This window comes from Myotis nattereri, assembly GCF_964212035.1.
Source record: "Myotis nattereri genome assembly, chromosome: Y".
Lineage (NCBI taxonomy): Eukaryota > Metazoa > Chordata > Mammalia > Chiroptera > Vespertilionidae > Myotis > Myotis nattereri.
The window spans coordinates 33,603,608-33,675,696 of record NC_138094.1 but is presented as its reverse complement, the minus strand read 5'-3'; the positions used below and the strand labels follow the sequence as shown (position 1 = coordinate 33,675,696).

General features: G+C 43.4%; 1 protein-coding gene across 1 annotated transcript; it reads left to right on the top strand.

Annotated features, from left to right (window-relative positions):
• Positions 1–21,962: 21,962 nt before the first annotated feature.
• Positions 21,963–23,865, top strand: LOC308512425 (cyclin-Q-like; the record flags this gene model as incomplete). The annotated part of the gene is made up of 2 exons (XM_081082180.1): positions 21,963–22,728; positions 23,840–23,865. 2 exons carry the CDS (start codon positions 21,963–21,965, stop codon positions 23,863–23,865), a joined length of 792 nt encoding a protein of 263 aa, XP_080938306.1.
• Between the last annotated feature and the right edge of the window lie 48,224 nt (positions 23,866–72,089).

Here is a 72,089-nt window from a genome sequence, read left to right as displayed (position 1 = left end):
AAAGAAACAACCCCCAAATGAAGAGAACTAGAGAATTCTCCAGATATAGAGAGAGGTGAAGCACAGAGAAGACATTTATCTGAATCTGACTTCAGAGTTATGAAGTTAAAAGAGCTCAACAGCATGAAAAAAGATATAGTGACTATGAAAAGAAGAACCGTCCTAGATATAAAATGACATAATACAAACAGGAGGACCACTTACATAACAGTATTAGAATAGCGAGTGTGCCAAAAGAGGCAGGAGGGGAGAAAGGCATAGAGAAGGTCTTTGAAGAAACAATGGCAGAACACTTACCTAACCTGGTAAAGGAAAATCCCACACAAGGTCAAGAGCCAAAGAGAACCCCAAAGAAGAAGTACCCAAACAAACCCATGCCCAGACACATCATAATTAAAATGCCAAAAATTAAAAAAAAGAGAATCTTCAAGGCAGCAATTGAAAAGAAAACTGTTAGCTACGAAGGAGTGCCCATAAGGCTGAGTCCTGATATCTTATCTGAAACTCTACAGGCCAGAGGGATTGGCATGAAGTACTCAAGTTAATGGGAAGTAAGGATCTGAGACCAAGATTACTATATTCGGCAATTCTTTCCTTCAATATAGACAGTCAAATACAAGCTTCATAGACAGAAAAAAGCTAAAGGAGTAAGTTGTCAGCATTACAAGAAATGTCAAAGGGATTGCTGTCATGAGAAAAAGAAACAGAGACAGAAACTTAGCCATACACAAAGGAAATGGAAAGAAATAAATACCTATCAATAATAACTTGAAATATAAATAGGTAAATTCTCCAATCAAAAGGCATAGGGTATCAAAATGGATACAAAAATATGATGCAAGTATATGCTGTCTACAGGAGTGCCATCTGAAAACAAAAGACACACAAAGGATTGGAGTGAAGGAATGGGAAAATTTCCATGCAAATGGAAAGAAAAAAAAGCTGGAATAGAAATATTCATATCAGGAAAAAAGACTTTTTAATAAAGACCATCACAAGAGACAGAAAGGTCACTGCATGATACCAAAGGGATCAACCAGCCGAAAATATTACCCTAGTAAAAATATATTCAACCAACATAGGAATATATATATATATATATATATATATATATATATATATATATACACACACACACATATATATATATAATCTCCTATCTAATAAAAGAGAAACATGATAATTAGCATACGACCGGTACCCTTTCCATTGGCTAATCAGCGAGATATGCAAATTAACTGCCAGCCAAAATGGCGTCCGGCACCAGGCAGCTTGAAACTAACATGAGGCTTGCTGGCTTCTGTGACAGAGGACTCCAACGTTCCCCGCCTGCCTTGCCGGCCTCTGAGCTTGCAGTTTCAGAAAGATTGTAACAAATATAGAAGCTAAACAAACCCCCAGAAACCTGCTTTCAGTGAGCCCGGGATCTCAGAGCTGGAGTTATACAAGCCAAACCAGCCAGATACCTTCTTTCAGCAGGAGAGGCCTCAGAGCTGGAGCCAGAGCTAAAGCTGGCCCAGAATAAAAAAAGAAAAAAAGGAGCAGTTGGGAGCTTCAGTTGGCCTGAAAACAGCCCACAGCCCCTCACCCAGACTGGCCAGGCACCCCAGTGGGGACCTCCACCCTATCCAGGACACCCTTCAGGGCAAACCAGCCAGCCCCAAACATGAACCAGGCCTCTATCCTCTATAGTAAAAGGGTAATATGCCTCTCAGCACTGGGATCAGCTGAGCCATGAGTTCTCTCAGCACCAGGATCAGTGGAGCCTAGAGTCCTCCCGGCACTGGGATCAGTGTGACAGGTGGCAGCACCCAAACCCACTGATCTCCCTGAGGCTCTGTGTGTGACGGGGCGGGGCCACAACCTCCCTATCCGCCCTGCTCTGTTCATGACAGGGGAAGGTGCCCCAAACCCCTGATAAGCCCTGCTCTGTGCCTGATAGGGGGGAGCTCCCCAACCCCCTGATCACCCTGCAGCTCTGTGTGTGACAGGGTGCAGCGCCCCAACCCCCTGATCTGCCCTGCTCTGTGTTTGACAGGGTGCTGTGCACCAACCCACCACCCAGGGGCCCTGCTCTGTGTGTGACGGGGTAGAGCCATTACCTCCCCATCGGCCCTGCCCTGAGAGTGACGGTGGCGGCGCCCAAACCCCCTGATCCGCCCTGCCCTGAGTGTGACCGGGGGCTGTGTCCCAACCCCCCAATTGGCCCTACCCAGAGCATCACTGAGGATGGCATCGCAACCTCCCAATGTGCCCTGCTCTGTGCATGACAGGGGAAGGCGCCCCAACTCACCAATCAGCCCTGCTCTGAAACTGACCATGGGCTGCACCTAGGGATTGGGCCTGCCCTCTGCCACCCGGGAGCAGGCCTAAGCCAGCAGGTCGTTTTCTCCTGAGGGGACCCAGATTGCGAGAGGACACAGGCTGGGCTGAGGTACCCCCTTCGCCCCGAGTGCACAAATTTTTGTGCACCAGGCCTCTAATATATATATATATATATATATATATATATATATATATATATATATATATATATATAAATTCAAAGAATTGTAAGAAAATAGTATGAACAACTATATGCCAAAATGCTGGACAATGTGGATGAAATAGATGAAGTCAGTAAAAAATGCAAACTACCAAAATTGATTCAGAAAGAATTAAGAAATCTGAATAGGCTCATAACAACTGATGAAATAGAAGCAGTAATCGAAACACTTCCAACCAACAAAAGCTCAGGTCCAGACAGCTTCGCAGGGGAGTTCTACCAAACATTCAGAAAACTACAATCTATACTCCTCAAACTTTTTCAGAAAAACAAAGAGGAAAGAATACTTCCAAACTGTTTGTATGAGGCCAGCATTATTCTAATTCCAAAACAAGGTAAAGACACGACAAAGAACGAGAATTACAGGCCAATATGTCTGATGATGACAGATAGTAAAATCCTCAACCAAGTATTAGCAAATCACATCCAGCAGTATATTAAAGGACCAAATGCCATGATCAAGTGGGATATATTCCAGGGATGCAAGACTGGTATGATATTAACAAATCAATAAATGCGATATAACTCATAAACAAACTGAAGTGTAAAAATCATGTGATCATATCGATAGACACAGAAAAAGAATTGAAAAAATCCCAACACCCAATTGTGATAAAAACTCTCAGCAATGTGGTAATAGAGGGACCATACTCAACATGATAAAGGCCATATATGAGAAACCCACAGCCAACATCATACTCAATAGGCAAAAGCTAAAACCATTTCCCCTAAAAGAATAGGAACAAGACAGTGATGCCTGGGTGGGGGGTGGAGCCGGTGATTGGGGGGATATGAGGGTCCGCTTGCCTAGGCCTGAAGCCTGGCTCAGAGGCGTCAGGCTCGGGCGGGGTGTGGAGCAAGCGATCAGAGGGAGATGTGGGTCCCCTGCCCAGGCATGATTCCTGGCCAGAGGCCTCAGGCCTTGGCGGGGGCCAGAGCCAGTGATCGGGGGGAGATGTGGGTCCCCTGTCGAAGCCTGACACCTCTGGCGGAGGTGTCAGGCCTGGGCAAGGGGCCGATCCTGCGATTGGATGGTGATGGGGGTCAACGTCTGAGGGCTCCCAGAATGTGAGAGGGGGCAGGCTGGGCTGTGAGACAGTATCCCCCCTCGCCCCAGTGCATGAATTTTGTGCACCGGGCCCATAGTTATAAATAAATATATTGATGGTGAGGGTGCAGTCCCTGAGGAGAGGGCGGACTGCACTCTCTGTTGGAGGAAAGGTCCAGTGGATCTTCTCCCTGTAAAAGCAGAGAACGTGGAAAAGCACTCTCTGAAGGAAAAATGTGGTGGTTTTAAAATTCCAATGGCTACAGGCCTTCTTCCTTTCTCCCCCTACTTCTTTGGCAACCTCATATGTCTAAACATACTTTTCCAAAGTCTTTGTTAACTTAAAAAATTGGAGTTGCTTACATTAAGTAAAAAAACTTATTAAAACTCTAAAGTTTTTGAAATAACAAAATTTTGCAATATTTATTTGAGTTTGACTCGAATGAAAAAACAAAGGACATATTTGAATCTATTAATTAAATAAGTCTTTGTTAATTTTATTGGAAATATATCCATAAAAATGTGAAGGTATTACTAAACTAAGAAATGCTAAGTATTTAACTTACCACCTAAAATTTAAGGCTTCCAAGAGTTAAAAGTTCAAATTAAATTGGGAGAAATTATGTGCTCGTAATGATACAATGCATAAAGTTTAGAAATTCATTATCAAGAAAAATAATTCATGTGATTTCTCTGGAAAAACTTAGTAGTACAAAATATATTGTAGTCCTTATGTGTACTATGTGTGGTAAAATGTCAACCTAGGATATACTATTTTATTGGACTGATTAAAAAAGAGGATTAATTCTATGGTCAGAACCAAATTTTTATTTTTAAAATCCAGTTTAAATTTTTGTAGTAGAGCTCAGGAAGTATGTCTCAATGCTGTGGCTGTTGCAATGGTGTGAGCACACTCCACCATGACATGCTTCCTCGGCACACCAGGAAGTAGCAAAGCCCGCCTGAACTAACTCCTAGAGCCACATGCATAGTACCCCAGCCTTTCAGCCATTGGTCGCCTATAGCAATGTGTCTCCCTCTGATTGGTCGCCTATAGCAATGTGTCTCCCTCTGATTGGTCCCCTCATGCTATATATACCCCTGTAGTTCCTCAATTAAACGGATCTGCGTCAATGAACCTGGTCCCCGGGGTCGTGCATGCAGACGCCCTAGCGCGTTGGGGCCCCGTCGTCCTCACCCCCGAGGGATCCCCTGCTTCAAATTTTATTGATCTATTTTAGAATAATTACAACAAATGTATAATGTAATGTTTGGGTTACACATATTTGTGATAGTCTTTCCATGTTAAATTTCAAGACTTTAACCAAGAGATAGCTTTGAAACTTTTCAAGTTCCCTGGAATAATTCAAGGGTTTACTCTCTTCTTAAAAGAAATATTTTAGGAAAAGAAATATTTTCAAACCAAATTACGCCGATCTAATATACTTGAAATCACTTGAAGCTTCATCAAATAAAAATCAATAACTGTGTTCTCTTTACATACACGTATTTTAAATGTTATAAAAGTTTCACCATTTAAGGAAGGGCAGGACAAAGTTGCTGAATACTTCTTAAGCAACATCGGACTATTCAGCAGCAGAATTTTAAGATGGGAGCCCTGACAGTCTGATCTTTAGATAGGCCAGGGGTAGTGCAAAACCTGGACTTCACAGGTCAAATGTATAAGTTTACTTACTTTGCTTTCTCAATAAAGATGCATACTTTAGTCACTTAACAAATTAGCTTTTTACAATATAATCAAGTTCTCATATAAACTCAGTTATATGAGAAGCAGATATTTTATTAGCAATTGGTTCTAACACAGTCCAGAGTAAAATATCTGTACCTATACAAATGAGCACTATCCAAAAGAATGATGTTTAAAAGTAAATTTTAACCTTAATAGAAAGGAGAAATTTTAAAATCTCTCCTGCTACTATTTACAAGGTAAACAAAAAGTAATTATTCGAGCATTAAATCTCACCATTAATAAGACACCATAAAAAAAAGAGTTACTTTTACTTCATCTGTATGCATTGCACAATTGGCCAGCATACCTCTCTCTTATTGGTATTTCTTAAAAGGAACCAAGTTTGTAGCTCTATTTAAAAGAAAGAAAAATGTTTTTAAAAGAGACTCCCTAAATGTGGCCTAGAAATTACTCTGGAAGAAAAAAACAGGAGCAGATTCCCTTCAAATATCTAGAAAACTGTAATTAAAAATAAATGTATTAGGCCTCATAAAGAAAAGTAAACAATTTTCACTTTGCCTCCGTAAACAACGCTTATGTCCATATACTCAAAGACTGATAGCAAAAACCCTACTAGTGTCATTTGCTGTCCCCAGCCAATGACAAAGGAAGTTAGGAAATAAGCCTTGTTTTAGACTGATTTAAATTAGCAAATGAAAATCAAAGAATATTCAGGGGAACTTAGTTGGAATAGGCAGAAACCTATTCCTGGAGCAGTCACTGTTTTTACTGATAGTTCATCTCATGGTAAAGCTGCTTATAATGCAAAGAATTCAGACGAAAGTAATTCACACCAGTCATACTTCTGTGCAAACAATAGAATTAGAAACAATCAAGGCTGACTTGCAGGATTTCCAAAAGCCTCTTAATATTATCTCTGATCTGCCTATGCTGCTGGCCTGGTAAACAGAACTGCAACTACTGAATTTAAATGGCTGTGATCGATGCCTATCTATACTATTTGAACAAGTTCTGGTCCTTTAACAAAAGGAAATGCATACGCCTATCAATTAGTTATTTTATTAAACAGGCCAGGGAAATTTCATCAACTTTTACATCAGCCTGCCAAACAGATTATCAAGAAATGTCCCTCTTGCATGTTATATCTGCTACAAGAGCCTCTAAATCCCATTTTGAAAAACAAAAGTGGGGGAATAGTGAAGAAATCTCCTATAAGTAGACCACACCAAGCCTTAATTACTTTAAATTTTTCCCTTGTAATGCTGATGGCAAGACACTCATAGAATTACAGTGGTGTCAGAATAAGCCAAAGCAAAATGGTCTGGTTAAATGGAAAGATACCGAGTCTAGTTTATAGAAGGGTCCCTTTATTAACCTTTGGTCGAGGATATACTTGTGTGTTTCCATAAAACTCCTCCAAGGCTGTGTGGTTCCTGAAACATGAATCTGAGAGAGGAACTGACCAGACTACTGCAACCACAGATAGCATGGCCCCAAGCAAAACACTGAGGAGTCAGAGGAGACACATCCAGAGATGGGGGATGGTGAAGACGCCTTTCCATGCTAGCACTCATCATCGGTGCATTGGTGCAGGTTGCCCATGACAAAGCCAAAAAAGTGCAGACCTACACTGACATTTCTCACCATTTGTCCACCATCCAGAACTTGAACATCATTGCTGTCATGTCACAAGCTAACAGTGACTGGTAAAGGTGCTGGAAGCCGGTCCATCCTTGCTGCTTGATACAGTCGCTGCCGGATAGAAACATCTGCACAGCATATGTGTCAAGGGGCCTAGCCTATATAGCATACTGTTCTTAATATGTTTGCTCCCCTTAGCGCTGTGTGTTTTAACCAAGGTCACCTCTCCGATAGGTTGTTTCCCCAGGTAGGGATTTTTCCATGAAGTTAGGGAGGGGATGAAACTCCTTAACTAAGTGCCAGGCGGGTAGTTAATCACTTTAACTACAAATAATCATGCTTAAGCTACATAATCTTTACTCCCTGGAATGCAGATAAGAAACGCCCTAACCTTTGTAATAGAAATTGACAGGATTAAAATCAACTGGTATAAATATGGATGTAACAAGACAATAAACAGCAGAACCTCTCTGGAGATCCAGACCAGAACTTGGCTGGAGATCCTGGCTAGGCTGCTGATCAACTGAACACTGTCTCCGTGTCCTTCCTTCTTCGCCGACTCTGTCTACGCCTTTGGGAACCCCTGGACCTGCTGGGGTTGGACCCCGGCATCTGGCGCCCAAACAGGGACCCTTAGGTAAGCCCCCCACCCCCCCACCCAGTACTTTGGAGGGATAGGACTCTACCGTAGGGTGCTGCAGACCCCCCACCCCCCATAGAGGATAAGTAGGGTAAGGGGTAGTTAGTAGAGAACTTAGATTGACAGGATGGGTCATACTGAGTCTAAAGAAAAAAGACTCTATTAATCTTTTAACGCATATGCTTGCTAGCAGAGGAGTTAAGGTTACTCCCAGTCAGACAGAAAGTTTTATAGAAGATGTATGTCAATGGCTTCCTGAGGATGGAACTGTTAATTTAGAAACTTGGACTAAAGCAGGAAAGCAATTAAAGAACTATTACAGCTATCATGGATCTGAGAAGGTCCTGCCAAATGTCTTTTCCCTCTGGAATTCAATCTGTGACACCTTGACACCAGAGGCAAAAACGATTGAACTTTCTCAAAATTTAAATAGTCCCTCGGCTCCACCCAGAGAGGATACATCATTATTGTCTTCAGCTCAATCTAAAAGCAATTTAGCTATGGCTACTGATCAGGAGGAGAATAAATATCATAAACATGACCATTGGTCCTTTCCAGTCAGTAGAGAGGAGAGAGGCCCTCCCGTTCAAAACAGGCTCCCCAAGTTAGAAAGGAAGCCTGTGGCTCCTAGGAGCTCCATGTCTAAATTTCAAAGGGTGATAAGAGAAGCTGAAGCTAATGGAGATCTTGAATTCTCACTCTGCTTCCCAGTTGCATATGATAATGAGTCTGGTGGGGACGGAAACCCCACCTGGGAGCCTATACCTTACATAGTACTTAAAGAATTAAAATTGGCCTGCTCTGAATATGGACCTCTAGCTCCTTACACACAAACCTTGGTAGAAACCCTAGCCAGTAAATGGATGACTCCTTATGATTAGTCACAGGTTTGTAAAGCCTGTCTCTCAGGAGGCCATTACTTATTATGGAAAACTGAATATGATGATCTTGCTAAGAAAGCTGTAGCCACTAGGAAAAAAACCAGAAAAGGAATAACCCTAGACATGATATTAGGAGAAGGTGATTTTAACACGGCTCTGGAGCAAATGAATATGCCCACAGAGGCACTTACCAAAGTAACCAGTTGTGCAGGAAATGCCTGGAAATCCCTACCTTATACAGCAGGAAAAACAACCACCCTTACAGAGGTTAAACAGAAGGTCGAGGAACCATATCAGGATTTCCTTTCTCGCCTCATACAGGCAGTCAAGAGAGTAATCAATAACAAAGAGGCAGCCGATATCCTAATCAAACAACTGGCTTTTGAAAATGCTAATAATACCTGTCAGGCTTTATTAAGGCCGATTCGCAGAACAGGAACTATAAATGATTTTATAAAACAGTGTGCTGATGTAAGTCCAGCAGGGTGTAGCTATAGCTGCAGCTCTCAAAGGGGAGACATACCCTCAATATGTACAGGGTATAGGACAAGCCAGCAATAATACAGGTAATAAAAGAAATATGAACTGCTACTCTTGTGACTTATCTGGGCACTTTAGCAGAGAATGCCCAAATAAAAATAATAATACTCAGGCCAGATGGCAAGCTCCTCGACAGCCTGGAAATACATTAGGGAATAATATTAATCCTCCAAAAACCGTTTGTCCCCGATGTCAGAAAGGATTCCATTGGGCAAAGGAATGTAGATCAAAATACCATAAAAATGGTCGGCCTTTAAACTCAAGAAATAGCTCCCAAGGAGGTTATATCCCATCACCTCAATTGGGAAACTTGAGAAGGGGCCAGCCCCAGGCCCCTGCAATAATAGGGGCATCAACCTTCAACCCCTCTGCAAATTTCGATCAGTCAGTGACCTCTTCAGGGCAACCCCACGCAGTGCAGGATTGGACCTGCACTCAACCACCCATGCAATACTAACCCCAGACTCGCCAGTAGCAGCCATTCCTACAGGAGTGTCTGGGCCGCTGCCTGAGGGAACTGTAGGTTTAATATTAGGACGGAGCTCCACCTCGTTACAGGGGATCTTAGTCATCCCAGGAGTTGTTGATGCAGACTACACAGGAGAAATACAGATTTTACTTTCCCCACCCACCACAACTATACAGATTCAGCCCAACCAGAGAACTGCCCAATTACTCCTGTTACCAATACATAAAATAGAGACAGCTGTTACCCAGAAAGCTAGAGGGGCCGGAGGCTTTGGATCTAGTGATGCAGCATTTTGGATACAAGAAATCCATGCTACTAGACCTACAGAAATTTTACAAATTCAGGGAAAACCAACTGGAGATCTATTGGATACAGGAGCAGATGTTTCCTGCATAGCAGGGAAGGATTGGCCCTCTTCATGGCCCACGCACACCACCTCTACTTCCCTAGTAGGACTAGGAAAGGCATCTAATGTAAAAAAGAGTTCTCAGATTTTAACTTGGGCTGATGAAGATCAACATTCAGGAACATTCTGTCAATATGTAATTACGACTATCCCCTTTACATTATGGGGAAGAGATATCTTATCTCAAATGGGAGTTCTATTATATAGCCCTAGTGATAGAGTAACATCACAGATGCTAGACACGAGATTTAATCCAGGAAAGGGATTAGGAAAAGAAAGTAATACCTCACACTCCTCGACAGGATTTATAATTGGGGCCATTGCCCTTAGGACTGCTGATCCCATAGTCTGGAAATTGTCACAACCAGTATGGGTTGAGCAATGGCCCTTAACATCTGAGAAAATATCAGCAGCCCGACAATTAATTGATCAGCAATTAGCCGAGGGACATATAGAGCCATCAAATAGTCCCTGGAACACACCCATATTTGTAATAAGAAAGAAATCAGGCAAGTGGAGACTTTTGCAAGATCTAAGAGCCATAAATGCCACCATGGAAGATATGGGCTCCTTACAACCTGGATTGCCCTCCCCTGTGGCAATTCCACAGGAGTATTGTGTTGTTGTTATTGACTTACAGGATTGTTTTTTCACTATACCTCTTCACCTGGCTGATTGTCAAAGATTTGCATTCAGCATACCATCAGAAAACTTTAAACAACCTTATCAGAGATATCAATGGAAGGTTCTCCCACAAGGGATGAAAAATAGTCCTACATTATGTCAAAAGTTTGTAGATCAGGCATTGCAAGTTATTAGAAAGAAATTTTCAGATCTATATCTTATCCATTATATGGATGATATTTTACTAGCTCATAAAGATCGGGCTACTTTACAGGAAATTCTTACTCAGACCGCCCTTGCTTTAGAAGAACATGGTCTAAAAATAGCCCCAGAAAAGATTCAGATTGAACCTTCTTTTTCCTACTTAGGCAGAATATTACATACCTCTACTATCACCCAACAGCCTTTACAATTAAGAAAAGATCATTTAAACACATTGAATGATTATCAGAAACTATTACGTGATATCAACTGGGTCAGGTCATATCTAAAAATAACCACTATTGACTTAAAACCTCTATTTGACATTTTGAAGGGAGATTCTAACCCTAAGTCTCCCCGACAATTAACTGTAGAAGGAGAAAAGGCTATAGCAAAAATAGAACAGGCCATCAATAAACAGCAACTACAGTGTCTAGATTATTTCAAATCTTGGGCCTTAATTATTCTAGCCACTAAATATACTCCTACAGGATGCTTGTGGCAGGAAGGACCATTAGAATGGATACATTTACCTGTCACTCCTAAGAAGATTATACCACCCTATCCCTCCCTAGTGGCCACTCTCATTATCAAAGGTAGACAATGCAGTATCGAACTCTTTGGAAGAGAAGTTACTGAGATAATAATACCTTATAAAAGAGAACAATTAGACACACTATTACAATTTGAAGAAGAGTGGCAGATAGCTATAGGTAACTTCCCAGGACAAATTTTACATAATTTGCCAAGATCACCTATATTGCAATTTCTCTCCCTACATCCATTTATATTTCCTATTAAATGTTCAAAAGAACCATTATCACCTCCTGCCTCCTTGGTATTCACAGATGGTTCCTCTAATGGTAGGGCAGTAACAATCATTGACTCAATAATCCATGTTCAACAAACTCTAGAGACTTCAGCTCAGAGAACAGAGCTTTTGGCAGTCATTTATGCTTTTGAACAATTGCAATAGGTTCCCTTTAACTTGTACACTGACTCTCAATATATAGTTAAATTATTTCCTCATATTGAGACCGCCTCTCTCCCACAAGGAAGAACAGCCATTTTCTCTTTGTTAACTCAGCTACAAACTTACATTCATAAACGAGAAAAGGCTTTCTATATTGGACATATTAGAGCTCATTCCTGCCTACCAGGACCCTTAAGCGAAGGAAATTATCAGGCTGATTTACTAACTCACCCAGTAGTTTGTACAGCTCTAGAAGAAGCCAGGCGGTCTCATGCCATTCACCATCAAAATGCTTCTGCTCTCCGTCTATATTATCGCATATCTAGAGAAGCTGCTCGAAGTATTGTGCGTGACTGAGGCCATTGTCCTACTCATTTTCCTAGCCCTGCTACTGGAGTTAATCCAAGAGGACTTAGACCCTGTGACTTATGGCAGATGGATATTACTCATGTCCCATTTTTGGCAAACTTTGCTATGTGCATGTTTGTATTGATACCTTTTCTCATCTTATCCTTACTTCTGCACGTACAGGAGAAGCCTTTAAAGATGTAAGTCAACATCTATTCCAATGCTTTTCCTACCTAGGAATACCAAGGGCACTTAAAACAGACAATGGGCCTGCCTATACCTCTAGAGCTTTTAAAAACTTACGCTCTACATTCGGCATCGCACATACTACAGGAATACCCTACGATCCTCAAGGCCAAGCAATAGTAGAAAGGGCTCACCAAACTTTAAAAACACAAATTAAAAAATTACAAGAAAATGAGTTTAAATATTCCTCTCCTCATCATGTTCTACAACATACTCTATTTGTAATTAATATAATAAATGTAGATTCTGAGGGAAATTCCCCAATGTACAGGCATTGGAACCCTGATTTAACTAAACCTAAAGCCCTCGTCAAATGGAGAGACTTGCTTACAGGAGCCTGGAAGGGACCTGATGTACTTTTAACCTGGGGGAGAGGATATGCTTGTATATTTCCACAGGATGCAGACTCACCTGTGTGGATTCCAGACCGTCTAGTCCGACCTTATGTCTCACCGCCCGCCATCTCTGCCTCATCATAGCACACCGGACCAGTGCCAATCTGCAGCAGATGTGCAGCCCTGAGCTGGAACAATCTGTCCATTGGGAGGATCACATGTGCCTCCTTTTTGTCTTTCCACATGTCCCAGCTTTGCCCCACATCTCCTTTCCTTTTTTCCTTCTTTAAAAATCTAACTACTTGTTTGCTGCTTCTTTGGCCTTTCTCCTTCTTTCCTGAACACAGCCTTTTCTAGAATCTCCCTACCCTACTGTTCCAGGAAGGGCACCTCCCTTTTATGCCGTGACTAGGGGTGTTTGCTATATGTCCCATACAAGGAGTTGTCTTGTGCCAAGGGCCTGACATCCTGGGCTAGAAAGCCCTGTTCCGGGACTCTCCTTTGTCCTGTATTGGCCCCTCTTTTTTACCCTTGTGTCAAGAGGGACCATCTTCTTACAATCCAATTGCCCATAGCTGTTGCATGAGCTCTCTGTTAATGCTGTGGTTGAAGCCTCATGGTGGCTGGTACCATGGATATGTCTCTCACCCAATAGCGTGAGCTGGGCCCTCCCTGGAGAAGAAACCTGGGTTCCCCAAGATATGTGATCAATGCCGGGGCCCCGCCAGCAGGCAAGGGGATCCCAAGGCAGTTGCTGGGCATGGAGGCCAGAGGGACAGAGGCTACAAAGGAGACAGAACTGAACCTCACATCACCCTACTTGGCCCAGAGATGGCTGGTAGTCAAAGACAGGTAAGACCCCACAGGGTGGGGCAACCTAAGACAGGCACAGTAGGGAGGCCAGTAGGAGAGAACTTGGGGTTCAACAGAGGTGGGACACAGATCCTCACCCCCCCCCCAATGGTTCAGGGGCTTGAACACTCGCCCCTTCTGAGGAAGGTCTCCTGTCCCCATGGCTGCTTCCCACTTCCCAAGCCCAGCTCAGATCGGGACCCAGGTAAAGACAGAGACTGGCTGACAGCAGCTGCCCTCTCACTGCAACAGGACTTGTTTCCCATTTCTACCTTGGACCATAGGGAAAGGGGAAGCTGAAGGAAAGGGCTGTGTCAGGATGCTGCCTTCTCCCCTTTCTTCTCCCTCTTTTTTCTAAACACTTCCATGCCTTGTAGTTATTTTGCTTTCTCTTCTTTTTCTCTCTGCTACCCTCCATATTCCATATCAGCTGACCCAGAGGGCACAGCTTACTCCTCCTCAGACACCGACACCACCATCAACCACAGCCCTGATGTGCCGGGAGCCGGTCCATGCTTGCTGTTTCAAGGGACCTTGCATATATGGCATACTGTTCTTAATATGTTTGCTCACCTTCTTGGCACTATGTGTTTTAACCAAGGTCTCTGAGAAAGGTTGTTTCCCCAGGTAGGCATTTTCCCCTGAAGTTAGGGAGGGAATAAAACCTCTTAGCTAAGTGCCAGGCGTGTAATTAATCACTTTAACTATGAACAATCTTGCTTAAGCTACATAATCTTTACTCCCTGGAATGGAGATAAGAAACGCCTTAACCTTTGTAATAGAGGTTGATAGGATTGAATCAACTGGTATAAATACAGATGTAACAAGACAGCAAGACACAGAACTTAGAACACAGAACTTAGAAGACAGAACTTAGAAGACAGAACTCAGAAGACAGAACCTAGAGACAGAAGAACTTCGCTGGAGAGAACATGGCAAAAGATCCTGGACTGAACTTGACTACAGAAATTGGCAAGAGAACCTTACTAGAACCTGGTGACTGAACCTGGCTGGAGAACCTGCACAGAACCTGGCTGGAGAACCTAGCGAGGGAACTTGGCTACAGAACCTGGCTAGAGAACCTGGAGAACCTGGCTGGAGAACCTAGCAAGACAACATGGACACAGAACCTGGCTGGAGATCCTAAGCAGAACCTCTCTGGAGATCCAGACCAGAACTTGGCTGGAGATCCTGGCTGGAGATCCTGGCTAGGCTGCTGATCAACTGAACACTGTCTCCATGTCCTTCCTTCTTCGCAGACTCTGTCTACACCTTTGGGGACCCCTGGACCCACTGGGGCGGGACCCCGGCACTGATGGACACTTTGATGCAGCCCTCCAACTCGCTGACGCTTCGGGAAGCCCATCGCCAGTGATGCCACCCACTAGCCAGACCAACAAAGGCAATCAAACCAACAACTTGAGGACAGCTGTAAGCCCTTGACTGAAGAGGCCGGCAACCTTCTACAGGAATGGGGCTCCTTGTGCACTCCATCCACTATGTTTATAGTTATGCTCACTGTCATTGCTTGCCAGTCTTCTTCCGAGTTTTAAACGGCCCAATCTGAGAGGTGGACACTGATTTGCATGTGCTGTCATTTAAAAAATAAAAAAATGGGGGAATTTGCCAGAAGCTGGTCCATCCTTGCTGCTTGACACAGTCGCTGCCGGATAGAAATATCTGCACAACATATGTTTCAAGGGACCTGGCCTATATAGCATACTGTTCTTAATATGTTTGCTCCCCTTAGCGCTGTGTGTTTTAACCAAGGTCTCCTCTCCGAGATAGGTCGTTTCCCCAGGTAGGGATTTTTCCCTGAAGTTAGGGAGGGGATGAAACTCCTCAACTAAGTGCCAGGCGGGTAGTTAATCACTTTAACTACAAACAATCATGCTTAAGCTACATAATCTTTACTCCCTGGAATGCAGATAAGAAACGCCCTAACCTTTGTAATAGAAATTGACAGGATTAAAATCAACTGGTATAAATATGGATGTAACAAGACAATAAACAGCAGAACCTCTCTGGAGATCCAGACCAGAACTTGGCTGGAGATCCTGGCTGGAGATCCTGGCTAGGCTGCTGATCAACTGAACACTGTCTCTGTGTCCTTCCTTCTTCGCCTACTCCGTCTACGCCTTTGGGAACCCCTGGACCTGCTGGGGTTGGACCCTGGCAGAAAGGGATCCATAAAAAACTAATGGCCCCAAAAGAAGCCTACTATGAATGAATTCCTTAAATTCCTGACAATAATATTTAGAAGGACATGAAAGGACTCAATCCTTTTCATCGAATCTCCCTAAGTTTCCTTTTTAGAGTAACCGCTATTGTCTTTCTTTCTTGTTCTTCTATGTTTGCTTCCAGTTTTAAGATGCAGAATGAAAAGTCTTAAAAGGATCTGAGCCCAGCTAATGGCATACACCTTTCTAAATTAATTAAGAAAGCAAAAAGGGGGAAATGTTGGTGAGCAAAGACCAACAGTAGTGAACATATCAATGCGAGAATCCTATAGAAGGCGAATGAACTTTGATATTCAGCATGGCTGAAAATCAGCATTTTGTTACCCTGCTGTTGGCAAAGTGGCTGTAAGCAACCTCCTACCATGATAATACTTTTATTGTTTACCAAACTTTACCATTGATATGCCTGTATGCTTTGCTAAAGGGCAAATGTGTATTTAAGTAAATAAAAGCTGATGGGTCCTGGGTTTCAGAGAGCCTCCTTACTAGAGAGAAATGTCTTCACCTGGCTCCCCCATGCCTTCTAAATATGTAATTGTTGTCTAGTGTATTCCTTTCAGTTCATACACTTTTCCAGTTCCTGAATCTTTGCTGCAAAAGGTTGCTGCAGGGAAGGTAGGGAAAGGTGGTGTTAGAGAGATCAACTAAAGGACTTGAGGCATGCATATGAGCCTGACTAATGGACACTGACACCAGTGGGGGTGATGACATGAGGAGGAGGTAGGAGGGACAAATGGGGGATATGGACACATATGTAATACCTTAATCAATAAAGAAAAAATAGCCCTAGCTGGTTAGGCACTGTGGATAGATTATTGTTCTCCAGGCTGAAGGGTCCCAGGTTCAATTCCGGCCAAAGACACCTGTCTGGGTTGTGGGCTTGTTCCAAGGTGTGAGGCGTGCAGGTGGCAGAGAATCAATGATTCTCATGCATCATTGATGTTGCTATCTCTCTCCCTCTCCCTTTCTCACTGAAATCAATAAAAAATATTTCAAAAAATAAAAGAATAAAAAGATGAATAAAATAGAGCCAGAGTAAAAAATACATGTTTTAGAATATAATAAAAAGGAATCCTATCATTTTCAGATATTTAATAGTTCCTACAACTTTTGTGATAAAATAGGTTTGCACTGTTTTGGTAATATTATATTTAATTTTTTTTCCTTAACATATTAATGTTTATTTCATGTAACACTATATTATAAAAGACTAATATGCAAATTGTCCCTTCAAACAGGAGTTTGACCAGGAGATCCACCATGGGGTGGGACAGACTGGCAAGCAACGCGGGCTGCACCCTCCAGGTAGCCCCACACTGTTCTGTCCGCACCCCCCCCCCTCCGCCCCCGCAATGATCGAGGACCCACCAGCCAGTAATCTACCCACAGCTCCTTCGCCTGGCCTTCATCTTCCCCCATCTGATCCCCAACTCGATCGGCGTGGGGCCAGCCAGCCAAACACCTGTATCCCCTCCCCCTGGACAACCTTCATCTTGCACAAACTCTGCAATAACACTTTAGAAAATTTCCCATGAAATGTTACTCACCTAATTATCACAAATGGACACTAAGTCTTTGAAATTGGGAAAACTAGTTAATATGAAACCAACTTTTCCTGCTACAGATATATTGAAATGAATACACTTTCCTTTCATAGTCAGTCAAATAAGTAAATAGTTAAATTAATTAAAAGACAACTCCCTGAAAATAGCTCATCAACATTTTTATTCATGTTTTACATACCTCATGTACAAGAAAGAAGACAGAAAGACCAATAAAATTGGTGAATCATTGGTTTGTAGCCTTCTTCTGAGTCAGAGACCCCTTGGTGAATCTATTTAATACCATAGACATTTCTCTTATGTAGTTTCCAAATGGAAAGTTTTCTACATCAAACGTAGGTACAAGATCGTCTTATCAAATTAATAATAAAGATTATTATTTTACACAGTACAGGGTTGCACATTCCTATACTCAAAACTAGTATTTCAAATACAATTCTAAATAATGAAGTGTGTGTCCTTGATGTTTATATAGTTAGACTAACTTTTATTTCAGTGGGATTTTTCCAAGGTGAACTGATGTCCTTTTTCCAGACGAAAGAAGGGTACATTCAGAACAAATTCTTAGTAGTTCAATAAGAATGAATCTTCACTTTAAACCTACATGACTTCCTGTTCCCAAAGTGTCACATTCTAACATAAGATCAATAGAATTGAGTTCTTCAGAGAACAGTTGAAGTGACTACAGGCAAACTGTAATGCTAAAATAGACTGAATTTAGGTTGAGGTTTAAATCGTATCCCTGTAAGGTCATTAGGAGTGTTTCACACATTACATATTGCATTCATTATTAGAAGTGCTATACCTCTTTAGCAATTACAAATCATATTGATCATCAGTATACATTCTCAATCTAATGAATGGTATCCTTTCTTTTGCTTTGAATGATATGAATGAAATTGAGGTGTATCTCTTCATTCAATGTTACTGTTTTCACATAATTAAAGGTTTCATGCTCATATTATTTTTTAATTTTTTAAAAACATTTGAGTTACAGACAGTAACTTTATGAATTTAAAGTTATTGAATTTATGGAAGTTAATATGATCACATAGGCACTCTTTATTGAATTTATGGAAGTTAATATGATCACATAGGCTTCAGGTACACAAGTCTATGATACCTCATTTGCATATTGCATTATGTGTTTACCTAAGTCAGGTAAAAACCATGGAATTGGGCAGGAAAGTTTGCCACACCTCTGAGCCCAGAAAGGATATAAGCACCCCTATGTTCATAGCAGCACAATTCACCATAGCTAAGATCTGGAAACAGCCGAAGTGCCCATCAGCAGATGAATGGGTTAGAAAACAGTGGTACATCTACACGATGGAATACTATGCTGTTGTAAAAATGAAGGAATTCTTGCCATTTGAAGCAGCATGGATGGAACTGGAGAGCATTATGCTAAGTGAAATAAGCCAGTCAATGAAGGAAAAATACCACATGATCTCACTCATTTATGGATAATAAAGACCATTATAAACTTATGAACAAAAATAGATACAGAGGCAGAGCAGCTTCGAACAGACTGTCAAACTACAGCGGGAAGGCCGGGGAGGGTTGGGGGGCAGGCGGGGAGAGTAAGAGATCACCCGAAAGACTTGTATGCATGCATATAAGCATAACCCATGGACATAAGGCACTGGGAGTTAGGGGAGGCCAGGGGATTTTAAGGGCGGGGAAGAAAAAGGAGACATATGTAATACCCTTTGTAATACTTTAAGCAATAAAACAATTTAGAAAAGAGAGAAAAAAGAAATCTCAAAGTAAAGGTCATAAAAAAGAGATAAGACCGATTGCTATGATGTGCTCTGACACCCAGGGAGTAGACTCTCAATGCAAGAGCTGCCCTTGGGGATCAGTGAGCTCCCACAGGGCAGCGCCATTCAGCTGGATCCTGTGCTGACGACTGGCAAGGGGAGCAGCAGTGGCAGGAATCTCTCCCACCTCCACAGAGGCGCTAAGCATGTTTGGCAACTGGGATTAAGCCTAAGCCATCATTCGGACATCCCCTGAGGTCTCCCAGGCTGCCAGAGGGTGAGGGATTCCGTCAAGTGTACAAAGTTCATTCACTGGGCCTCTTATATTGCTAATAAACTACAATAAGATATAACAAAATTCAAATACTTGGAGGCTAAGTAGTCTTTTATTAAATAAATGGAGGCCCAGGGTATGAATTCCTGTATGGAAGCAGTCTGGTCGGCCTCCCCAGATGGGGGCACATGGGGCCAGGCCTGCAGTGGTTAGTGGCCATTGGTGGTTAACCAGAAGGCCATGCCTCCAATCATGGCGTTAGCGCATATAGGGGGTATGGCTGACCAGGGGAAAGGCTGTGAGTGGTTTGCTTATCAGTCCTGCCCCGAATGGGGGATTGCGGGCAGATGGGAAGCAAGCCTGGTCAGGGATATGGCCGATTGGGGCCCAGATAAGGCTGGTTGGCTGCCGCAATGCAAGTCATAGCCAACAGCTATTCTGGACATTCTGCCATTCCGGTCACAGGGCTTTTATGTACAAAGATAGATAACTGGGTAACCGAAGAGATTAAAGAAGAAATTAAAATCATCCTGGAAGTAAATGAAAATTAAAAATAAAAGTCCAAAATCTATGGGACACACTGAAAGTAATCCTTAGAGGGAACTTCATAGCATTACAGGCCTAACTCAAAGAACAAGAAAAACAGTTAACAAATTATCTAACCCCCACAACTTAAAAAGTTAGAGAGAGCAACAAGCAAAGCCCAAACTGAGCAGCAGGAAGGAAATAATGAAGATCACAGCAGAAATAAATGACATAGAGACCAAAAACCGCACAAAAGATTAATAAAGACATGAGCTATTTGTTTGAAAGGATAAAACAGATTGACTAAGCTCTAGCTAGGCTCACCAACACGACCCCAGTAAACAAAATCAGAAATGAAAGAGCAAAATAGCAAAAGACCCCACAGATATAAAAAGGATTGTAAATAAATACTATGGACAACTCTACTCCAACAAACTGATCAACCCTGAAGAAATGGACATATTCCTAGAAAAATACAATCTTCCTAAACTCAGTTAGGAAGAATAAAACATAGGACTAGGACAATAACTACTCAGGAAATTCAAGCAGTCACAAAAATAACTTGCAGCAAACAAAAGCCTGGGCGAGACGGCTTCACAGGGAGTTTTACCAAGTGTTCAAAGAAAAACTAATACCTTCTTCCTCAGACTATTGCATAAAATTCAAAGGAAGTACCATTTCAAATGGTTTCTATGAAGCCAGCATTACTCTAATCCGAAAACCAGATAGAGAAAATACAAAGATAGTAAAATGCAGGCCAATATATCTCTGATGACCATAGATGTTGCAATCCTCAACAAAACTCTAACAAATCCAATGCAACATTACATTGAAATGAGCATATACCATGCCAAAGCGGATATATTCTGGGGAAGTAGGATGAGTCAACATCCAGAAATCAATAAGTGTGATGCATCACATAAACAAATTGTCAGAGATTCATATCAATTGGTGCAGGAAAAGCACTTGACAAAATCCAACACTCAATTTTGATAAAAACTCTAAGCAAACTGGGCATAGAGGGATCATACCTCAACATTATAAAAGCCTTATGTGACAAAACTACAGACAACATCATACTCAATGGGCAAAAACAATTACTCTAAGAAGAGGAACAAGACAGGGATGCCCACTCTCACCACTTCTGTTTGGCAGAGTACTGGTAGTGCTAGGCAATGTGATCAGGCAAGAAGAAGTCAAACAAGGCATGCTAAGTGGAAAAGCAAAAGTAAAACTGTCAAAATTCTCAGATGGTATTGTGCTGTCCATAGAAATACCTAAAGATTCCATCAAAAAAACTATGAGATTTAATAAATGAATTTGGCAATGTAGCAGGGTACAAAATTAACACCCAGAATTCTATGGCTTTTTGATACACGGATAATGAACTCAGAAAGAGAAACTAAAAAAAAAAAAAAAAAAAAAAATGTCATTTGCCAGTGCAACAAAAAATTAAGAAGACTAGGAATAAACTTAACTAATCAGGCAAAAACCTGTTCTTGGAAAACTCCAGGAAATTGAAAAAAGTGATAGAGGAAGACTAAAGCAAATAGAAGAACATACCATATTCATGGTTTGGTACAATCAACATCAATAAAATGTTCATAGTCCCCAAAACAATGTACAGTTTTAATGTATTCCCCCTTAAAATATCAATGGCGTAACTCACAGACCTAGAAGAAAGTTTCCAAAAATTCCTATGGATTTAAAAAAAGACCCCAAAGAGTTACAGGAATCTGGACAAAGAAGAACAAGGTTGGAGGGATCACAATACCAGATATCAAGCTGTATTACAAAGCCACCATTCTCAAAAATGCCTGTTACTGGCACTAAACAAGACATAAAGACCAATGGGACAGAACAGAGAACATAGAAGTCAACCCTAACCATTATGCTCAATTAATATTTGACAAAGGAGGCAAAAACATAGAATGCAGTCTTACAGTCTCTTCAATAATTGGTGTTGGAACCTGGATGGCAGTCAGGCCTAGGCAGGTCGGGGTAGGTGGGGCCGCGGGGTGGGGCGGGGCGGGGTGGGGCTGGGCAGCTGCGCACTGGGATAGAACTCTGCTGACACAGGCACTGCACTGGAGACTCTTGCCCTTCCCTCGGTGTCTGGGGCCTCTGGGCAGGGCCCCATGGAGGACCTTAGCCAGGCCAGCTGTAGAGAGGAGGACGCGGCGCCAGGCGCCAAGGGGTGGCCCGAACCCCCGGCCCGGGTGCAATTCCGCGTGACAAGGTTCATCATGGAGGCAGGTGTCAAGCTAGGGATGCAGTCCATTCCCCTCGCCACCACCTGTGCCATTTACCATAAGTTCTTCTGCGAGATCAACCTGGACGCCTATGACCCCTACTTGGTCGCCATGTCTGCCCTTTACTTGGCTGGCAAAGTGGAAGAACAGCCCCTGCGAACCCGTGACATCATCAACGTGTCCAACAGGTACTTCCACCCGGGCAGCGAGCCCTTGGAAATGGACTCCCTATTGTGCGTGATCCGGGACAGCATTGTGCAGTGCGAGCTCCTTGTGCTGCGGGTACTGCGCTTCCAAGTCTCCTTTCAGCACCCACACAGGTACCTGCTCCACTACCTGATTTCTCTCAAGAACTGGCTGAATCCTTACAGCTGGCAACGGACCCCCATCTCCGTCACTGCCTGGGCCCTGCTGCGGGACAGCTACCGCGGGGGGCTGTGCCTCCAGTTCCAGGCTCAGCACATAGCGGTGGCGGTGCTCCACCTGGCCCTGCAGGTCTATGGGGTCCAGGTGCCCGCCGAGGCCAAGGCCAAGAAGCCATGGTGGCAGGTGTTTAGTGGCGACCTTACCAAGCCAATCATTGATAACATTGTGTCTGATCTCACTCGCATTTATACCATGGACACAGAGATCCCCAAAGGTCCTGGCCCAGGTCTGCCCAAAGAAAAGCCTGGGACGCTCAGCTGCCAGGGGAGGGTGCCACCACATCGCCATGACGGCCGGTCCCCAGAGCACTGGGTGGGAGGACTGGCTTTGTGCTGCTGGAAACAGGCCTGTGAAGGCGTTGACATGCTGCCACTTTGATTCTCAGGCTTTGACTGTGCCTGGCAGCCATGGTCCAGATGGTGATGGGCGCTGCACCTACCGTGGGCAGGAGCAGGCTGCGGGCAGCTCTGAGGCCTCCAGGTCTGCTTTTGTCCTTTGAAAGGACACAGACTACAGCAGAGGTTTGGGATCAGTGGAAGGAAAATCAAAGAACGGATGGGACTGTGCCCCAGGGGATTTTTTTAAAGGCAAGATTTAGAGAAAGTATGACTCAAATAACATAGAGGACATTTTATTTTGTTTCATTAAAGATATTACAAAGCCAAAATAAAAACATAATAATTATTGGTGTTGGACTTTTAGCACAGATACATGCAAAAAAAGTTAATCTAGACCACCGACTTACACCATACACAAGTATAAACTAGGAATGAATAAAGGATTTAAACGTAAGTGGGTAACCATGAAAATCTTAGAAGAAGACAAAATATCAGGAATCTGTCTCAGCAATACCTTTACTGATACAGCTCCTAGAGCAATGGAAACTGAGGAGAAATGAAACAAATGGGATGATGTCAAATTAAAACACTTCTTCAGAGAAGGAGAAGCCAACAAATACAAGAACAACAACAACAACAAAACAAGGAAGTACACTGCCTGGGAGAAGATATTTTCCAATGTTATGTCTGATAAGGACCTATTCTCCAAAATTCATACTGAACTCATCCAATTAAACAAAAGGAAGATCAACATTCCAGTAAAAAACTGGGCACCACCAGTACGAAGGCCCCCTCTGACTTATGGTGGTCCAGTCCCTGTGATGATTATTACAGCCACAGAGGAGATGGGTATGATGGGGGCACGGCAATTACTGCAACAGCCAATGGGACACCCCTGTAAGAGGTCCTGAGTGTAGTGCAGGCGGCAATTACAGGATACACCATGTATGCAAGAGAGAGTGAATCATGCAGTACAGTGGCTCACCTTATTGGGCTCAGGGAGTCAGGGGGGGAAGCCGCTGTGACAGAAGAATTAGACACTGAAATTGAAAATGATAAGGTACCGACAAAATTTTATTGTAAAGAATTTGGCTTCTGTTATTTAAGAATGACTAAAAGGAAATGGTAGGTTTGGGGGAAGCATCAAGAATTGTTTGGAAAACCAAGATGGTGGCATATGTTAACACTGGAGATTGCTGCCTTGAACAACTACTTCAAAAAACAACTAAAAGATGGAACGGACATCATCCAGTACCACTGGAATTCTGGCTGAGTGGAAATTCTACAACTAGGAGGAAAGAGAATATCATATCTGGACTCAGAGGAGGTGCGGTGCTGTAGTGAAATACTGAGGTGCGGAGTGCACGCAGAGTGGGCTGGAGTCGGAGGGTGCGGTTGTTGGTTTCAATCGGGAGGGAGTTTCAGACTCTGAGCTCCAGATCCGGGCGAGTCTCTAGGGACCCAGACTCAAACGGGAGAAGTGGGACTGTCTGGCTTTGGTCGGAACTCTAAGGCAGAGCCCCTAGGGATGGAACTGAGAGCAGCCATAACTGCTTGCTCTGACCCACCCTGTAGATCCCCGGGGACCTGCCCCACCCAAGCCCTGCACAGAGGCATTTGCTGGATAGCCTCAGGCAAACGTTAGATTAGCACCGCCCTAGAGATCCATCACAGAAGCTCTCCCACTGCCGACACAGCGGACTCTCATAGCCAGTTAGCCTAGAGGTGAAATCAACCCTGGTATTGCCAACAACAATCAAGACTTAACTACAACAAGACTGCGCACAAAGACCACTAGGGGGTGCACCAAGAAAGCATAAAAAATGCGGAGACAAAGAAACAGGACAAAACTGTCAATGGAGGATATTGAGCTCAGAACCACACTTTTAAGGTCTCTTAAGAACTGTCTAGAAGCCTCCGATAAATGTAGTGAGATCCTCAAGAAATCTAATGAGACCCTCGATGTTATGATAAAGAACCAACTAGAAATTAAGCATACACAGACTGAAATAACAAATACTATACAGACTCCCAATAGCAGACCAGAGGAGTGCAAGAATCAAGGCAAAGATTTGAAATGCAAAGAAGCAAAAAACACCCAACCAGAAAAGAAAATGAAAAAAGAATCTGAAAATATGAAGATAGTGTAAGGAGCCTCTGGGACAGCTTCAAGCATACCAACATCCGGATTATAGGGGTGCCAGAAGAAGAGAGAGAGCAAGATATTGAAAACCTATTTGAAGAAATAATGACAGAAAACTTCCCCCACCTGGTGAAAGAAATAGACTTACAGGTCCAGGAAGCACAGAGAACCCCAAACAAAAGGAATCCCAAGAGGACCACACCAAGACACATCATACTTAAAATGCCAAGAGCAAAAGACAAAGAGAGAATCTTAAAAGCAGCAAGAGAAAGAAACTCAGTTACCTACAAGGGAATACCCATACGACTGTCAGCTGATTTCTCAAACAGAAACTTTCAGGCCAGAAGGGAGTGGCAAGAAATATTCAAAGTGATGAATACCAAGAACCTACAACCAAGATTACTTTATCCAGCAAAGCTATCATTCAGAATTGAAGGTCAGATAAAGAGCTTCACAGATAAGGAAAAGCTAAAGGAGTTCATCACCACCAAACCAGGATTCTATGAAATTCTGAAAGGTATCCTTTAAGAAGAGGAAGAAGAAGAAAAAGGTAAAGATACAAATTATGAGCAACAAACATGCATCTATCAACAAGTGAATCTAAGAATCAAGTGAATAAATAATCTGGTGATCATAATAGAATCAGGGACATAGAAAGGGAATGGACTGACTATTCTTGGGGGGGGAAAAGGGGTGTGGGAGATGCGGGAAGAGACTGGACAAAAATCATGCACCTATGGATGAGGACAGTGGGTGGGGAGTTAGGGCGGAGGGTGGGGCAGGAACTGGGAGGAGGGGAGTTATGGGGGGAACAAAGAGGAACAAATGTAATAATCTGAAAAATAAAGATTTAATAAAAAATAAAAAAAGAAAGAATTGTAGGTACCATTATGAAGTTTCAGGATTGGAGGCAAGGTTTGAATTATACAAGGTTGTATCATAAGTGCTGATTTAAATTACAATATACTTAAATGTTTAAATTTTACATATTTTATTGTTAAAATATTCAGAATATAAGCACAACGAACAGACCAACAGAGGAAAGACACTGGGAGTGGGTGACGAGAACAAGTGACTAGGAATAGGGGAGGCCCGGGGGAGGTCAGTAGAAAAAAAGAAAGAGACATATATATTACTTTTTGTAAAACCTTAAACACTAACATTACAAAAAATTTTCAGAAGAAAGTGCTCTGCAAATGGGATTTCTTGTCTGATTTTACTACACATAAAAGCAATGTGTTTGGATGGTGAGTTATATTCATGGCCCTAAATTTCCCAGGGTGTCTATGACCATAAGTGCATAAAGTCTTTGAAGTGAACTGCATACAAAATGAAGCAGTGTGTTATTTCGTCATGGCATGCTGCCCTGTTTTCCAGTTAGGGAGGGTAAACAAATGAGGTATTCTCCTTGGAAAACCTAAATGGATAAAAGGATTGAAGAACCTCTGACAAGGTTGAAAAACAAGGATTTCTCTAGTTCTGTGGCCCACACTTCGCACCCTAAGATACTGATAAGGCGCAGGCTTCTCCCACTGGCCCCAGGAGGAAGAAAAGACCTTGGGGAAATAGGAGATGGTGGTGAGCAGCAATAGGGCAATGCGGCGTGGAAGCACAGCAGCCTAGGCCTCGGCATGAGGAAGATTCAGAGACACGAGTATAGGAAGAACATGTCATGCCAGCTCCTGTTGAGGGGCTGGTGGCAAGGCCTGAAGGTGCTGTGGGAGGCCTAGAGGGAGAGTTCAGAGGAGTGGCGCATGTAATCTGCATTTACTCTGAGTGACAGTGGACATGCACACTCCCTCCTCCTGACTGAGCGCCCCCGCCTGAACTGGAATTGCACTGCCCTTGTTGTGCTGGTAGTGCTGTCTCAGGCACACACCCTGCGGCACTGGTGTCACAGGCTGTATCCCTCGCAGCATCCAGGTGTCCCTGTGAGAGAAAAGTAATGGCCCAGGAGGGAGCCTGGCAGCACACCAGGGGAGAGCCCAGGCAGGCCCTCCTCACCCGTCCTGTCTGCTCACTGGGGGCCATCGTCCTCTCATAGTTCTCCAGGGGATTGAGCCACAGGTCCTTGCTGATGATCTGGTAGGGCAAACAGGAGACCACAGGGACCAGAATAGAAACGCAAGCAGCAGGCAGACACAGGAAGCTGTATGCTGACATGGCCAGTGACATCCCACCACAGCAATCCTGCCAGATTCTGCCACACTGTGGTCAGAGAACCAGTAGAAGAAGCTGGCGCTGCTGTCCTGGAGCCTGTGGCTCTAGGCTTCTCATTCACAATGCTGGTACCACTGAATTGGAGTGGCACGGGACACCCTGTATCCTGCAGGAGAGGGGTATGTGAAGCTGGGTACATCGCCTTCCATCCCTGCCCACCACCAGCTGAAGGCCATGCAGGGAGCCTCCTGTTACTTGTGAGGGTGATGAGATACTCCTTCACAATCACATGGTTGTGGAAGTAGGGGTTGCTGCAGAAGTACAGGCTAATGGTGCAGCAACCCCAGGGATGCCTGACTTCCCTCACCTGCAGAAGGAAAGTGGATCCAGGGAGTGAAATCACAGCCCAGTGCTCCCGCATGTAGCTCTTTTCAGGGACAGGCCACTTACCCACCTGCCCTCCACCACTCCATGGAGCAGGTGGACTGACCTTCAAATTGATCATGTGGCCAAGGATGTTTTCTTCTTGGACCCTAATCATTGCCGACAACTCTGGGTGGTTGACAAACTGCTTTGGGTCAAGCAACCTGCACCTTGGAAGCTGGGCATGGACCAGCTAGAAAGAGCAGCCTGGCCTGGCCTCTCCTTCCCTTAAGGCCACTCCTTCTCCATCAAGGGCAGAAAGGGGCACAGCACCACTCTGTTTCCTGACAGACCCTGATGCCCACCAGATTGTTTTGTGCTGAGGGCTTGACAGGCTACACATCACACATTCCTGCTTCTGACTGAGGAATTGGACATAGAGACGGCCTGTAAGGCAGCGTTAGTTAGTCCCAGAACAGCCCGTGCAACACAGCCCTGTCTGTGGGCATCAGCCCCTGGTGTATGCGTGCCTCTGCCTTGGAGCTCTGCCCCTGGACCCTCAGGTACTGCTTCTATGGTGCCTGTATAAGACAGAGGGTGTCTCCAGGGTCCTGGGCCAGACTGGGGCGCACTGCCCCTAGATTGTCCTCAATGTTTTTTTCTATGGGAATCATCCCCGCTTACAACGTTCTCCTGCACTGTCCCATGCTCCTTGTGATCCTGCTCCTCTACCCTCAAGGATACAGCTGTGAGCCAGAACCCAGGGATGCGCCGGATATTGAGGCTTCTCTGTTTGAAATAGGGCTTGAGCCTCTGCCGAGTCCTGCACCTGAGCCGAGAGAAGGCCCTGCTGGCTTGCTCATTCATGGGCTCCATCTCCAATTGAAGGGGCTGGAGCACCTCCAGAGGGGACCAGGTTAACTTGGCCCCGGGCCCTGACTGGGCCTGCTCCTGCTGCACTGGCTCCTCTTCTTCTGGCTTTGCTTTGGCCTTGGACTGAGGCTCCACCTCTCCCACCTGTTCCACTGCCTCCATGGTGCACTTCCCCTCCCCCTGCAGGACAAACTGCTCCCCTGCAATTAATTGCTCCTCCATCCACCCATCCTCCTGGTGGTCACTCCCTTGCGGGTCACCTGGAGCGTGTGCCTCCAGCCTCAGCTCTTCACTCACCACCTCCTCCTGCCTCCCCACCTGCAGATGTGGGAAAACCTACTCCCCTGCCCACATGGCCTGCCATGGCACCACCTGCAGAAGGCCCTCTGTCCACAGGACAAACTGAGCCTGTGCCTACAACTCCTCCCCCAGGCCTTCCTTGTCTTCCCCTTGCTCCTCACTCTGGGTTCCCTGCTGCACCTCACTCTCCTCTCCCTGCACACACTGCTCTGCAGCCACCCAGTCCTCCCCTGCACCCCACTCAAGATCTAGCCAAACTTCTTACCTGCATCCAACCTCAGCTCCAGGATCACAGCCTCCCTCACCTGCATGAAATCCTCCCTCTCCAGCCCTATAGCTTTCCTCCAAACCTCCTGTGCCCTTGTGTCCTGGGTATCACCACTTTCCTGCACCGAGGTGAAGCTAAAAGCCTCTGGGCCACCCTGCTTGCCCTGTCCTTCCTGGTGCAATGGCCCTGGGGTGCACTGTGAGTCCTCAGGCGCCCTGAAGCTGAAGGCCCCCTAGTGGAACTGAGAGGAAACGCGCTGCCCCCAGGAGCCCCTCAGTCTCCCAACACAGCCTGACTCTGGATGCCCCCTGGCTCTGAGACTGGTGCTGTGAAGGAGCAGGTGGTGCAGAGCCTGCTGAGTCCATGCAAGGCGCTCGCTCACTGGTGCATGCATCCAGGCCCTGGTGTGCTGAGTGGGTGCACACTGGGCTCATGCACAGGCGCTGGTCATGTGAGCATGTGGTACAGAAGGCAACTGGCCAGGCCCAGCCTGCAGTCTCTGGATGGGCTCCTGAAAAGTCTCCTTCAATCAAGGGCAGGGCAGTGGGCGTCACCCTGCACAACTCCGCCCCTTAGTCACAGCCCTGGTGTATGAACCTGGCCCCTGCAGCCCCAGGTTCCTGAGGAAGCCCACCCACTTTCACACACCAAAATCCTCCCCAAAACCTGAGTGTGAAGACTGGAATGGAGAAAGGCACGCCAGGCCCCCACTTCAACAAAAGGCAAGTTTTGTTCACGTGATTGCCTCCTTTGGGAATGGGTTTCCCATTTCATTCTTGCTTGACAGGAAAATAAACTTTGTTGTGTTGAGGTTCCCCCCTCTAGAATGTTCGGATTGGCTTATGCGGTTGTCTGTGTACAAGGAAGGCTTTGGTCTACTGACAGAGTTTTGACCTTTTCCCTTTCCCAAGTGCAACCCATGCAGGGTGCTGCAGTGCGCACCTGCCTCCATACACCCCAGGCCTTAGCACCCTCCCTGGCGTGTAACTCCTCTCCTCTGCCCCACACCCCACATCACTTCCATGCAAGTCTGCCCCACACAGGGAGGGTGGCTCTACCTGTAAACTTTCACGTTCACAGGACAGGCTCATGGCTTCTGTTGAGCAGTGCCTCCATCTTGAAAAGGCCAGCTGTCTTCTGTCTGACCATGGCATGTCTATGTGAGTGACCGCCCAAGCCAAGGGAGTTGAGAGCCTAAGAGACAGGATCTAAAGTCGCCCCCTGCACTCCTGCCCAAATTATAATACTTGTCATCAGAAGTCAGCCATTCTTCCTTCCTCCTCCCAGACAACACCCTGAAAGAAGGGAACAATATCAGAAGGCCTTCCGAGGCCTGGTGTCTCCTCTTCTGTAGCCCTGCCACTTTCCAGGCAGGCTGAAATGCTGGAGATGCTGCTCCCACAGCCCCTTGTGAGGTCTTTGCCCAATACTATTACATTTCCCTGCTACCAACAACGCAGAGTCAGCAACACCTTGCAAGCTTCTTTATGGTTCTTTCAGTGACACTCATGTTAGGTGGCATATGCTCTCTGACTCTTCCGCAGGCGATCCTTTTCTCCTCTTTTCCTCCTGTGTAAAGGGAATGGACAGAATCCCTCAGCCAACCTTGGTGTGTGCCCAAACACCACATCGTTTCGGTCCTTCGGGGCCATATTTGATGTTCTGCTCCATCTCCTCTGAATCTGGAGTGTCCCCTTCTATACACACACACCCACACTCACAGACACTGGCATGTGCCTGAAGGTGTGTGGGGCCCCTCTGAAGCACATGTCCACAGTCAGTACACCGTGCCTTTTCCTGGCCTGTTTAACTTTCCTACCCCAGGACTTCAATAGTCTCGTCCAGATCCTGCTGCCATTGCCAACATTGTGGGCTCAGCTCAGCGGAACTGAGCGGTGGGTATAAAAACAAAGAAACGTGAATTAGAGGCACTGAAAACGGGTAAGGCATGGGAAGGTAGGACTCCACTGGAGTGGCAAGAGGCCTAAGTGGGTGGTGAAAGCACCTACAACAGGATTGCAGAAACATGATGAAGAACCATGTTTGTTGCCCAGGGCCCGAGGCCAGTCATCCTGAAAGCCATGGTGCTTACAGCGCCCCCATCTGCTTACATTCTGTGGGCACCAGGACTCCCAGTTTCCCTTTGCTGCTCTCACACACATTCCTGGTGCACTAGGTTACCTCCAATTTACCCAGGCCCGGTTTTCCACATCCACTTTTCTAAGGAGATTCACAGGGGCAACTACTCACCTTTTAATGCCCAGCAGGGGGGCTCCTCCTCTCCAACAGGTCCCCTCTGTAGCTCCCTCCTCTGGGTCCTGAGTCTGCGAGGTAGTACTGCAAAGGATTGGGCCACAGGTCCTCGCTGATGATCTGGGAAGGAACACAGGGAAGAGGGGGACCAGACCAGTCTGCTACTCTGCTTTTCAAGCACGTGGGGCTTCCACCATTACATTTTCTGACAGTGGCCAGAGCAGTATCAATCACCTCAGCAATCTTGCCTGACCCGGGCAGGGTATGTTCAGACAACCATTTGAAGAAGCTGACGCTGCTTGTATCTTGCCGGCGGCTGGGGGCTCCACATTCATAATCCCAGAACCAGAGGATTGGAGTGGATCTGGAGGCCCTGTACCCTGCAGGAAGGAAGTTGGAAGGCTGGATTCCCATCGGTCCAATGTCAACACCCACCCACCATTTTCCTGCTCTTCCAAAGGCCCATCCTGGGAACTGTCACTCACCTGCAAGGCTGACATCATATTGCTTAACGATCAGGTCATTCAGGAAGTAGGGGTTGCTCCGGAAGTAAAACATCAACTTGCAGCGGTATTTGGGAAGGCTCACTTCCTTCACCTGCCAAGAGATGCAACTAGTAAAGTGTCTTGTCTGCCAGCTTCTGGAGTGAGCCTGCCTGCAGGAATCACCCACCTCCCCTCCCTTTCTTTATGCTGGGACACGTCCCACTGGGTGCCAAAGCCCTCATCCCACGCTCCACTCTGCCTCCCAGTCTGACCTCCACATTGATCAAGTAGTTCAGCAGGTCTTCATCTTCCTCAGTGATGATGGCTGATATCTGCGGGTGGTTCCGGATCTGCTTTTGGTCAAGGAGCTCTCAGAGGCTGTGAAACGAAATGGGCAGCTAAAAGACACGGAGCCATCCTAGGGGCATACGAGAGTTGGCCGTGGATGGCAGACATTGCCCCTGTTCCAACATCCTCACCAACTACACTTTCTTCACACATGCTCACAATAATGGTACCTGTGGGTTCATGATCACCTGAGCATGAACCTGCCCTAACAATCGTGGGTTCATTTCCAGACATGTTCTGAGCCCTCCCTGTCCTCCGTGTGCCTGTGCAGATGACGCAGTGCTTAGGGCAGCGGTTCTCAACCTGTGGGTCACGAACAATGAAAATACATCCTGTCTATCAGATATTTACATTATGATTCATAACAGTAGCAACATTACAGTGATGAAGTAGCAACGAAAATAATTTTATGGTTGGGGGTCACCACAACATGAGGAACTGTATTAAAGGGTCGTGGCATTAGGAAGGTTGAGAACCACTGGCTTAGGGTGTCTGCATGTACCCTGGCCTTGTCCCTTGGGATCGCCTACACGAAATGTATGGTCTCCAGAAACAGTGGCAGCACACATCTTCTAGAGGTCCATGTGGGTCACAAAGGCTGCATTCCGGGTTGGAAATAAGCCTTTTTTTGCACACGAGTTGCAATAAAAGGGTGTGTGTGTGTGTGTGTGTGTGTGTGTGTGTGTGTACCTCTGGTCCTTTGTGTATACCTGTGTTTGTGTGTCTGTGGAAGGAGGGAGGAAGCCTGCCTGGAATTCCTATGGGCATCTGATGTGTTGAGAGAGGACACTGGAAGCATTCGCCTTAAACCTGGCTAAAACGAGCTGAGTGTTTACACTGAGCTTTTTGGTCAAAAAGGGAGAAACACAAAACACTACCTCCAAGGATCTTTCCACTGCCCAGAAAAGGTGCCCTTCCACTATCTGATTGTGGTGTGGTACGTTGTGCCCATACTTCCTGACCTGACACCTAGAAGCCGGCCATCGCTTTGCCCAGTGCTGTGCCACTGGGGAGGGGAGGCCCTTTCCTCTGTCCTCCTCCGCTTCACCTTCTCCTGGCTCCTCCTCCGTTTACTCCCTGTGGTCTTTGTCAGCAGTGAAGCCAGAAGGGCTCAGGCAAGGATACAGCTTGGGCCCAGAAGTTGGGGATGCACTGGATGATGGCCCTTCTGCACTCAAGAATGGGCTTTCTACGCCGAGAGGTCTTGCGCTTCACCCGAAGGTAGGCTCTGCTGGCTCGGGCGCTCTCAATGCTCAGCTGGACCTGAAGGGCCGCCAGCACCTCCAGTGTGGGCCGGGTGCTTGTCCCACTGGGCCCTGGCTCTGCTCGCTGCTCCTCAGGCTTCGCCTCTGCTTCTACTTGGGACTCCGCCTCCTCTGCTGCACTCATTTTGTCCCCAGCCTCAGCTTCCACCACCTGGGAGAGAAGGTCCATGTCCAGTAGCTGCTCCGCCCCAGCAGCACCTGGGCCCTCGCCTCCTAGGACCTCGGTTTCTGCACAGCATCACGCTTAACTTGGAGGTCACCTCGCCACCACTCCTGCCCTGGGTTGCGTGGTCCCTCCCACGCCCCGCCCTGCACCTGTACACACAAGCTCCTGTGTTCACCCTAAGGGCCCTTGCGGGTACACTTCTGACACAAAGTGCTGGCGAGATCAGCAGTCTACTGACCCAGCAGGACCCGCCCCCTCCCCCCCACCCCCCACCTCCAGATGGCACTGGTCCTGAACTGGGCAGATGCCAACAAGCAGGTGGCAGTGCTTGGAGCTCACTTCATGTCCCCAGGTCCCTTATCTGGATCCTTTAGGCATAGTCTTGGTTTCATAGGGTGCGTCTCCTACACAGGGGGTTTGGGGCCTCCTCGTGGAAAGGAGGATGCACCAGCTATGCTGGGTGCACTGGCCATGCACAAGATGCTCTTTGCACATGAACTTCAATCAGTGAGCAAGACTGCACTTGGCCCCATTCTGCTCCACCCCTCCCTTCGCCAGCACCACTGCAGGCCACCAACCTCCATGCAAACTCCTCCTTGCACCCCCCTTCTGAAGTATAAATAATCCTCTGTCCTTTTCCTGACTGTTACCACCTGCTCTTCGCATTGATGCAAGCGTCAGAGTTTGCACATGGCGAATTTGCTTTCTGTGTCACTTACAGACTGGTACACATTTGCCCCTGGTAGAATGGACAGTCACAGTCCTGGCTGGTGTCTCCATGAGCTGGAGCCTGGTCCCAAACACCAGAGGTTGCTAGTCTGGCAGGTCAGGGAATTCACCTCGGTTTTGTGTTGGATTCCTGGTCAGGGTGATTAAGGGAAGCAAGGGATATCTCTCTCTCTCTCTCTCTCTCTCTCTCTCTCTCTCTCTCTCTCTCTCTCTCTCTCTCTCTCTCTCTCTCTCTCTCTCTCTCTCTCTCTCTCTCTCTCTCTCTCTCCTCTCACCAGTAAACATATCCTGGGATGAGAAATAAAAATGTAATAATAAACAGGTTCATAGGATCTAGGTAAGAGGGCACTTCAACATGGAAGGTCTCTGAGGTCCAAGTTGGAGCCAAGGGGAAGGCTTATGGCTATAGGGGGCTGTAGCCTCCATTCTTGCAGATCCAAGGCTTAGGAGAACAAAGCCAGGAAAAGGGCTCATTCTCTGGGCCTGCAGGTCATTGCTTTGCTATCTGCATCACATTTCTTTCATTCTCACTGGCTTTTCTTCTGAATATGTGGGTGCATATGCTCTTTCTGATTGGTGTTTGTCATTTCTTGAGATATGTTCCTAGTAGTGGGATTGCTGTTCAAATGGGAGCTCCATTTTTTCAATTTTTTGAGGAAACTCCATAGTATTCTGCATAGTTGCTACACCAGTCTGCATTCCCACAAGTAATGCAAGAGGATTCCTTTTACACCCCATCCTTGCCAGCACTTGTTGTGTGTTGAACTGTTGATGATAGCCATTCTGACCAGTGTGAGATGGTATCTCATTGTCCTTTTGACTTGAATCTCTTGAATGATTAGTGATTTGGAGCATGTTTTCATATGTCTCTTGGTTTTCTGTATGTTCACTTTCAAAAAGTATCTAAATCCTATGCCCACATTTTGAGTGGAATATTAATCTTCCTTTTGTTTGAATGAGATCATTATGAATTTTGGAGAATAGGTCCTTATTGGATATAACGTTGGTAAATATATTCTCCCAGGCAGTGGACTTCCTTGTTTTGTTGTTGTTGTTGTATTTTTTGGCTGCTTCTTCTCTACAGAAGCATTTTAATTTGACGTCGTCCCATTTGTTTCTTTTCTCCTCAGTTTCCATTGCCCTAGGAGCTGTATCAGTAAAGGTACTGCTGAGACAGATGCCTGCTATTTTTCTGCCTATGGATTCTTCTAAGATTTTCAAGGTTACCCACTTACCTTTAAGTCCTTTACCCATTTTCAGTTTATTTTTGTGTATGGTGTAAGTTGGTGGTCTAGATTCATTTTTTTTACATGTATCTGTGCTATTTGTCCAACATCAATTTTTGAAGAGACAGTATGACTCCATTGTATGATTTTGCCTCCTTTGTCAAATATTAATTGAGCATAACTGCTTGGATTGACTTCTGGGTTCTCTATTCCATTCCATTGGTCTATATGTCTGTTTTAGTGCCAGTAACAGGCAGTTTTGAGAATGGTGGCTTTGTAATATAGCTTGATATCTGGTATTGTGATCCATCCAACTTTGTTCTTCTTTGTCAAGATTGCTGTGACTATTTGGGGTCTTTTGTAATTTCATAGGAATTTTTGGAGACTTTGTTCTAGGTCTGTGAGACATGCCATTGGTATTTTAATGGGGAATACATTAAAACTGTAGATTGCTCTAGGTAGTATGAACGTTTAATGATGTTGATTCTACCAATCCATGAATGTGGTGTGTTCTTCTATTTGCTTTTGTCTTCATCTATCTCTTTTAAATTTCCTGTAGTTTTCCAAGAACAGGTCTTTTACCTCCTTAGTTAAGTTTATTCCTAGGTATGTTAACTTTTTGTTGCAAATGTAAATGAGATTTTTTGTTTTGTTTTGTTTTGGTTTCTTTAGTTTTTATTTCTGTAAGTTCATTATTGGTGTATCAAAAAGCCATAGAATTCTGGGTGTTAATTTTGTATCCTGCTGCATTGCCAAATTCATTTATTAAATCTCCTAGTTTTTTGATGGATTCTTTATGTATTTCTATGGACAGTACTATGCCATCTGTGAATAATGACAGTTTTACTTCTTCTTTTCCAGTGGGCATGCCTTGTTTGACTTCTTCTTGTCTGATTGCATTGCCTAGCACTACCAGTACTCTGTCGAACAGAAGTGAGAGTGGGCATCCCCGTCTTATTTCTCTTCTTAATGTTTTTTGCCCATTGAGTATGTTGTTGTCTGTAGGTTTGTCATATAGAGGGTATGATCCCTCTGTTCCCAGTTTGCTGAGAATTTTTATCAAAAGTAGAGGCCCAGTGCAGAAAAATTTGTGCACTTGGTGGGGAGGGAGGGGGGGAGTCATTCAGCCTGGCCTGAGGCCTATGCCTTCTTGCAGTCTGGGATCCTTGTAGGATGTCCACCTTCTGGCTAAGGCCTAATGCCTGAGGGATCAGGCCTAAGCTGGCAGTCAGATCTCCCTCTGGCAGCCCAGGAGCCCTTGGGGGATAGCCACTTGCCAGAGGGTGCAGGCCTAAGCTGCAATCGGATATCCTGAGCGGTGATGAGGAGGCGGGAGAGGCTACCACCACCAACACTGTGCTGGCAGTCGTCAGCCTGGCTTGTGGCTGAGCAGAGCTCCGCCTGTGGGAGGGTACTGACCACCAGGGGGAAGCTCCTGCATTAAGTGTCTGTCCACTGGTGGTTAGTGTGCATCATATTGACCAGTAATTCCCAGTCGTTTTGCTGTTAGGGTCAATTTTCATATTACCCTTTTATTATATAGGAGGACAGAGGCCTGGTGCACGGGTGGGGGCCGGCAGTTTTGCCCTGAAGTGTGTCCGGATCAGGGTGGGGGTCCCGCTGGGGTGCCTGTCCAACCTGGGTAAGGGGCTGATGGCATTTTGCAGTCTGTCGAAGCCCTCCAGTGGGGATCCTCAACCCGTGGGGGTGCCTGCCCCGCCTGGGTGAGGGGCTGAGGGCTGTTTTCAGGCTGGCCACATCCTCTTCAGGGTTGGGGGGTCCCTACTGTGGTGCCTGGCCACTGTGGGTGAGGTGCTGATGGCTATTTGCAGGCTGGCCGAGCCCCGCAGTAGGGACCGTCACCACATGGGTGTGTAGCCAGCCTGGGTGAGGGGCTCAGAACCATTTTCAGGCTGCTCACAGCCCCTTCAGGGTGGGAGAGTCCCGCTGGGGTTCGCGACAAGCATGGGTGAGGGGCTGATGGCCATTTCCAGGCCTGCCATGTCCCTGGGCAACCTACGCTCCCAGCCTCTCCTTTTTCTCTTTTTTCTGTTTTTCTGGGATTTAGCTATCTTCTATAATTGAAACTTATAGCCTTGAGCAGAGCCCAGGTCTGGCTGGAAACCTGCATTGTCCCTGGCAACCCAGGCTCCTAGCCCGTCCTTGAGTAGAGGTTGGCTGGAAGCAGGTATCAGAATTTATTTATCTTCTATAATTGAAACTTTCTAGCATTGAGTGAAGCCAAGCGCTTGCCAGAGCAGGCGGGAAGCTTGGCTTCCTCCATCGCAGGGAGCAACCCAAGCCTCCTGCTTACTCCAGCTCCATGGCCACCATCATCTTAGTTGGGTTAATTTGTAAACACACTCCTGATTGGCTTGTGGGTGTGGCGTGTAGGTGTGGCTTGAGCATAGCAGAGGGATGATTAAGTTGCATGTTTCTGTCTTATTATATAGGATTGGGTGTTGGATTCTATCAAATGCTTTTTCTGCATCAATTCCTATGAATATCTCTCAATTTGTTTACGTGATGCATCATGTTTATTGATTTCTGGATGTTGTATTATCCTACTTCCCCAGAACGTATCCACTTTGTCATGGTGTATGCTCATTCAAAAGTAATGTTAACCATGATGTCTCTCTCTCTCTCTCTCTCTCTCTCTCTCTCTCTCTCTCTCTCTCTCTCCTCACTCCCACCTCCCCTTCCATGCTTTCTGTTGAAAAAAAAACAATAGAAAAAGGTCCTCTACTTGGATTAGCAACAACAAAACACACAGATACATTATGCTGCCTACATATTATAAAACCAACATTGAAAAAATTCTGCAGCCACTGTGACTGAAAATTTTAAATTCATAAGCTCAGGTACAATAACATTTGCTATTTACTTGTAGAATTTTTCGGAGAATTTTCTGGGTTTTGAAGTAATGCTTTTAAAGAATATAAAACGATGTTCAAGGTTAACTATACTATAAATTATTTTATTGTAAGTGGAAGGTTACAAATTGTTTTAAGTGGGAGAAGGGGTGGAAGTATTTCTGAAGGTAAGATTTAGTCAAGAATTTCCTCAATATAGTTATTTTGATAAGATCCAGAATGCCTCTTTTTTGTCTGTTTTGATGTTGTCTTATAGCTCCAACTAAATGTACTTACCTGTGCAAAAGATTTATTAAAGCATAGAAAAAGTGAATGAAAAAAAAAAATGACTGAAAATCCCAGTGCACCAAAAGAGACTGAAAATGATACTAAGAAATGGATGATATTTAATTTTTAAAAAGTAGGTCTTCTGTTATTTAAGAATGGGTAAAATCAAATGGTGGGTTTGGGGAAGAAGCAAGACTAGAAGGTCCCTTTATGAAGTTGCAATAAAAAAACACCATTGAAAGTTTCAACAGTAGACTAGGAGAAATCGAGGACCGAATTAGCAAATTAGAAGACAGGGAAACAAAACACACCCAAACTGAACAGCAACTGGAGAAAAAAAATTAAAAGAGAGAAGGAGAGCCTAAGGGAACTATTGGACAACATGAAATGAAACAACATACGAATAATAGGGGTGCCAGGACTATAGCAAGAGGAACAAGGGTTAGAAAACCTACTGGAAGAAATAATATCAGAAAACTTCCCTGAGGTGGGGAAGAAAAAAAACACTCAAGCACGGAGAGTCCCAAACAAGGTGAACCTGAAAAGAAACACATCAAGACACATCATAATTACCATGGCAAAAGTTCAGGACAAAGAGAATATCTTAAAGGCTGCAAGAGAGAGACGGAAAGTTACATTCAAGGGATCTCCCATTAGATTATCAAATGATTACTCAAGAGAAACATCAGGCAAAAAAAAAAAAAAAAAAGGACGATATTTGCAAGTGATGCAAAGTAAAGGACTGAATTCAAGAATACTCTATCCAGCAAGGCTATCATTCAAAGTTGAAGGGGAAATAAGAAGCTTCACAGACAAAAAAAGGCTAAGGGAGTTTATCACCACCAAGCCAGCAATGCAAGAAATGCGAAAGGAACTGGTGCAAAAAAGAAGAAATAAAAAGCTCAGAAAGAAAACAGCCACACACAAAAAGAAATGGCTACAACAAGTATCTTTCAATAATAAATTTAAACGTAAATGGACCAAATGCTCCAACCAAAAGACATCGAGTGGCTGAATGGATAAACCAAACATGACACATACATTTGCTGTCTATGAGAGACCCACCTCAGAAGAAGGGACTCACACAGTCTGAAAGTGAAGGGATGAAAATATATCTTTCAGGTAAATGGAAACAAAAAAAAAGCTAGGGTAGCTATACTTATATCAGACAAAATAGACCTCAAAGTGAGGCCATAACAAGAGATAAGGAAGGCCACTTCATAATACTAAAGGGATCAATAAAACAAGAAGATATAACCCTGATAAACATATATGCACCCAATGCAGGAGCACACAGATACATTAAAAAAAAAAACACACACACACACACACAAAAAAAAAACCTCCTGGAAGATATCAAAGGAGAGATCGACAACAATACAATCATAGTAGGGGACTTTAATACACCACCTCCATCACTGATTAAATCCTCTAGAAAAAAAATCAGCAAAGAAACAGCAATATTAAATGACTCACTGGACCCGATGGATTGAATTGACATCTTGAGAACACTGCACCACAAAGCCAAGGAATATACATTCTTCTCAAGGGCTCATGGGATATATTCAAAAATAGACCACATATCGGGACACAAACAAAGTCTCCCCAAATTCGAGAAGATTGAAATCATACCAAGCATCTTCTCAGATCACGATGGCATAATATTAGAAATAAACGACAATAAAAACAACCCAAAATACTTAAACACTTGGAAGCTGAATAGCATGTTATTAAATATTGATTGGTTTACCAATGAGATCAAAGAAGAAATTAAAAACATCCTGGAAACTAATGACAATGAAAACACAACAATCCAAAACCTATGGGACACAATGAAAGCAATCTTGAGAGGGAAGTTTATAACTCTACAGGTCTATCTCAAAATACAAGAAAAAATGGTAGTAAATCATCTAACTCTACAACTCAAAGAACTAGAAAGAGAGCAACAAGAAAACCCCAGAGTGAGCAGAAGGAAGGAGATAATAAAGATTAGATCAGAAAAAAATGACATAGAGATCAAAAAATATATATATAAAATCAATGAAACCAAGAGCTGGTTCTTTGAAAGGATGAACAAGATTGATGAACCTCTAGCCAGGCTCACCAAGAAGCAAAGACAGAGGACCCAAATAAACAAAATCAGAAACGATAGAGGCGAAATAACAACAGACCCCACAGAAATATAAATGATTGTTAAAAAATACTATGGACAACTCAACTCCAACAAATTAGACAACCCGGAGGAAATGGTCATATTCCTAGAAAAATACAACATTCCAAAACTCAATCAGGAAGGATCAAAACATCTCAAAAGGCCAATAACTATGCAAGAAATTGAAGCAGTCATCAAAAAACTACCAACAAACTAAAGCCCGGGCCAGACGGCTTCACAGGGGAGTTTTACCAAACATTCAAGGAAGAACTAAAACCTATCCTGCTCAGACTACTAAAAAAAATCCAAGAGGAAGGAACACTTCCAAGATCATTCTATAAAGCCAGCATCACCCAAATACCAAAACCAGGTAAAGACAACACAATGAAAGAGAATTACAGGCCAATATTCCTCATGAACAAAGATGCCAAAATCCTCAACAAAATCTTAGCAAATCGGATCCAGCAGTATATCAGAAAGATCATACACCATGACCAAGCTGGATTTTTCCCAGGGATGCAAGGATGGTACAATATCCGAAAATCAATAAATGTGATAAATCATATAAACAAATTGAAAGAAAAAACCACATAGTCATATCAATTGATGCAGAAAAAACATTAGCCATAATCCAATACCCATTTTTGATAAAAACTCTCAGCAAGGTGGGAGTAGAAGGATCATACCTCAACATAATAAAAGCCATATATGACAAACCCACAGCCAACATCATACTCAATGGACAAAAACTAACACCATTTCCCCTAAGAACAGGAACAAGACAGGGATGCCCACTCTCACCACTTCTGTTCGATATAGTACTGGAAGTATTAGCCATTGAAATTAGACAAGAAGAAGAAATAAAAGACACCCAAATTGGAAAAGAAGAAGTAAAACTCTCCTTATTTGCAGATGACATGATATTAGAGATAAAACACTCTAAAGACTCCATCAAAAAACTATTAGACTTAATAAATGAATTCGACAATGTAGCAGGATACAAAATTAAGGTCAAGAAATGGATGGCATTTCTATACACCAATGGTGAACTTACAGAAAGAGAGACTAAAAAAATAATCCCATTTACCATCGCACCAAAAAAATTAAGCTACCTTGGAATAAACTTAACTAAGGAGGTAAAAGACCTCTACTCAGAAAACTACAGTGCGTTGAAAAATGAGATAGAGGAAGACATAAACACATGGAAGAACAGACCATGTTCTTGGACTGGTAGAATCAAAATCATTAAAATGTCCACACTACCCAAAGTAATCTATAAATTCAACGCACTTCCCATTAAATACCAACGGCATATTTCACAGACCTAGAACGAACTCTCCAAAAATTCATCTGGAATAAAAAGGTCCCCGAATAGCTGTAGCGATCCTGAGAAAGAACAAAGTAGGTGGGATCTCACTACCAGATATCAAGCTGTATTACAAAGCCACTGTTCTCAAACCTGCCTGGTATTCCCACAAGAACAGACATATAGATCAATGGAATGGAATAGAGAGCCCAGAAATCGGCCAGAACCAATATGCTCAATTAATATGTGGCAAAGGAGGAAAGAACATACAATGGAGTCAAGATAAATGGTGTTGGGAAAATGGGACAGATACATGCAAGAAAATGAAACTAGACCAACAACTTACACCATACACAAAAATAAACTCAAAATGGATAAAGGACTTAAATGTAAGACAGGAAACCATAAAAAATACTAGAAGAATCTAAAGTCAACAAAATCTCAGACATATGCTGAAGCAATTTCTTCTCTGATACAGCTCCTAGGGTATTGGAAACTAAAGAGAAAATAAACACATGGGACTACATCAAAATAAAAAGCTTCTGCACAGCAAAAAACCATCAACAAAACAACAAGAAAACCCACTGTGTGGGAAAACATATTTGCCAATGTCATATCTGATAAGGGCCTAATCTCCAAATTTATAGGGAACTCATACGACTTAACAAAAGGAACATAAGAAATCCAATCAAAAAATGGGCAAAGGACCTAAATAGACACCTTTCAAAAGAGGACATTCAGAAAGCCAAGAGACATATGAAAACATACTCAAAGTTACTAATCATCTGAGAGATGGAAATCAAAACAACAATGAGGTCCCATCTCACACCTGTCAAAATGGCTATCATCAACAAATCCACAAACGACAAGTGCTGGAGAGGATGTGGAGAAAAATGAACACTTGTGCACTGCTGGTGGGAATGCAGACTGGTGCAGCCACTATGGAAGACAGTATGGAACTTCCTCAAAAAACTAAAAATGGAACTCCCATTTGACCCTGTGATCCCTCTTCTTGGAATATATCCCAAGAAACCAGAAACACCTATCAGAAAGGATATATGAACCCATATGTTCATAGCAGCACAATTCACCATAGCTAAGATCTGGAAACAGCCTAAGTGCCCATCAGTAAATGAATGGATTTGAGAACTGTGGTACATCTACATGATGGAATACCATGCTGCTGTAAAAAAGAAGGAACTCTTACCATTTGCAAAGGCATGGATGGAACTGGAGAGCATTATGCTAAGTGAAATAAGCCAGTCAGTGAAGGAAAAATACCACTCATTCATGGATAATAGAGACCATTGTAAACTTTTGAACAATAATAGATACAGAGGCAGAGCAGCCTCAAACAGATTGTCAAACTGTAGCAGGAAGGCCGGGAAGGAGTGGGGTGCAGGAGGGAGGGGGGTAAGAGATCAACCAAAGGACTTGTATGCTGCATATAAGCATAACCAATGGACATAAGACACTGGGGGGTAGGGAAGGCCAGGGGATTGTCAAGGTCGGGGGGAAAAAAAGGGACACATATGCAATACCCTTTGTAAGACTGTGAGCAATAAAATAAAATATAAATAAAATAAAATAAAGAAAAAAAAAGACAATTATAAACTTAAAATAAGAAGACTATCGGCTCATGAAAGAGTGCATTCATTCATTCTTTTAAAAACATACTGAGATCTTAATGTTTCCAAATGATACATATAGTTATTAAAAAAGAAAGAGAACTGTGCTTGCTTCGGCAGAACATATACTAAAATTGGAACAATACAGAGAAGATTAGGATGGCCCCTGCGCAAGGATGACATCAAAATTCATGGAGCGTTCCATATTTTTTTATAATTAATGCTGAAAGGTATTCTTTAAGAAGAGGAAGAAGAAGGAAAGGTAAAGATAAAAATTATGAACAACAGATACATATCAACAAGTGAATCTAAAAATCAAGTGAATAAAAATTCTGATCAGAGTAAACTGGTGAATATAATAGAATTGGGCATAGAGAGGGGGTGGACTGAAAATTTTTGCAAGGGAAAGGGATGTGGGGGGGTGTGGGGGGCATGGGAGGAGACTGGACAAAAATCGTACACCTATGGATGAGGACAGTGTCAGGGTAAGGGCAGAAGGTGGGGTGGGAACTGGGTAGAGGGGAGCTATGGGGGGAAAAGTGGAACAACTGTAATAATCTGAACAATAATGATAAAAGAAATAAATGAAGCAGTGTGTTACTTCTTCATGGCATACTGCCCTGTTTCCAGTTAGGAAGGGTAAACAATTTACATATTTTCTTTGGACAACCTAAATGGAAAAAGGATTGGGGAACCTCCACCAAGGCTGCAAAACAATTCTTGACCTCCTTCCTGTGACATTTTGTATGTCCTCAACCTTGAAAGGAATAGTAGAAATAGAGAAAAATTGAATACGGAATGATATAAAAGTTTGAAGAAGTATAAATGCAGGCATCCTTTTGCTTATTTAAATGACATCAGCACTTTCTGAAGTGGTTATACTAAGATTGAAATAGAGATTACCACTTAAATGGAACCAGTTAGCTTTCCGGACTATGCTTCTGGATGGAGTAAACAAAAGCGCCCCTAGATTGTGATATGTATTTTATTGGTGAACTATTCATGCACTTTCTCTGCAACTATTTGACATTTAATGCACCACAAAGGGTATGATCACTCAAACTCTGAGTTATCTTGAATCCTCAGTATTTTTATTAGTGAATATAAACAAACATCATGAATGGGAAAGGTTTTTAAAAACTCACCTCTTGGACTGTTGAGTGTATAGTTATCAACAAGCCTTCCAACTTCAATTTTAAATATTACCCCAATAATGTGTGTTTTTTTAACATTCTTTTCATTGAAATAGTGTATGTGAAATTAGTTGAAAATTTTGGAAGCTGGGACCTCAACTTTTTAAGGATTTTAAAATCTAGCCTGTCAGATTGCGCGTTGTGTGGTGGAACAAACCATGGATGGTATGGCTCAGTGAGCCCATTTTTCATTGCCAGCTGGTATGCTCCTGGATTGGTGAAATACTTAATAAAGCCATTTGGATGCCCAATTTACTCAGCCTAATTTTTCCACTGTAGGTTTGTACTGATAACGTATTATGGTACAGAGAAATACAACAAGACAAACAATACAAAACGTCCCAGCATGAAATAGATCACTTTATATACAATCCCATGGGGAAGTGGACTAGAAAGGAAGATTAAAGGGGAAGAAGGAACAGCATAAAAATCCTGACTATGACGCCGAAACCGGTTTGGCTCAGTGCATAGAGCGTCGGCCTGAGGACTGAGGGGTCCCGAGTTTGATTCCGGTCAAGGGCATGTGCGTTGGTTGCGGGCATATCCCTAGTGGGAAATGTGCAGGAAGCAGCTGATCGATGTTCCTCTCTCATCGATGTTTCTGACTCTCTATCTCTCTCCCTCCCTCTCTGTAAAAAGTCGATGAAATATATTAAAAAAAAAAAGACTGCTAAAAAAAAAAAAAGAAATCCTGACCATGACAAAAGGCTCATTCTTGTATTTCTAAACGGATATTCAGGGTATCAAAACCCTAAGCTATGTACATACTTTTAGATATATATTTTTTTATTGATTTCACAGAGGAAGGGAAAGGGAGAAAGAGTTAGAACCATCAATGGTGAGAGAGAATCATTGATTGGCTGCCTCCTACAAGACATCTACTGGTCTAAAAGCCCACAAAATGGGCATGTCACGATCTGGGAATTGAACCCTGACCTCCTGGTTCACAGGTCGAAACTCATCCACTGAGACAAGCAGGCCAGGCTTTGGCTCTTCTTTATTCAGAGTCTTCCCTTTGACATTCGTGTGCTCCAGCTGCCCTGTATCCAGCCTGCCTGACTGCTGGGCAGATTGTTGGACTCTGGGGTACATTCTAGTAGTAAGGAACCTACTGTGTGTGCCTTGCTCTCCCTGTTTGCTTTCTGATGGCATAGAGACCCTGCCCATAGGGCCTTCATGTACAAGATGCCTGTGCACCAGCAGTCACCTCCTATCCAGGCCCCTTCTGTGCCCATCTTCACAGATGTGGTCTCTATCTAAGCTTTCTAAGCCTCATTGCCTTAATACTATGCTTTTCTGAATATTTTGGTGGAAAAGTCCAGATTCCAATAAAGAATTGTGCTAGGTTTCTCATTGTGGTCTCGAGAACAAATAAAGCGTCAAGTGCAGGACACTTGGTTTTAGAGGCAACATGCAGCAATGAGTTTTCTTTTGTTGTGTTTTAATATGGTGGGTTTTTAAAATTAATTCTTTAGAGAGAGGTGAATGGAGAGAGACAGACACAGAAGCATGCATTCCTGTGAGAAAGAAACAATATTGGATGCCTGGGTCTGAACCTGCAACCTGGACATGTGCCCTGGCCAGAAATCAAATCAGTGAACTTTCTGGTGCACAGGACAATGCCCAGACACACTGGCCAGGGTGCACTGACTTTTATTTTCTTCCTTATCTAGCATGTGGTGGTTAATAAATACCATCAATGCTAATACCAGTGGGCAATTCCAGAGGAGGACATGCTGACAGGAGCTTTACATAAGTTGGCCCCACAGGTGAATCTCCACACAAGGTAATGGGCACGATCTCTTTGTGCAGAGGAATTAACACCCAGACCACAGGATGTTTTGCCTATGTCCTTCCTCCCTCAGAACCTGCCCATTTGTATACTTTTCCCCAAATTCCAAAGGTTCTGATTCCCATTATGGACACTATTTCCTGTGAAGGTTGGGATGGGAAAACAAGGTGCATGTCAGACAGAGGGACAGGGAGAGGGAGACGTAATAGGAGAGAGAGAGGATGAGAAAGAGAGCGTTTGCAGTAAGAGATATACCTTTTCTGAGCCTTGTTCTCTTATCCTCTTTTTTGGGGGGGTGGGGAGCTCACCGACTGTTACAGAGACTTTAGCATTTTCTCTTCCCACTAGAAGAAGCAGAGTGTGATGGCCAGTGTGGCTCAGTAGGCCTATGAACCAAGAGGATATAATTCAATTCTCAGTTGGAGCAGGGGCCGGAGTTCACAACTGGATCCCCAGGTGGATGTGCAGGAGAAAGCCAGCCAATGATTTTGTCTCATTATTGATGTTTTATCCATCTCTCCCTCTCCCTTCCTCTCTGAAATCAATAAGAAATGTACTTAAAAATGGGAAAATGAGCTCCCTCGTTGATGGGCCCAAGTTAGAAGAGTGGAAGGTAGAAGAAAAAGAAAGGAATAGCAATAAAAAGTGAACGAAGGGCCAGGTGCTGTGTGTGACAAGCTAGGAAGCTGCTGACACCCAGCAGAGAGCAGCAAGCACATGAGTGGCTGGCACTGGACCAGATGGCTTCACAGGGGAGTTTTTCGAAACATTCAAAGAAGAACTAAAACCAATCTTTCTAACACTATTTCAAAAAATTCAAGAGGACAGCATACTTCCAAGATCTTTTCATGAAGCCAGCATTACCATAATCCCAAAACCAGAAAAAGACAACACAAAGAAAGTGACTTACAGTCCAATATTCCAGATGAACATTGATGCTGCAATCCTCACCTAAATTCTAGCAAACCGGATAGAGCATTACATTAGAAAGATCATACACCATGACCAAGTGAGATTTATTCCAGGTATGCAAGTATGTACAATATCTGCAAATCAATGAACATGAAACATCACATAAACAAATTAAGAGAGAAAAACCACACAATCATATCAACTGGTGCAGAAAAAGCATTTGACCAACTGCAACAGCCTTTTCTGATAAAAACAGTCAGCAAAGTAGGAATAGAAGGATCATCCTTCCACATAATAAAAGCCTTATATGGCAAACCTACAGCCAACATCATACTCAATGGGCAAAAACTAAAACCATTTCCCTCTAGAACAGGAACAAGAAAGGGACACCCACTTTCACCACTCCTGTTCAACACAGTACTGGAAGTCCTAGTCACAGTGATCACACAAGAAAAGTAAATAAATGGTTCCCAAATTGGAAAAGGAGAAGTAAATTGTCATTATTTGCAATTGACATGATACTGTTCATAGAAAAACCCAAACACTCCTTCAAAAGTTTAGTAAACTTAATAAATGAACTCGGCAATGTAGCAGAGTACAAAATTAACGCCAAGAAATATATGGCATTTTTTATACACCAATAGTGGCATTTTAATACACCTACAGAAAAGGAGATTGAAAAAAGTATCACATTTACCATCCCACCAAAAAAATTAAGAAAGCTAGGATAAACTTAGCTAAGGAGGTAAAAGACCTCCACTCAGAAAACTAGAAGATGTTGAAAAAAGAGGTAGAGGAAGACATAAACAGATGGAAGAACATACCTTGTTCATGGATTGGTAGAAATGACATCATTAAAGTGGCTATACTATCCAAAGCAATCTATAGATTCAATGCACTCCGCATTAAAATACCAACAGCATATTTCGCGGACCTAGAACCAACCCTCCAAAAATCCATCTGGAATTAAAAAAAGACCACGAATAGTGGCAGCAATCTTGAGAAAGGAGAACAACGTAGGAGGGATCTCAATACCAGATATCAAGCTGTATTACAAAGCTACTGTGCTCAAAACTGCCTGACACTGGCACAAGAATAGACATATAGGCTATTGGAATTGAATAGAGAACCCAGAAACCAATTCAAACCACCAAGCTCAATAAATACTTGACAAAGGAGGCAAAAACATACAATGGAGATAAGACAGTGTCTTCAATAAATGGTGCTGGGATATTTGGTCAGACAAATGCAAAAATGAAACTAGGCCACCAACTGACACCATGCATAAATATAAGCTCAAAATGGATAAATAACTTGAACATAAAGCTGGAAACCATAAAAATAATAGAGGTATCCATAGGCAGCAGAGTCTCAGATATATACGGAAGCAATCTCTTCACAGACACAGCTCCTGGGGCAATGGAAAATAAACTTAAAATAAACAAATGGGATGACATCAAAATCAAAAGCTTCTTCATAGCAAAAGAAACCATCAACAAGACAACAACAAAGCCCACTACATGGGAGAACATATTTGCCAATGTTCTCTCTGATAAGGGTTTCATCTACAACATTTACAGGGAACTCATACAACTTAACAAAAGGAAGATAAACAAACCAATCACAAAAATGGGCAATGGACCTAAATAGATATTTTTTACAAAGAGGACAAAAGGAAGGCCAAGAGACACATGAAAAAATGCTCAGAGTCACTAATCATCTGAGAGACGCAAATCAAAAGGACAATGAGGTACCACCTCACAGCTGTCAGAATGGCTATCATCAACAAATCAACAAAGGGCATGTGCTGGTGAGTATGGGGGGAAAAAGGAACCCACCTTCACTGCTGGTGGGAATGCAGACTGGTGCAGCCTCTATGGAGAACAGTATGGAGTTTCCTCTAGAAACTAAAAATGGAACTTCCATTTGACCCAGTGATCCCACTTCTAGGAATATATCCCAGGAACCTAGAATTACCAATCCGAAAGGATACATGTACCTCTATGTTCACTGCAGCACAATTTACAATAGCTAAGATTTGGAAACAGCCTAAGTGCTGGTCAGCAGATGAGTGGGTTAAAAAGCCGTGGTACATCTACACACTGGCATAGTACACTGCTGCAAAAAAGGAAGGGGCACTGACCATTTGCATCAGCATGTATGGAGCTGCAGAGCATTATGCTAAGCAAAGCCAGTCAGTCAGTCCGAGAAAGAGAAATATCACATGACCTCACTCATCTGTGGATTATAATGAACAACATAAACCGATGAACAAAACCAGATCCAGAGACAGAGAAGCATGGATCAGACCATCACCCTCAGAGGGAAGGTAGGGGAGGGTGGGGTTAAGGGGGAGAGATCAACCAAAGGGCTTGTATGCATGCCTATAAGCCTAGCCAATGGACTCAAACACCAAGGGTGGTGGTGAGCGTGAGGACATGCTTGCGGGGTGGGGGTGGGGGTGTGGGAGCAGTGGGGGATAAGAACACATATGTAATACCTTAATTAGTAATAAGAATGAAAAGGAACCCAGGAACATATCATCAGGTGAGAATTCACACACACTCACACACACTCAGGCACACGCACACTCACACCAGGAGAGGGCTCTGCCGCTCTCAGTGGGAATCACCTCTTATGTCCCAGCCTGACCAGCGCTTTCTCACCAGCTGAACCAGAGGACAATGATGAGTGACGGCCCTGGTGCTCTGCGGAAAGCGCCCTCTCCACTGTCCAGCAGCCACTTTTCTGCCCCCTCTCTGTCTCCCACGCCCTGAGCAGGGCTGGGCTGGCCTGAGAGCCCACAGACTTGAGGACCCAGATCCCGGGGGAGTTGGCGCCGAGGGCTGTGGGGACCCTCTTGGTCAACTGCAAACTCGGCCAGCTGAGGTCACACAATAAAGGCCGACGCCAGAGTTCCATGAATTGTTGCGTGTAAGTCCCCTCAGCGAGCTCCCACTCTGGCGCAGCAAGCGGAAGGCCTCACGCCAGCGAGCCAGGTTTGGACCTCAGGCCTTCAGGACAACCAGGTGGGAACTCATTTTCAGATGGAAAAAGCCGGAGCGGGAGGGGCTGCGGGTTGCCAGTGACTAGAGCAGTTCACCCCCGCAACAGAAAGTTCACCCCTGGAGACAGCAAGAACCCAGGGTGTGCGATTACCTTTTCAACAGGCCACGCTCCTCACAGCATGGTCTCCAGCTAAGTTAGGAGGCTGGAGGGAAGGAAGCAGTGGGGGGCGCTGCCTGGCAAGCTTCCTGGGGCTGCGCCCTGGTTCCTTTGGGGGCGAAATCTCGCGAGATCACGAGATCAGGAGCAACCCAAGATCAGGGAGCTGGAGGGGGGTCATGTCTTAACAGGCCCAGAGAAGGTGGGGACAGGGGCGCCTGTGCCACACCCACCAGGTTGCAAGGGGTGGCAGAGGGTGGGTGGCTGTCAGGGAAACCCTGTGCTTCCAGGCATGAGGGTGGGGGCGGTCCCGATGTGGAGGGAGAAACAGGAGGCCACGACCCCCAGCTAACCTCCCACTCAACACCCTGTCTGTATTTCTGGGGACCCCTTTCCCTCTGTGGTTGTGGCTGCCACTTACCTACCTTGTTCCCTGGCCAGGCTTGGCGCCCCACTCCCACCCCACCGCAGCCCTCTGTCTAGAAAAGAGCGCCCTGCCCTGGGCTAGCCCACTGTCCCTACTGTCTGGATGGGGACATTTTAGTAATCCCCGGGGCAGAGGAGAGCTGGCCAGATGCAATTACATTGTCTCTCTCCACAGGTGCCCTCCTCAGTCTACCCCTGGGGTTTGGGTCATCAGAGCTCTTTGACAAGCCTGGAATCCAGCCTTTGCTCTGCTCACCTCCCCTAAGCCTTCAGGTGATGGCAGCCTCCCTGCCTTCCTGCTCCCTCAGGAAGGGGTTCTCCTCTCACCAACAAATCCCTTTGGCAAAGTCACACCTGGGCCTGAAAGCAGAAGGAGTGGGCAGGAGGCTCCTGAGGAGGAGCAGACCAACAAAGCTGAGGGGAGGTGGGGAGGCACCAGCCACAGCCTGGTGCACAGGCTCTGCCAGAGCTGCCCCTTAGCTGAACCTTAACCCAGGGTTCAAATCTCAGGTGGCACCTCCAGGGCACATAGGGGGCCTGGCATGCTCAGTCTGGCAGGTTTTGCTGCCTGCTTTTCCATAGTCTCTTTAGGAGACAAAAGCCAGGCTTGTGAGGAGAGAGGGAGAGGGGAAGAGCAAAGCTTAGGCCCAGCCCTGTCATCCAAGCTGGCCTGAGGCATCTCCTGGGCATCCTTGGAAATCAGCTTCTCTTAGTGAGGAAGGGCTTGTAATAAGAATAGAGCCGCAGTTGTTTAATCATTACTTACAAACTATAAATACGAGGCCCTGGGACACTGGAGGATGAAACAGGCTCTACTGAAAACATAGGCTGCCTCCATGGCCCATTACTCAGAAAAGAATTGCATTTTGCAAAGAGACCAGGCACAGGACAGGCTTTGATTTGGCAGCTGTGCCCGCACCCTGACCCCCTCCTGGGGTCTTTCTTAGGAAGGCTGACCATTCCAATCTCATCCCAGGAAGGGGCTGAGCTGTTGCTAAGGTCATAGAAGATTAGCCACCTTGTGGTCAGCCTTTGAGCTCCTGAAGGTCCAGACAGCAGGCCCTCCCCTCCCCTTTGCATGTCACACTTGCAGCTGGCAGCTACAGATAGCTATCTTCTCCCCAAGAGGCTGAGAGCTGAATTTCCAGGGTGAGCGACTCCTCGCCCCATACTGACCGCATCCTTGGAGTAAACATTCATTGTGTGGTTCAACGCTGTCTCTGCTTAACTTGGCTCAAGTAGTCACAGGCAGCCTCAGACACATTTGTGCTGCCTTTCTCTTCCACACTCAGACTTGGGGAATATTCAGACTCTGCAAACTGTGAGACCTTATCTGAGAGGGAGAGTGGGCTGAGGACACTGTGTCCCTGTCATGCAGGTGATCCTGCATCTCTTCACCATAGGCTGTGGAGAGGTCAGGGGGGTGGAGCGTAACAGCAGGGTGGTAAGGCTGGCTTCTAGTGTGTTCCTACCCTACCATTCCTCCAGACGTTCCCAATGCCTATGAACTAGCAGAGTTTAAGACTTCCAACTACATAGATGGAGGAATGAGGACAAATGAGGCCACTGCACTCAGCCTCAGTGGATTTGGGTTTGTCACCTAGAGCAGAGCAGATAAAAAGCAGAAACAGAAACAACTCCACTATTTCACCTGGGAACTAGAGATTCAGCATAGCCCTCCCCCCTCTCTCCTTGATGCATTTGGCAGCTATTTTTTTCCTGAGTGGCTGCTTATCCCATGCTCAGAGCTACACACAGTCTCTCCTCACAGAGTTTAGGATGACAATAGAAAACACACACACACACACACACACACACACACACACACACACACCAAAACCCAACAAGACCATTGTCTACAAATGGCTCTTTGTAACTAATTCTGTCAAGAGAACAAAGGTGCTGGTATGGAAAGTTACAGAGGTAGGTAGACTTCTGCCTGAGGGTTGTACAAGGAGGGGCCATCAGGGGCTTGGAAGGATCCTGTTCAGGGCATGAGGACAGACTGCACAATTTCTGAGAGAGTAAAGTGCTTGGCCAATTTGAGAATGCAAGAGACACTGGGGCACAGTGACAGAGAGGGCAATGGATGTATCCAGGGAAGGTGAAATTCAAAGGGAATCTATTTGAAGTTTGTCCACCCTTATGTTCATGATGATCCGGTTGTTTGTCAGCATTGCAGAGGTTGATGCACTAAAAAGACATGGTCTGTTATATCAAAAGCAAAATGCAGGCCACCCGACTGATTGCATAATGCAACCCTATTCTTGTAAAGTTAAATGTGAATATAACATTCATTTATTCCATTGCTTCACCCATTGCCTCACAATGTTCACCATGTTCCTAGGTGACAGTAAGCCTGCATAAGGAACAGGGACTAACAGTTCTTGGGCCCTACTCTCCTGGGAAATCAGCAAATCATATTTATGAATATCTTAAAGCAGTCCACATGTTCACTAAAAATGATAATGCTAGTCATTGTAAAATATCTTCCTGTATTTTTTACAGGGTTCTTTATTACAATTTCCTCTCCTGGACTGGTGGTGAAGATGTATTTTCATTTTAGAAACATGAAAAGTGTCAGTCAACCAGCACTGCATAATAATGATCACGATCATGACTTAAAAACCCTTCAGTAGTGGAAGAGAGGGAAGCTGGATGCTTTTGAAGGAGCTGCTGTGTGTTTGTGTGTGTGTGTGTGTGTGTGTGTGTGTGAGTGTGTGTGCATACACACACTCCTGCACAGCTGAGAGAGGCTGAGTCTAGCCTGTCCTGTGAGGGGATGAAATAGAGGTGAGGTGGAAGGGGTACATACTTTTGTCTACAATCACCTACAGTAAGCCTAAGTACGAAGGAAGCTGCATTCTCAAACTAAGCATCATACAGCCCTTACAGACTAAGGAAAACTTAGCCTTTTGATGTTGTAGTCTGACTCATGCCATGACAGTTTGAACTTTAATGCTGTCAGTTGTTTTCAGGTGAAGACACTAAGACGAAGGAGATTAAACAGGGGTCCAAAGCAGGGAGGGCAAATCAGGAAGGCATTTGGGGCTGACTTGTGCTTCCATGACACCCACTGTACAATAGGCTCCTGATTTCCTAACAGGCACATGCAATGGCCTCTGCACTCCCAGTACACTGCAGGATTAGCCGATGTGAAAGATCTCGGAGAGAATTCAGGGTGGCCAGAGTGCATTCGCCACAGTGTGTGTCCCGATTTCTGTGAACCACACCTTTTGAAAATTCTTTTGGCGTAAATATCCAGGAGCCCAGAGGGAAAGGCAGGAACCTCCATCCCTGGGCGGCATCCCTTCACCCAGATTCGGGCCTCCAAGAGACTGGACTCGAAGAGGGTACAGCCCTCCCCATGAGAGTAACTTCTGGGTTAGAGGTTGGTTGTTTGGAGAGGAACACTCAGCTGAAGGCCAGCTGCTCAATGACAGATGGAGCTCGCACAGCTCCAGGTTCATCTGAGTCATCCCCCTCTGTTTTCCCCCTCTTCTCCAGGTCCTGGGCCCAGCCAGCCTGGACCCAGTCCCTTCCCTGTCCAGCTGTGGCTCAGGAGGTGTGCTGGGTGAGCTGAACTGCAGCTGCTGGAATTTATAACCCTGCCTCCTGGGACCAACAATGTCTGGGAACCCCTCCCACACTCCTGATTGATGGTGTCACAGGGGAGGAGGGCAAACTAGCCAATAGACATCTGCTGAAGCCCTCTTGTTTACCATGTTTCATTCCAATCAGGCAAAGGCAACAATCTTCTGAAGAAGGTCTCTCTCTCTGAATTTTTGGGCAGGAGCGGGTAGGGGTTGCCCAAAGTTTCTCTCTGACACTTTGGCTTCTAAATAAAGAGCTGAAAATCAATATCCCAAAAGGCAGCTATAGGGTGGAATAATCTTGGCTTCCTTTATTTCTTAACTATTGGCTAAGAGGGTTCAGACTGGTGTCAGTCAGGTAGGTAGATATATATATCAAACAAACAAACCAACAAACAAAAAACAAAGAGACTTCTAGGGGACTTTAAAAGAGAGCCTGAAAACACGACAGTCATAGTAGCAGACTTTTATCACTCCTCTGACTTCACTGGATAGGTCTCCCATGTGACAAAATAATGATACAGAGACTCTAAAGAACACACTGAATCAGATGGATTTAATTTACATTTTAGGACATTTCACCCCAACAGAGCAGAATATACATTCTTCTCAAGTGCACATGGATCATTCCCAAAGATAGACCACATGGTAGGACACATAACAAGTCCCTACAAGTTCAAGAAGTTTTAAATCATATCAAGCATCTTCTTGGATCACAGTGGAGTGAAATGAGAAATCAAATAGAGTAAAAACACCCAAAAACATTTAAACACTTAGAGACTAAATAGAAGGCTAATAAACAATGAACTTGTTACAGTGAGATCAAGAAAATATCATAGATTATTTGGAAAAATAGGAAAATGAACAAATAACAACACAGAATCTCTGGGAAACAGCAAAAGCAGTTCTGAGAGGGAAGTTCATAGCACTATAGACATATCTCAGAAAAATAACAAAATCAGCAATAAACTATTTATCCCTACAACTGAAGAATTAGAAAGAGACCAACAAGAAGAGCCCAGAGTAAGTAGAAGGAAGGAAAAAATAAAGATTACAGCAGAAAAAATAAGAGAGACAAAAAATTCAATGAAACCAAAAGCTGGTTCCATGAACGGATAAACAAAATTGATAAACCATTAGCCAGACTCATTAAGAAACAAACACATATGATTCCAATAAGTAAAATCAGAAACAAGAGTGGAGGAGTAAGCACTGGCACCACAGAAATTCAAAGGATTGTAACAAAATACTATAAATAGCTATATGCCAAAATGCTGGACAATGCGGATGAAATAGATGAAGTCAGTAAAAAATGCAATCTACCAAATGTGATTCAGTAAGAATTAAGAAACCTGAATAGGCTCATAACAACTAATGAAATGGAAGCAGTAATCAAAACGCTTGCAACCAACAAAAGCTCCGGCCTGGACACCTTCACAGGGTAGTTCTACCTAACATTCAGAAAACTACAATCTATACTCCTCAAATTATTTCAGAAAATCAGAGGAAAGAATACTTCCAAACTCTTTGTATGAGGCCAGCATTATTCTAATTCCCAAACAAAGTAAAAACACTACAAAGAAAGAGAATTACAGGCCGATATAGCTGATGATGACAGATACGAAAGTTCTTAACCAAGTATTAGCAAATAGCATCCAGCATTATATTAAAAGGACCAAATGCCATTATCAAGTGGGATATACACCAGGGATGCAAGGCTGGTATTATATTCACAAATCAATAAACGTGATACAACTCATAAACAAACTGAGAGACAAAACTCTCGTGATCATATCGATAGACACAGGAAAAGAACTGGAAAAAACCCAACACCCAATTGTGATAAAAACTCTCAGCAACTTGGTAATAGATGGAGTATACCTCAACATGATAAAGGCCATATATGAGAAACCCACAGCCAACATCATACTCAATGGGCAAAAACTAAAACCATTTCCTCTAAAAGAACAGGAACAAGACAGTGATGCCAATTTTCACCATTCCTGTTCGACATAGTACAGGAAGTGCTCCCATAGTGTTCAGACATGAAGAAATAAAAGTCATCCCAACCGGAAAAGCACATAATTAGTGAATTTGGTCATGTATCAGTATACAAAATTAACACTCAAAAATATGTCTTTTGATACACCAAGAATGAACTCATAAAAAGAGAAACTAAGAAAAGTATCCCACTTACCATTGCAGTAAAAGAATTAAGGAAAAAACTCAATGAAGGAAGTAAAAGAACTGTACTTGGAAAATGACAGAACATTGAAAAGGAGATAAAGATATCAACAATGGACTAATATACCTTGTTGATGGGTTGGTAGAATTAACATCATTAAGATGTCCATACTACCCAAAGCAATTTATAGATTCAATGTAATCTCCATTAATATATCAACAGAATAATTCACAGACAAAGAACAAACTCTCCAAGAATTCCTATGGAGTAAAAATAGCCTCAGCCATCCAGGGAACAAGAAAAAAATATGGAAGGCTCAAAATACCAGATATTAAGCTATATTATAAAGCCACCATTCTCAAAACTGCCTGCTACTGCCACTAGAAAGGACGTATACACCACTGAAATAGAACAGAGAACCCAGAAGTGGACCCAAGTCATTACGCTCTATTATTAATTTACAAAGGAGGCAAGAGCATACAATGGAGTCAAGACAGTCTCTTCAATAAATGATGAAAATCAGACAGAAACAAGGAAGAAAATGAAACTAGACCACCAACATACACCTTACACAAAAATAAACTCAAAGTGGAGAAAGGACTTGAACGTTAGTTGGGAATCTATATAAAAAAATCTTAGAAGATTGCATAGGCAGCAAAATATTACACATATGTCTTAGCATATCTTTACTGACACAGCTCCGAAGGCAACGCACACAAAGGGGAAAATAAACAAATGGTCTATATCAAAATAAAAACCTTCTGCATGGCAAACTAAATCCTGAACAAAACAACAAGAAAGCCCACTGCATAGTAGAACACATTTGCCAATGGTATCTCTGATAAGTGTTGAATTCCAATGTTTACAGGGAACACACACAAATTAACAGTAGGAAGATAAACAATCCAATCAAAACACGGGCAATAGACTTAAATGGACAATTTTTGAAAGGGGACTTACATAAGGCCCAGAGACATAGGAAAAAATGCTCAAAGGCACTAACAGTCCAAGAGATGCAAATCAAAATGAGAGAAGTACCAATCCACACCTGTCAGAATAGCTGTTATAAAAAAAAATAAAAAAACCACAAGTGCTGGAGAGGATGCAGAGAAAAAGCAACCCTTGTGCACTGCTGGTGGGAATGCAGACTGCTGCAACCATTGTGGAAAACCATATAGAGTTTCTCAAAAAATTAAAAATGGAGCTCCCATTTGATTCAGTACTCTCTCTTTTAGGCATATATATCTCAAGAAATGAGTAACATTAATCAGGACAGATATATGCAACTGTATGTTCATACCCGCCCAATTTACAATAGCTAAGATTTGGAAACAGTCTAAGTGCCCATTAGCAGATGCACGGATTAAAAACTGTGGAACATCTATACAATGGAAAACTCAACTGCTGTAACAAAGAATGAACTCTTATAATTTGCAACTCCCAAGGGGTACCAGACTGTGAGAGGGCACAAGTGGGGCTGAGGGACACCCCCGCACCAGTGAACAAATTTTTGTGCACTGGGCCTCTAGTACATATATTTATATGTGTGTGTGTGTGTGTGTGTGTGTGTGTGTGTGTGTGTGTGAAGGTATATATACACAAATATACAGAAATACGTATATGTATATATATGTATGTATATGTATATGTATATGTATATGTATATGTATATGTATATGTATATGTATATGTACATGTATCTCCCTTAGAGGGCCAATGAACTTTGATATTCAGCAGGGCTGAAAAATCAGCATTATATTACCCTGCTGTTGGCAAAATGGCTGAAGGTAATCTCCTAACCTGATAACCCTGTTTGCTTTGCTAAAGGGCATATATGAGAAACCTAAATCCAAGTGAATAAAAGCTGATGGGTGCTAGGGTTCAGAGAGCTTCTCTGCTAGAGAGAAAGGTCTCTCCCTGGCCCCCCTATGTCTTCTAAACTTATATTTGTTGTCTAGTGTATTCATTTGTGTTCAGCTCCTTTTCCTGATCCTGAATCCTTGCTGCAAAAGGTTGCAGCATTCTGGCGCCCAATGGGGGGCATCTGGAGAAGAAATTTCACCAGAGTGAAAAATGAAGACATTTTACCAGAAAGCTGAGAAGTGCACTGAAAAGGTGGGGAAAATTCTCTGTGCACAAAGCCCATGCCAGCTTTGGAAATAGTGAAACAAAAAGTGGGCGGAAAATCTTTCATTTCTGCCAGGCTATAATGAAGGAAAGTTTGATTATAAAGCAAAATAAATAAATAAATAATTGTAAACATTTACTTGTATGCTCAAGGATAAAGAAATTAAAATATCAAAAGGTACTCTCTGAAATCAGGCTCAAGGAAAAAAAGTAACATTGTCATCTTGAACTATGTGTGCTCTTGTTCGCACTGCATTATGCCTAATTCGTATTGGGGATCAAAAGTCTGTAATACCTAAGCCCTGGGTCCTCCACTCTAGTGTGGAAAGGCACAGCAGCTAGAGAAAACGGGGTTAACAGTCATTTTACAAAAGGACTCTTTAATGCTTTGTCTGAAAATTACCATATGACACCTTGGGACAGGCAGATTTTAGCTAAAATAACTTTAGAGGACAGCCAATGCCATGAAGAGCAGAATAGGATAAAATCTATGAAAACTACTCTGATTCATTAAGCCTTGTCTCTATGTTATGGGCACTTGTCTGTTGATTATTATCAATCTGTCTTGGTTGTTTATTGTTAGTCTATTAAGCATGCCTTCAATTTAATTTAATAAGAAAAGAAACAGTAGATGGACAGGCCATTACTAAACATCTAAAACACCTCCCAACCCATTAATTACTAGTCTCTTGGTGATCCTGTAACATGTATGCCCACTCTCGAGAGTGTTATTAAAAGTCTCCTTTTATTTCCCAGACCGTCATTTGAAATTTGGATTTATGAGACATTCCTCACAACTTAAGGGATATCTCTGGGATTTCTGTACCCGTGAAGAGAAAAACACTAGCTTAAGAGAAGTCACACCCCACCTGATTTTGGATGGCCTCTTGGACTGACCCCCATTTCCTCACAGATGTTATAGTACAAACACAAGACTGTTTTTCTTAATAAGATGGTGAAATGACACAAGGAAAATATACAGGCTGTGTTTAGGCAATAAGATTAGTGTTTCCATAATAAGGGGCAGTTCTTAAATAATAATGGACCATATTCCAAGGTTCACGTTAAAGCCAATGAAAGCCAGTAAGTTTTTTCTGCTGCAAAATTTGCCAAAGTAAAGCGCCTTAGATGGTGATAACTGGCTTTGGAAGCTCAAAATTGTTAAAAGTTAAATAGATAGATATAACTAAAATGAAGGCTTTGTGGCAAAGCTTTTCAATAATAATTATAAATAAATATATTGATGGTGAGGGTGTAGTCACTGAGGAGAGGGCTGACTGCAATCTCTGTTGGTGGAAAGGTCCAGTGGATCTTCTCCCTGTAAAAGTGGAGAACCAGGTAGAGCAACCTTATATTTTATCTCTGAATGAAAAATGTGGTGGTTTTAAAATTCAAATGGCTACAGGCCTTCATCCCTTCTTCCCCTACTTCTTTGGCAACCTCATATCTCTAAACATATTTTTTAAATTTTTGGTAACTTAAAAATTTGGAGTTGGTTACATTAAGGAATGAAACTTACTAAATCTCTAAATGTTTTGAAATAACAAAATACTGAAATATTATTTTGAGTGTACCAAAATGAAAAAAATAAAGCACAAAATGAATCTATTAATTAAATAAGTCTTTGTTAATTTTATTGGAAATATATCCTTAAAAATGTGACGGTATTACTAATCTAAGAAATGCTAAGTATTTAACTTGCCACCTAAAATTTAAGGCTTCCAAGAGTTAAAAGTTCAAATTCAATTGGCAGAAATTATATGCTTGTAATGATAAAATGCATAAAGTTTAGAATTTCATTATCAAGAAAAATAATTCTTGTGATTTCTCTGAAAAAAATTAGTAGTAAAAAAGATATTGTAGTCCTTATGTGTACTATGTGTGGTAAAATTTCAAACTAATATATAATATTTTATTGGACTGATTAAAAAAGAGGATTAATTCTATGGTCTGAAATTAATTTTTAATATAAAAACCAGTTTAAATTTTATTGATCTATTTTAGAATAATTGCAACAAATGTATAATGTAATCTTTGGGTTACACATATTTGTGATAGTCTTTCCATGTTAAATTTCAAGACTTTAACCAAGAGATAGCTTTGAAAGTTTTCAAGTGCCCTGGAATAATTCAAGGGTTTACTCTCTTCTTAAAAGAAATATTTTAGGAAAAGAAATATCTTTAAACCAATTTACGCCAAACTAATATACTTGAAATCACTTGCAGCTTCATCAAATAAAAATTAATAACTGTGTTCTCTTTACATACACATATTTTAAATGTTATAAAAGTTTCAACCTCTAAGGGAGGGCAGGAAAAAGTTGCTGAATACTTCTTAAGAAACATGGGACTATTCAGCAGCAGAATTTTAAGATGGGAGCCCTGACAGCCTGATCTTTAGATAGGCCAGGGGGCAGTGCAACATCTGTAGTTCATAGGTCAAATGTATAAGTTTATTTACTTTGCTTTCTCAATAAGGGTGCATACTTTAGTCACTTAACAAATTAGCTTTTTACAATATAATCAAGTTCTCATATAAACTCAGTTATATGAGAAGCAGATATTTTATTAGCAATTGGTTCTAACAGAGTCCAGAGTGTACCTATGTAAATGAGCACCAGCCAAAAGAATGCTGTTTAAAAGTAAATTTTAAGCTTACGAAAAAGGAGACATTTTTAAGTCTCTTCTGCTACTATTTACAAGGTAAACAAAAAGTTATTCAAATATTAAATCTCACCATTAATAAGACACCATAAAAAAAGAGACTTACTTTTACTTAATCTGTATGCATTGCAGTATTGGCCAGCATACCTCTCTTTTAGAGGTATTTCTTAAAAGGAACTAACTTTGTAGCTCTATTTAAAAGAAATAAAAAAGCTTTTAAAAGAAACTCCCAAATTGTGTCCTAGAAATTACTCTGGAAGAAAAAACAGGAGGAGATTCCCTTCAAATATCTAGAAAACTGCAATTAAAAATAAATGTATTAGGCCTCAAAAAGAAAAGTAAACAATTTCCATTCTGCCTCCCTAAACAAAGCTTATGTCAATACTAGAGGCCCAGTGCACAAAAATTTGTGCACTCGGTGGGGAGGGGGATCCCTCAGCCTTGCCTGTGCCCTCTGGCAGTCTGGGACCCTTGGGGAGATAACTACCTGCTGGGTTAGGCCTGCTCCCGGGTGGCAGAGGGCAGGCCCAATCCCTAGGTGCAGCCCCTGGTCGGGATCAGAGCAGGGCTGATTGGGGAGTTGGGGCACCGCCCCATCATGCACAGAGCAGGGCAGATTGGGAGGTTGTGATGCCACCCTCAGTCATGCTCAGGGTAGGGCCAATTGGGGGGTCGGGGCACCGTCCCCTGTCACACTCAAGGCTGGGTAGATGGGGAGGTTGCGGCGCCACCCCCTGTCACGCACAGAGCAGGGCCAATCAGGGGGTTGGGGTGCTGACCCCGTCACACACAGAGCAGGGCCAATCAGGGGGTTGGGGCACCACCACTCTCACACTCAGGGCTGGGCCGATGGGGAGGTTATGGCTCTACCCCATCACACACAGAGCAGGACCCGTGGTGGGGGGGGGATTGGGGAGCTCCCCCCTATCAGGCATAGAGCAGGGCTGCTCAGGGACTTGGGGCCCCGCCCCCTGTCACACACAGAGCCTCAGAGCGATCGGGGGTTTGGGCGCTGCCCCCTGTCATGCTGATCCCGGTGCCGGGAGGCATATTACCCTTTTACTATATAGGGTAGAGGCCTGGTGCATGGGTGGGGCTGGCTGGTTTGCCCTGAAGGGTGTCCTGGATCAGGGTGGGGGTCACCACTGGGATGCCTGGCCAGTCTGGGTGAGGGGCTGAGGGCTGTTTTCAGGCTGGGAGTGACTGAAATTCCCAACCCCTCCTTCTTTTCTTTTTTTTTTATTCTGGGCCAGCTTTACCTTGAGGCTTGGCTCCAGCTCTTAGGCCTCCGCGGCTGAAAGTAGGTTCTGGCCTTTGCTTACAATGTTGCGAATCTGCTGGTTGAAGTCCAGCGGTATTTGTTACAATGTTTCTTAAACTGCCTGCTCCGAGGCCTGCAGCCGCAGGCGGGAAAGTTGGTTTCCTCCAACGATCCTCCCTCACTGAGGCAAGCAAGCTGCATGTTAGTTTCAAGCTGCCTGGCTGCCTGCCGCCATCTTGGCTGACAGTTAATTTGCATATCTCGATGATTAGCCCATGAAAAGGGTAGCAGTCATATGCCAATTACCATGTTTCTCTTTTATTAGTGTAGATACTCAAAGACTGATAGCAGAAATCCTATTAGTTTCATTTACTGTCCCCAGTGAGAAAGGAAGTTAGGAAATAAGTCTTATTTTAGACTGATTTAAATTAGCAAATGAAAATCAAAGAATATTCAGTGGAACTTAGTTGAAATAGGCAGAAACCTATTCCTAGAGCAGTCACTGTTTTTACTGATAGTTCATCTCATGGTAAAGCTGCTTATAATGCAAAGAATTCAGACCAAGTCATTCAGACCAGTCATACTTCTGTGCAAAGAATCGAATTAGAGAGTTGAGTCCCATCCTTTGGTTTTAGAGCAGGAGCTAACTCCCAGGGTCCTTGGCTGCTGCTTGCCAGTTCTCCGGAGCTGGGGACAGAAGGCAAGGAAATGCTGCAGGGGAGGCGGAGTCCCTGTGACCCATTCTGCTGTGGCCCCGGGCGGCGCAGCTGGGCTCCTGAGCCTTGTGCATCCTGAGTGACTCAGGCGCGGCCTGGCCGGTGGCGCTGCTGGTCTCCCCATGTCCCTGACCCTGTGCCCGACTGCCCAGGGCGGCTTGGCCTGGGAGCTGGGCTCTGCGCAGCCCCTCCCCGCGCTGCTCCACCCCAACCCCTCCCCCAGGCCTCCTTCCCAGCTGAGTGCAGTGTCCCTGCTGCCACAGCTCTGGGCTGGCCTGCCCCATGGCCAGCGCTGCTGAGGCCCCAGCTCAGCCCGCAGGTCTTGCCTACCCTGAGGCCCTGGACGCGGCCCTTCTGCCCAGACCTGGCTCAGGTGCCTCCTGTGCCTTCGGGTCCCCACCGAACCGCCTCGTGTGCTCTTGGAAGGTCCGTGTTCCCAGGAAGCGAGGCCGCAGTCTCCATGGGAGCGCATCAGTTCAACGCAGGGCTGTTATAGGGCACCGGGAAGCGCACACACAGTTGGGGCTGCAAAGAACTAAATATACTAATCAGCACAAAGTGGTCATTGTTCTGTGCAGGCGATTCTTTAATTACTGATTCTGTGGCTTCCTCTCAGAGTTAATATGTTGGTTAACCCGTTGACTAGAACATAGGAAGGTCGGCTGGATTTTATGGGTGTTTGGTGTAAGTTTTATAAGGCACTGTGGGGTGCACGGTCCTCTGCCAGGGGCTGTACCCACGTGAACGCCGGGTAGTAGACAAAGAGGACATGAGAAGACAGAGGCATATAGGAGAGTCTTTTTAAAAAAAATATTTTCATTTTTTTTACGTAGAGGAAGGGAGAGGAATAGTTAGAAACATCATGAGAGAGAAACATTGATCAGCTGCCTCCTGCACAACCCCTACTGGGGATGTGCCTGCAACCAAGGTACATGCCCTTGACTGGGACCCTTCAGTCTGCAGGCTGTTCTCTATCCCCTGAGCAAAACCGGTTAGGGCAGGAGAGTCTCTTTTGCAGGCCATGTAGCTATTGCTAACAAGGAACCATCAGACAAAACAGTTCTTCAAAGTAGCTTCACACAGTGGCTGCGCCAAGCAGCCCTTGCTAATACAGTAGCAAACAGGAACCATACCAAGCAGCCACCCACTGGCTGGTTAGTAACACATTTATACTAACTTAGACACAAAGGCTTCCTGCCAAATAGTGACATCAGTATTTGGGTTATAGTAAGGTACTCCTGCCCAGTGTGTACAGTACAATCTCTGTGTCCTTGCTTAGATTGGCCTTGACCATCCTGATTAGGATTCTCCTGCTCAGATTGGCCTTGAACATCCGGCGTACTCTGATTAGGCTCCCACAGGCACTATCTCAGTCATGGCCCAAGTTTAAGTGTTCTCAAAACTGACTTATCAGGAGGAAAAAGTGTCATGAATGTGACATAACCGTTCTCTCAGGAATAACACTTAATTCACAGAAAACGTAACTGCAACCCTAGAGGAGCTGCATGGGAACCACAGGCTCAGATATTTCAGCCAAGAAAGCCGCTGGTGCCAAAAAGACCTCAGAGGAGAAACCAAGTCAAATTAAACTGTTTGTGATGTGAAAGCCATTTCCAACACTGTTTTTAAAGGTTGTCTAGTGCTGACATGAATGTTTGTTTTGATTCCTGTATTTGAGGATTGCAGCTTAACCTCTACGCCACAAAACCGTTTTCCTTATAAGAGCTGTCCATCCACCTTCTACAGTGGCCAAATTTGACTGGCTGTCAGTTACTGTTCGTAGAAATGTTCTGGAGGTAATGGGTGAGGGCTGTTTCCACCCACAGCTCATTCACTTCTTTGTAGTAATAAGCTGAACTGTAGTAGATTATGTTCTTTCAAAGCTAGAACTGTTAAGTTTGCAAACAATCATGACTGTTCCATTGCCAGTAATTTTATTCATGCCTTGGTCTTTTGGGTTTGCACCAGAAATTGGAATTGCTTGCAATTATATGGTTAGGTAGATTGAGGCTCAAAATTAATGATGACATTTAATAGTTTCTTAAAGCACCAAGTGGTTCAACTTTTGATGAATTAGAAATGATATGTTGTTTTTGTTTGTTTCATTTCAATATGCCAGTGATCTGTTAGGTGTGCTTTTTAAATGTTGTTCCAGCATTTGAACAGAAATGCCCTTAAATGTTGAGAGCCATTTACTATAAAGTAAAACTTGTCTAAATCCTTAAATGTGAAATGTGGAGAAATTAGTGAGTAGTAGTAGGAAATGTAGGAACAATATTGTCAGACATAAGTGCTTATCTCTCAGCCCAGTGATTTCCTACAGTTGATTTTGTCAGCAACTAACATGTAGCTGTAATGTTAATTATGTTCTGGTAGTGTAAGGTAACTATGAAATGGTAACTAATTACCTGAAAGAATCAGATCTGGAATGCCCTTTGATGTTATGATTACTTGTACACCTACAATGTGATAGGATTGTATGACACTCACCTAAGGATTAATGGCTCTTCTGTAAACTTCTGATAATTTTCTTCTCGTTTTGATTCCAACAGCGGTCCAGAATGTGTTTGAATTCACACAGAAATAATATTGATATCTGAAAGCCATGTTGAACTTCTCTGAAGAAAGGGAAACAATGATTGCAGCTGGGGATTTGCAGGAATTTGTTCCTTTTGGTCGAGACCACTGCAGACACCACCCTAATTCTTTGAACCTTCAGCTTCGGCAGCTGCACCCAGCCTCTGAGTTGTGGTCCTCTGATGGTGCTGCTGGCTTGGTGGGATCCCTGCAGGAGGTTCCAATCCACGAAAAACAGAAGGTTTTATCAAGGTTCTCAGTTTGCTTTTGAAATGTAGAGAGATTCGATCTACCTGTAATTTAAGGCTACCCAGATGCAACTGAGAAATGAGTATGATGCTACTTCTAGGGTATAGGTTAAGATTTGGTCATTTTTGTCAAAGCTAAAAATAATGACCTTAATTGTATTATAGTGTCATGGCTGTTTAGACATATAACTCAGGGATTTATAATGAGAGTCACTATGATTATGGTCCATTTAAATCTCTTTTTCTTCACTTAGTATGTGGGACCAGATTTCATGTTATTTGATGGTTAGATAGTAGAGTTAGCAATGGTCCCTGCTGCCAAAAACTTACATGTTTCTAGAGGAGAAAAGAAATGCCACATAAGTAGATACAGTACTAGTTTTTAAATAGGGGAATGAGATACTTCCCCTGTGCATGTTAAACAGTCAGTCTTTCTAATCTTAATTCCATTTCTGTATCCCTTTTGGGATACCAAAATTTCCAGGAGCGGAAGTCTGTAGTTAGGAATCCAAACCTTTCTCTGCCCTGTTCATTTTGATGGTTGGCACAAGGGCAGGAAGGTGAATGCATATGCAGTTGTGAAGCAGGGAAGTCTGCATGGTGGGTAAGCTCCCCCAGTGTCCCATGTGCACTTCACTGCCATCTCTGCTTCACCCCGCATATGCTTAATATGTCTTTAGTCTCCCAAGAATGTTGGTTTAATTTTTTGATATATAGGTAAGGTCTAGTTTTTGTTTATTTATGTTTTTGGCAGCATAAAATGGTAATGTAATAATAAAATACTTAATATAGAGAATTCTTGAGGTAAATTCCCATTTTTGAAATCCTGTAAGATACAGTATGATACATACACCCACACCCCCTCCTCTGTTAATCAGTGGCACTAAACCTAAGAGTTGGGCATGGACTGAGTCTTACTCCACAGACAGAGTAGGAGACTTGTATCTGGATTGCTGTTCAATTTTAATTAATAAATCTTGCTCCATAATGTTGCAAAAGAAATAAAAACCGCGTAAACATGTCTTACATATGTAAATTTTTAAGGAAAGCTGCCAGTTAAGGAGAGGTGGAAATGAAATTGGAGAAGTGGATGATGACGGAGAACTCTATGTGGCTGGAAATATGGTGATCTGGAGCAAAGGAAGTAAAAGCCAGGCATTGGCTCTTTACAAGGCCTTTAGAGTTGATAGTCCTGTTTAACAGGTGAGTTGATTGGAATTTTAGTATTTGATTGATTATTGAGTAATTTTTTTAAAAAAAACAAAGCTTTTATCCTAAAATTTAACAGAAATAATAAAAACAATATATAATGATCCCAGTAGCTAGATATATGTTTTAACATATAGTGAAGATAATGGTAGGGAAATAAACATTTCATTTATTTTCTATATCATCGTTTTTTTGCACTGTTCTTTATCCATTTAATGGTAATATTTAAACACTTGAGTAATTCAATTAGTTATTGCCAAAAAAATTTATAAGACTTAAATTTAAGGCTATAAGACTATATTAGCACATGATTATATTTGGTTGCAAAGTGTTAAATAAATAAAAATCAAGTTCACAGTAAAAATACTCAGAGAGTAAGGGAAAGGAAGAAAAAATCTAATTTGCTGTCATTGCACATGCTTGGGTTGCACTCAGGGGGAAGACTCAGTGAGCACCAAAGCCCCATTGAAGCAAGTCTTGCCCCAGAGGGGTGTGTCCAGCACAGAGGTTCTCCCTCTGCAGACACAGCTGATTCTCACAGCCGATTGGCCTGGAGGTCAATTCCTCCCAGTGATAACTACAACAATCAAGGCTTAACTACAACAAGACTGTGCACAAAGACCACAAGGGGGTGCACCAAGAGTGTCCTCCTCAGGTAATTGGGGAGGCTGAACCACTGGGCCCTAGTGGACACTCAGCACAGAAAACCACTTTATCAACACAGGGAAGCATAAAAAATGCGGAGACAAAGAAGAAGGACACAAATGATAGAAATGGAGGAAAGCAAACTATTGGATATAGAGTTCAAAACCACACTTTTAAGGTTTTTCAAGAATTTTCTAGAAACTGCCAATAAACTTAATGAGGTCTACAAGAAATCTAATGAGACCCTCGAGGTTGCGATAAAGGACCGACTAGAAATTAGGCATACACTGACTGAAATAAAGAATATTATACAGACTCCCAACAGCAGACTAGAGGATTGCAAGAATCAGGGCAAAGATTTGAAATACGAAGAAGCAAAAAACACCCAACCAGAAAAGAAAATGAAAAAAGAATCCAAAAATACGAAGATAGTGTAAGGAGCCTCTGGGATAGCTTCAAGCGTACCAACATCCGAATTATAGGGGTGCCAGAAGAAGAGAGAGAGCAAGATATTGAAAACCTATTTGAAGAAATAATGACAGAAAACTTCCTCTACCTGATGAAAGAAATAGACTTACAAGTCCAGGAAGCACGGAGAACCTGAAACAAAAGGAATCCAAAGAGGACCACACCAACACACATCATAATTAAAATGCCAAGAGCAAAAGACAAAGAGAGAATCTTAAAAGCGGCAAGAGAAAGAAAGTCAGTTACCTACAAGGGAGTGCCCATACAACTGTCAGCTGATTTCTCAACAGAAACTTTGCAGTCCAGAAGGGAGTGGCAAGAAATTTTCAAAGTGATGAATGCCAAGAACCTACAACCAAGATTACTTTATCCAGCAAAGCTATCATTCAGAATTGAAGGTCAGATAAAGAGCTTCAAAGATAAGAAAAAGCTAAAGGAGTTCATCACCACCAAACCAGGATTCTATGAAATGCTGAAAGGTATCCTTTAAGAAGAGGAAGAAGAAGAAAAAGGTAAAGATACAAATTTTGAACACCAAATACACATCTATCAACAAGTGAATCTGAAAATAAAGTGAATAATCTGATGAACAGAATGAACTGGTGATTATAATAGAATCAGGGGCATAGAAAGTGAGTGGACTGGCTATTCTTGGGGGGCAAAGGGGTGAGGGGGATGTGGGAAGAGACTGGACAAAAATCGCGCACCTATGGATGAGGACAGTGGATGGGGAGTGATGGAGGAGGGTGGGGTGGGAACTGGGTGGAGGGGAGTTATGGGGGGAAAAAAGAGGAACAAATGTAATAATCTGAACCATAAAGATGTAATTAATTTTTTTAAAAAAAGAAAAAAAAAGAACAGTAGTAAAAATAAAAAAAAAAGAGTCATGGAGGGGGGAAAAAGGTGGGGCCTATTCTAGGTTAAAAGAGACTAAAGGACATCACCCAATGCAATATTTTTTGCACCATTTTGAGTGAACTTTGATTGAGTCCTGGTTCTAGAAAATTATCTTAAAAAAACATTTTGGAGAAAATTTGAAAAAGTTGCAAATGGTCTGAATATTAGGCGATGTTAGAAAAATTTTTTCTTAGGCAAGATGATGGTTTTGTGGTGTATAGGAGAGAATATTTATTTTGGGGAAATGCATGATGAAGTCATGATGTGGGGGATTTTCAGGTAGTCAGCACCCCCCACTCAAATCCCTCACATCCACATAAGCAGATATGGCATAATGGTAACCACAGTTAGATTTATTTGTTTATTTTTAAAACATTTTTTATTGATTTTAGGGAGGAAGGGAGAGGGAGAGAGAGAGAGAGGAACATCAATAACATCAATGGTAAGAAGAGAATCATTGATTGGCTGCCTCCTGCATGCCCACTACTAGGGATTGAGCCCGCAACCTGGGTATGTGCCCTTGACTGGAATTAAACGCAGGACCAGTCTGCAGGCCGATGCTCTATCCACTGAGCCAAACAGGCTAGACCTTAACAACTCTTAGATTTAGATGAAACAGGTGTTCACTGTATTATTTCAACTTTTCTTACTGAATATTTTTAGAATAAAAAGTTTTGGGGCGAGGGAGAATATATTTATAGCAGTTTAATTAATTATCGGGCTATTGACAAGAGATTTCAAGACTTTTTGACTAATGTTAAATTCCTTAGTGGTAAGCACTGCAATCTTGGTACCTGGACATTGCTTTTTTTGTGTTTTCCCCCATTAACTGTTTCTTGATGAACATTGTACCCTTCTCACAATATACTGGGAACGATAAACTGAATTATTCCTAAACTTAAAAAAAAATGAATCGAATTAGAAACGATCAAGGCTGACTTGCAGGATTTTCAAGAGCCTCTTAATATTATCTCTTATCTGCCTATGCTGCCAGCCTGGTAAACAGAACTGCAACTACTCAATTTAAATGGCTCAGTGACTGATGCCTATCTATACTCTTCGAACAAGTCCTGGTCCTTTAACAAAAGGAAATGAATATGCCTATCAGTTAGTTATTTTATTAAACAGGCCAGGGGAATCTCATCAACTTTTACACTAGTCTGCCAAAATATTGTACAGCAGGCAAAACAGATTATCAAGAAATGTCCCCCTTGCATATTATATCTGCTACAAGGGCCTCTAAATCCCAACATGAAAAACGAAAGTGGGGGAATTGTGAAGAAATCTCCTGTAAATACACTACACCAAGTACACTACATTTAATTACTTTGAATTTTTCCCTTGTAATGCTGATGGCAAGACACCCATGGAAAGACACTAGTGAAAGAATAAGCTAAAGGAAAATGCTCTAGTTAAATGGGAAGATACCAAGTCTGGTTTATAGAAGGGTCCCTTTATAAACCTTTGGTGGAGGATATACTTGTGTTATTTCCAGAAAACTCCTCCAATTCCTGCAACTTTAATCTGAGAGAGGAACTGACCAGACTACGCCAACCACAGATATCAGTGGCCCCAAGAAAGACGCTGAGGAGTCAGAGGAGAAACATCCAGATGGGGGATGGGGAAGACGGCTTGCCATGCTAGCACTCATCAGCTGTGCATTGGTGCAGGTTCCCCATAACAAAGCCAAAAAAGGTCAGACCTGCATTGTCATTTCTCACCATTTGTCCACCATCCAGTACTTGAACATCATTGCTGTCATGTCACAAGCTAACAGTGACTGGGAAAATGATCCATAAAAAACTAATGGCCCCCAAAGAATCCTACTATGAATGAATTCCTTAAATACCTGACAATAATATTTAAAAGGACATGAAAGAACTCAATCCTTGTCATCAAATCTCCCTACATTTCCTTTTTAGAATAACCAGTATTGTCTTTCTTTCTTGTTCTTCTATGTTTGCTTCCAGTCTGAAGATGCAGAATGAAAAGTCTTAAAAGGATGTGAGCCCAGCAAATGGCATACACCTTTCTAAATTAATTAAGAAAGCAAAAAGGGGCAAATGTTGGAGCAAAGACCAACAGTAGTTAACATATCAATGTGAGAAGTCCACAGAAGGCAAATGGACTTTGACATTCAGCATGGCTGAAAACCAGCATTTTGTTACCCTGCTGTTGACAAAATGGCTGAAAGCAACCTCCTACCATGATAATACTTTTATTGTTTACCAAACTTTACCATTGATATGCCTGTTTGTTTTGCTCAAGGGCAAATGTGTATTCAAGTAAATAAAAGCAGATGGGTCCTGGGTTTCAGAGAGCCTCTCCAATAGAGAGAAATGTCTTTACCTGTATCCCCCATGCCTT